The 72,089-nt window shown below is 36.8% G+C and overlaps 3 protein-coding genes across 4 annotated transcripts; all 3 read left to right on the plus strand.

Annotated features, from left to right (window-relative positions):
* The first annotated feature begins 8,946 nt into the window (after positions 1 to 8,946).
* On the plus strand, positions 8,947 to 9,516 carry IFNA6 (interferon alpha 6). The gene has a single exon (XM_054501603.1). The coding sequence runs from the start codon at positions 8,947 to 8,949 to the stop codon at positions 9,514 to 9,516; it is 570 nt and encodes a 189-aa protein (XP_054357578.1).
* A 15,132-nt stretch (positions 9,517 to 24,648) lies between these two features.
* KLHL9 (kelch like family member 9) lies at positions 24,649 to 35,934 on the plus strand. 2 transcript variants are annotated; one of them, XM_063650489.1, is made up of 3 exons: positions 24,649 to 27,163; positions 30,657 to 30,745; positions 35,665 to 35,934. In XM_063650489.1, the coding sequence occupies exon 1, from the start codon at positions 25,210 to 25,212 to the stop codon at positions 27,061 to 27,063; it is 1,854 nt and encodes a 617-aa protein (XP_063506559.1). In that variant the 5' UTR covers positions 24,649 to 25,209; the 3' UTR covers positions 27,064 to 27,163; positions 30,657 to 30,745; positions 35,665 to 35,934. The 2 variants fall into 2 exon arrangements, with proteins under 2 accessions (XP_063506559.1, XP_063506560.1); XM_063650490.1 differs by lacking the exon at positions 30,657 to 30,745.
* An 18,822-nt stretch (positions 35,935 to 54,756) lies between these two features.
* On the plus strand, positions 54,757 to 55,348 carry LOC129044045 (interferon alpha-5). The gene has a single exon (XM_054501571.2). It carries the CDS (start codon positions 54,757 to 54,759, stop codon positions 55,324 to 55,326), a length of 570 nt encoding a protein of 189 aa, XP_054357546.1. The 3' UTR covers positions 55,327 to 55,348.
* The last annotated feature ends 16,741 nt before the right edge of the window (positions 55,349 to 72,089 follow it).

Here is a 72,089-nt window from a genome sequence, read left to right on the forward strand (position 1 = left end):
TGTGAATTATATGAAAGAAAGTCAGGTAGCTGGTCTTGGAAAGCTGAATTCAGTCCATTGACCCAGGAATTGCTTTTCTTAGAACCTCCGGCAGATGCAGCCATTTTTCTGTCTTTGTGCACCTCAACATTGGCATTATGTTTTCACTCTGCCAGAGGCTCTAGTCCCCAATTTTTGCTGCATTGAATTTTGCTAACTTACACTTTGCAATTAGTCAGGGGAAAGTCACTTCCCTTCCTTCACTTTCATGACAGTCAGAATGGCTTCTGTTTTCTTTCTGCCTACAAACAACTGTCAAGTACTACTTTCTAGAAAAGTTGAAACAAGAGACAAGAAAACCACAAAATTTGGAAATTATAAAGAAAACCACTGCAGCTCTTTTGCCTTTCTTTTACTTCCCTTTGTTTGTGTGACTTCATAGTGAATTAGAATGTAATGTGGTTGCAGTAAGACAAACTTTGCCCAGTAAACCACTACGTTAAAAAGGCGTTCTAAAAATTCATTTGTTGGTGAGCTTTAAATTTAAAATGAAGAATCACAAATCAGTAAAGGAAAGATGGCTATGACTGTTTAACATGATAGCATGGGGGCTCACTGCCCTGCACGATCAAAGTTTCACGTAGACAGAGGAGCAAAGAACTTTAACAGATCACACTGAACTGGTGAACAACTGAGGGTCACCAGTTTCTGTAACATGAGCCTCTAAAGAGAAACATTACCTTTGAGTCTTTTGTGCCTAGCTCAGAAATTTCAAGCATAAAACTGTTCCATAGTTTAAAAGAGTTGAAGATAGCAAAACAATTGAAGAATAAAAGCTGTACTTGGCAACGTTTAAATTATTTAACTACTAAAGATAAAATAATCACAATAGGATAATTCCCTTACCTACTTAGACAAAACAAACCTTTGCAATTAGCCTTCTAGGGCTGTTGAGACTTTTGGTACCTAGGATCTGGGTCAGGAGACGAGGGGGTCACCACTGGGAGCAAATACTCCTTCACACGAAACTCTAGGGGCAAGAGCAAGGGTCAGGGGGATTTATTATTTTGGCAACAAAGAAGCAAGGCGCTCCTTGGGAAAAGAGTTCTAAAATCATCAGGATTTGATGAGCCTACACTTATGGAATGACTTGATGCGATAAATACCTTGTGAGTGATGTGATACTAAGGAAATAACATTATTTTGATATTAAAATTTCCACACCCACATGCACCTGAAAAAAAACAATGGAATTCCTCTTAGGGGTATTGGTAAAGCCTGAGAAGTGCTATATTTCTCCAGTAACAAAATAATGGACTGGATGGGGTGGCTCACACCTCTAATCCCAGCACTTTGGGAGGCCGAGGCGGGCGGATCACTTGAGCTCAAGAGTTCCAGACCAGTTTGGCCAACATGGTGAAACCCCATCTCTATCAAAACACAAACACACACACAAACACACACACACACACACACAAAAACAAAATTAGCCAGGTGTGGTGGGGCATGTCTGTAATCCCAGCACTTGGAAGGCTGAGGCATGAGAATAGCTTGAACCCCAGAGGTAGAGGTTACAGTGAGCCGAGATTGTGCCACTGCACTCCAGCCTGGGTGACAGAGCAAGACTCTGTCTCCAAAAATAAAATATTAATGAAAGAAAGGGCCTTGACCATATTAATCGAATCTTGAGTGCCCAGGGAAGCATAACCACATGAACCTGAATGAATATATCCTAGAAGAAGAAAAGCACTAGAGAAGCTCATTCACTAATAAACTAATTCCATTAGTCTATATGTCTGTTTTTATTCAAGTGCCATGCTGCCTTAATTATTGTAGCATCATAATATGTTTCAAAATTAGGAAATATGAGGCCTCTTGCTTTGTTTTTCTTTCTCAAGATTGTTTCGGCAACCGAGAGACCATGACGTTTAGGATATATTTTTTCTATGTCTGTTAAAAATGCCTCTGTGATTTTGATAGAGATTGCATTGAATCTGTATATCACTTTGGAGAGCATGAAGATTTTAACAATATTAAGTCTTCCAACCCATGATGGATACAAGTAAATGTCTTCCCATTTATTTTTGTCACCTTTAATTTTTTAAGTAGTATTTGGTAGTTTCCAGTGTACATGTCTTTCACATCCTGAGTTAAGTTTATTCCTAAATATTTTGCATTTTTTTCTTTTTTTTTTTTTTCTTTTTATTATTATTATTATTATTATACTTTAGGCTCTATGGTACATGTGCGCAACGTGCAGGTAAGTTACATATGTATACATGGGCCATGCTGGTGCGCTGCACCCACCAACTCGTCATCTAGCATTAGGTATATCTCCCAATGCTATCCCTCCCCCTCCCCCCATCCCACAACAGTCCCCGAAGTGTGATGTTCCCCTTCCTGTGACCATGTGTTCTCATTGTTCAATTCCCACCTATGAGTGAGAATATGCGGTGTTTGGTTTTTTGTTCTTGCGATAGTTTACTGAGAATGATGATTTCCAATTTCATCCATGTCCCTACAAAGGACATGAACTCATCATTTTTTATGGCTGCATAGTATTCCATGGTGTATATGTGCCACATTTTCTTAATCCAGTCTATCATTGTTGGACATTTGGGTTGGTTCCAAGTCTTTGCTATTGTGAATAATGCTGCAATAAACATACGTGTGCATGTGTCTTTATAGCAGCATGATTGATAGTCCTTTGGGTATATACCCAGTAATGGGATGGCTGGGTCAAATGGAATTTCTAGTTCTAGATCCCTGAGGAATCGCCACACTGACTTCCACAAGGGTTGAACTAGTTTACAGTCCCACCAACAGTGTATAAGTGTTCCTATTTCTCCACATCCTCTCCAGCACCTGTTGTTTCCTGACTTTTTAATGATTGCCATTCTAACTGGTGTGAGATGGTATCTCATTGTGGTTTTGATTTGCATTTCTCTGATGGCCAGTGATGGTGAGCATTTTTTCATGTGTTTTTTGGCTGCATAAATGTCTTCTTTTGAGAAGTGTCTGTTCATGTCCTTCGCCCACTTTTTGATGGGGTTGTTTGTTTTTTTCTTGTAAATTTGTTGGAGTTCATTGTAGATTCTGGATATTAGCCCTTTGTCAGATGAGTAGGTTGCGAAAATTTTCTCCCATTTTGTAGGTTGCCTGTTCACTCTGATGGTAGTTTCCTTTGCTGTGCAGAAGCTCTTTAGTTTAATTAGATCCCATTTGTCAATTTTGGCTTTTGTTGCCATTGCTTTTGGTGTTTTAGACATGAAGTCCTTGCCCATGCCTATGTCCTGAATGGTAATGCCTAGGTTTTCTTCTAGGGTTTTTATGGTTTTAGGTCTAACATTTAAGTCTTTAATCCATCTTGAATTGATTTTTGTATAAGGTGTAAGGAAGGGATCCCGTTTCAGCTTTCTACATATGGCTAGCCAGTTTTCCCAGCACCATTTATTGAATAGGGTATCCTTTCCCCATTTCTTGTTTTTGTCAGGTTTGTCAAAGATCAGATAGTTGTAGATATATGGCATTATTTCTGAGGGCTCTGTTCTGTTCCATTGATCTATATCTCTGTTTTGGTACCAGTACCATGCTGTTTTGGTTACTGTAGCCTTGTAGTATAGTTTGAAGTCAGGTAGTGTGATGCCTCCAGCTTTGTTCTTTCGGCTTAGGATTGACTTGGCGATGCGGGCTCTTTTTTGGTTCCATATAAACTTTAAAGTAGTTTTTTCCAATTCTGTGAAGAAAGTCATTGGTAACTTGATGCGGATGGCATTGAATCTGTAAACTACCTTGGGAAGGATGGCCATTTTCATTATTCCTAAATATTTTATGGTTTTTGATGCTATTGTAAATGAGAGCATTTTCTTAATTTCCTATTAAGATTATCCACTGTTAGTATATAGAAATGCCACTGATTTTTGTTTATTGATTTTGTATACTGCAACTTTGCTCAATTCATTTATAAGTTCTCTCTTTCTCTCTCTGTCTCTCTGTCTCTCTCTCTCTCTCTCTCTCTCTCTCTCTGTGTAATCTTTAGGTTTTTCTACATATAAGAATATGTCATCTGCCAACAGAGATCATTTCACTTTTTCCTTTACAATTTGGATGCTTGTTATTTCCTTTTGTTGCCTAAATACTCTGGCTAGGATTTGAAATACTAGTTGTAAGAGCGCATTCTTGCTTTTTTTCTGAACTTAGAAGAAAAACGTGTAGTTTTTCACAGCTAAGCATGATGTTTACTGTGGGATTTTCATATAATAGCCCTTATCATGTTGAGGTAATTTCCTTCTAGTCCTAGTTTGTTGAGTGTTTTTTGTCTTTTTTTTAATCATGAAAGGATATTGAATTTTATCAAATGGTTTTTCAGCATCAACTGAAGTGATCATGGTTTTTCCCCCTTCATTCTGTGGCTGGAGTTTACTACATTGATTTATTTCTATGTGTTGAACCATTCTTATATTCCAGGAATAAATCACATGTAGCCATGTTCTATAATCATTTTAATGTGCTGTTAAATTTGGTTTGCAAGTATTATGCTGAGGGTTTTTGCATCAATATTCATCAGAGATATTGGTTTGTAGTAGTCTTCATATCATGTCCTTCACTGAATTTTATGTCAGGTTAATGCAAGATTCATAAAATTAGTTTGGAAGTGTTCCCTCCTCTTCAATCTTATGGAATAGTTTGAGAAAGATCCTGTTAATTTTTTGAATTTTTGATAGAATTCTCTAGTGAAGCCATCTGGCCCAGGGCTTGTCTTTTTTCAGGGATTTTTAATTATTTATTTAATCTCCTTATAGGTCTATTGCAAATTTTTATTTCTTTATGATTCAGTCTTGGTAAGTTGTATGTTTCTAGGAATTCATCAATTTTTTCTAGGTTATACAATTTGCTGAAGTATAATTGTTCATAGTTTTATGATCTTTTATTTCTGTGGCATCAGCTGTAGTGTCTCCTCTTATATTCTTGATTTTGATATATGAGTATTCTCTTTTTTAAAAAATAATCTAGTAAGGGTTTGTTGATTTTGCTGAACTTTTCAGAAAACCAACCCTAGTTTTAGTGATTTTTTTTAATAATTGCTCTTCTATTATCTATTTTATTTATCTTTGCTCCAGCTTTATTATTTCCTTCCTTCTGCTAGATTAGGGGTTTATTTATTTGCACTTCTTTTTTTAGTTACTTAAGGTGTACAGTAAGGTTGTTGTATTAGTCTGTTTTCATGCTCCTGATAAAGACACACTTAAGACTGGGAAATTTACAAAAGAAAGAGGTTTACTGGACTTACAGTTCCACATGGCTGGGGAGGCCTCACAATCATGGTGGAAGGCAAGGAGGAGCAAGTCACAACTTACATGGATGGCAGCAAGCAAAGAGAGAGATTGTGCAGAGAAACTCCCATTTTTAAAACTGTCAGATCCTATGAGACCTGTTCACTATCAGATCACATCTTGTGAGACCCATTTAAAACTATCAGATCTTGTGAGACCCATTCATCTATCAGATCAGATCTTGTGAGACTCATTTAAAACTATCAGATTTAGGAGACCCATTCACTATCACAAGAACAGCATGGGAAAGACCTGCCCCCATAATTCGATTATCTCCCACCAGGTCCCTCCCACAACATGTGGGAACTATGGGAGCTACAAGATGAGATTTAGGTGGGGACACAGAACCAAACTATATTAGTTGTTGATTTGAACTCTCTTCTTCTTTATAAGCTTTTATGGCTGTAAATTTCTCACTTAGCACTGCTTTCACTTCATTGTATATGTTTTGGTATATTTGGTTTTTTAGTGTCATTTATTATTTTCTAATTTCTATTGTGTTCCTTCTTAAATTTTTCTCATTTAGACATACATATGTTTTATTTTTGTCTCTGTGCATTGGGATGTGAAATCAGACCACTTTTACTTTCTAGGAAAGTGAAATAAGAAAGAAAGACACCTGGTGTTGTGAGGACTATATAGAAACATTGTACATTTCAGTTGTTTTTGTCATATTTACATACTTTTATTGACATGAAATGAAGATGAAAATAAAACATGTCCAGGAGTAGCAAAACAAATTTGCATAGCAAAATATCACATGAAAAGGGAATATACATAAGTACCCAACACAATCCAGGTAAACAAACAAAAATGTTCCAGCAGGGCATGGTTGCTCAAGCCTGTAATCCCAGCACTTTGGGAGGCCGAGGCAGGCACATCACTTGAGTTAAGAAGTTCGAGACCAGCCTGGCCAACATGGCGAAACCCTGTCTCTACCAAAATTAGTCAGATGTGGTGGCATGCACCTGTATTACCTACTTGAGAGGCTGAGTCATAAGAATTGCTTGAATTCAGGAGGCAGACGCTGCTGTGAGCTGAGATCTTGCCACTGCACTCCAGCCTGAGAGACACAGCAAGAATCCATCTCAAAAAAAAAAAAAAAAGTTCCTTTTCCAGTGTTTAATAGACTAAGAATAATAGCTTAAGCAGGATTGTCCTGCGTTCAAAAGCTATGATGATTAGGTTAAACTCTAAAATCCAATAAAAGTGTATTGACTGGATTACCTTATAAAAGTTATTAATTTTTGCAAGATACATTTTCGGAAAGAAAGTTCATTTACTATGGAAATTCTTGTAGCCATTTCAGAACTCTGAGCATTTTAATGATATAAAGAGTTTAAGTTAATTAATGATATAAAGAGTTTAAGTAAATCACTAAAAATAATACATACTAAAATGCATTTAGTTTTTTTAAAAAACTGATCCTATATCATCTCTATCCTCATATAGACATGTTGATTTTATACTGTTGTCATCTAAATATCATCAAATGAGTTAAAGCCTAGATTTCTGTGTGATGGAAAAATGAAGTCCCAACAATTTATAGTTCACACACACATTCTGGGAAGTTGGCCTTATTTAACAAGGGCAGGAAAGGTGGAAGATTGATGACTTGGGGATCACAGGGGTACTACCCACAAAATGTAGTGTGATTTGTTGTCTGATTGCTGTAAGCTGTGTGAATCAGGGAGAGTTTGAGTTTGGACATTTGGCTCGATATTATGACACCAGGCTGGTTAATTTATATTATAAAATGTAGAGGGCAATTTAGACATGAGGTCATAATATAGTTTAATATAGTGCTATGCAAAGGCTGAAAATTATGTTGTGCTTGCATTTGAATTCCCAGTGCCGTATATACCTTAAAGGAATTAGATATCCAGTGGGTTTGGCAATACATTCTATAATCATTATTGACACTTAGTAAGAGTAGAGTGGAAATATTAGCCATTGTCTGTTATAATCCTAACAAATACGGCCATGATGGAAACAAAATAGCTTGGTCACCCATGAATGCCTTCTAGTATAAAGAGAAAGTATGATAAATTGCTTCAGCAAAAATTCTTTCTTGAATAAGTACACTAGGCCTGGTACTGAGGATAATACAGTCAATAGGACAGAGTCCAGTTACTAAAGAGATGATTTGCCAAAGATGATTCCATACTTACCATTTTAAGAGAGGGAATCTATAGGACTGAGGCAACTTAACTTGCTATGAAAAAAAAAAATCACAGCGCTCAGGATTGGAGTTGTAAGTTAATGCTTAACATGATAATATTTATCCAGTTGTGAATTTAGGACAAAGATGGTTTCTTTTTGTTTAATAGAATTGACTTGGTTTAGAAACTATAAATGTATGTTGAGGAATTTGAACTTTAATGCAAAAATACAAAAAAAATAAAATTGATGATATTTTCAAAGCTGTGTATTTCTATTGGAGATGGTATTGCCCCCAAGGTTGTAGAAATTAGTTCTTGGGGGTGTGAACAACTCTCAGATATTACAATAGTTTGTGGTCCTCCAAAGCTCAATTCTTACATAATCTTATTCTCTAGTGTTCACTTTCCTTATTGAATTTTCTTGTGTATCACACAAGACATACTGACATTGAATTCAGTTGAAACAGACAAAATACATGCACAATCAGTGTTATAAATCTATGGCGAATAGACGGCTTACTGGAGGACTTTCCTTCCATCATTTGCTGTGATTGCCTTTCTTCCAGATGTTGCTTATGTTTGAGCTTCAGGGATTCTGAGTATTAGGTAGACTTTGAGAATTAAATACAAATCATGTATATGTTATTATTTAATTCTACTAAATATTTTCAACACATCAACAGTTAACGTCAAATGCTGAAAAGAATAAAATGTTGACAATCTCTGGATGAATATGTAGCAGCTAGTGAAATTAAAAATTAGTTTATTTTTTAAAGCAAAATTAAAAGTTAAGTACACTTAAATTCAAACTTAAGAAAATAATTGATTTTTTACCTTTAAGAAACTTATGTATGTCATTATATTGGTATTATTATGTATATTACTAATACATTCTTAATTTGCAAATTTGTTTGAGATAATTTATATAAATAAATAGAGTGAATTAAAAGTTGCTGCTCAGAGTTAAGTTAAATGTCAAATTTTTAAAAATTTAACTTTTAGTTAAATTATTTTGCCATTCCTAACAGATCAAGAAATAATAAAAGTAAACTTTATGCTTTTTCTTTTAGTGTACAAAGTAGATATACCTACAGTACATAAGGAGATATACAATATATTTGTTATTAAAATTTAATAACATTTAAAATTTAATAAAATTTAATAAAAATTTAATTTCAATTAAGAAAAAAATTTCTTAAAAGACTCTGGAGGCAGGCAAGAGAAGGGAGTGTCAATAATGACCACATACACACACAAACACACACACAAAACTGGTAGAAAAACTACTCTATACCTATGTAGAGAGTACAAAAAGGAAAGCAAAATCAGAAGTAGAAAGTAAATTCTGAAAATGGAAACTAGTATGTTCCCTATTTAAGACCTACACATAAAGCAAGGTCTTCAGAGAACCTAGAGCTGAAGGTTCAGAGTCACCCATCTCAACAAGTCCAACAGCATCTGCAACATCTACAATGGCTTTGCCTTTTGCTTTACTGATGGCCCTGGTGGTGCTCAGCTGCAAGTCAAGCTGCTCTCTGGGCTGTGATCTGCCTCAGACCCACAGCCTGGGTCACAGGAGGACCATGATGCTCCTGGCACAAATGAGGAGAATCTCTCTTTTCTCCTGTCTGAAGGACAGAGATGACTTCAGATTTCCCCAGGAGGAGTTTGATGGCAACCAGTTCCAGAAGGCTGAAGCCATCTCTGTCCTCCATGAGGTGATCCAGCAGACCTTCAACCTCTTCAGCACAAAGGACTCATCTGCTGCTTGGGATGAGAGGCTTCTAGACAAACTCTACACTGAACTTTACCAGCAGCTGAATGACCTGGAAGCTTGTGTGATGCAGGAGGTGTTGGTGGGAGAGACTCCCCTGAAGAATGAGGACTTCATCCTGGCTGTGAGAAAATACTTCCAAAGAATCACTCTCTACCTGACAGAGAAGAAGTACAGCCCTTGTTCATGGGAGGTTGTCAGAACAGAAATCATGAGATCCTTCTCTTCATCAAGAAACTTGCAAGAAAGATTAAGGATGAAGGAATAAGACCTGATCCAAGACAGAAACGACTCCCATTGACGACTACACCAGCTCACACTTTCATGATCTGCCATTTTAAAGACTCTTGTTTCTGCTATAACCACGCCATGAGTTGAATCAAACGCGTCAAGTATTTTCAAGTGTGTTAAGCAACATCGTGTTCAGTTGCACAGGAACTAGTCCCTTACAGATGACTAAGCTGATGGATCTATTTATCTATTTATTAAATGTATATTTATTTGACTATTTATAATATTTAATTTTTTGCCCATATAAATGCATGAAATATATACCTTTATATTGTTGATAACATAACAAAATATATTTTCTATGTTTAGTCAATGTATTATTTTGTTTAGTTTATTAAATATTTACTATAGAAAACTTCTTGGATTTGTTTATTCTCTAAGGAGAAACACCAAGCCGATTCTCTAACATGATTTAAAAATGTATGGTTCAATTCACTGACACATTGTTATTATACTCAAGTTATAAGTACAGTACAAATTTATATTGTATAAGCCAGCTTGTATGTTGACTTCAGGTTATAGAGATGAAGATACAAATACACTTCATGCTGTCTTTTATCTTTCTTTGTGTAGGGAAAAAAACCTAAAAACAAGAATAATAATTAAATCTATTAATTAGATAAATGATATAAGAAGAAGACCAAAAAACAGTATTTTTTTTTCAGCAGAAGCTGGAGTAAGGCATATCAGGAAACAAAAACAAAAGCAGCAGATATCTTCTACAGTTGACTGGTAGACACATAAGTGCAAATGTGCACTGGCAATTTGATATTTCAGTCTGCAATTTTCAAGCAATGTCATGACCTGAAACTCCAGGAACAGCAGTGGTCATGTGAGAAGTGTTTACAGAATGACAAAATGACTGAATATTTCCTCCTGCAACTTTCAACTTTAAAGGGAGGAAAGAGCTACAATGGAAACAGATTTGGAATGGCCAAATATTAGAAGGAAAAGAGAGAATAGTGATAAGAATAAATTTAAAGGACTAAAACTGCTTAGAAGAATTGATGCATTCATGCAAAATGTAGAGTAGATTGAAACTGCCTGGTAATTTGGGCATTGGTGATCTTAGTGGAAGTTGATTGGTAGAATCAATCAGTTGACTGATAGAATTAATCAGTAGAAACCATACAGGAGTAGGTAGAAGGTAAATAAGAGAAGAGAAGGTAATGGCAATATATAGAGAAAACAATTTTGAGAAGTTTGCCTTCTTGCTGATGGCTGATGTGAGACCTAGATTCTTGTCTTCCTAGTTTTAAGAATTTAAACAAGAGACACATGGCAGTGGAGATGCAGCATGGAGTAATTTATTGCCAAAAAAAAAAGAAAACGAATATTTTGAAGGCTAGGTGCAGAACAGACAGTACACCCTGAGACAGAGAGGATTCAGGGCAGGCTGCTAGTAAGGATGAGAAAGTAAAGACTAGTAATAGGGAGACTCCCTTCATGGGAATCTTCCATGATTATCCATAAGGAGGCGGGAAGAGGCGTTACTAGTAAGCATGTTCTTGGTTGTCCTCTGGGTGCACATGTGCAGTAACTGTATATGCTTGTTGGAACACTGTATGTCTCATTAGCATCTTAAATCTTCCACCCACGGGTTTATTCTTTACTATTATAATGAGCAAAGGGTCATTCTGAGGACAAGTAAAATCAAAATGTGCATTCTCTCTACAGGGGAACTACAGCTTTGCTTGAATGAGTTCAATTACAATGTTAATGCTGAAGCTTATTGTGGTGATGGTATGGTCACCAAGGTTGTGACATCCTGATGACATCGTTCCTTCCCTGACTACCTATCCTGCCTCATCATGAAATGAAGGAGAGAAGTAAAGTAGGACCTGGAAAAGGATATGAATTAATTTTTATCTGCATAGCTTTCCATTTTTGGAAATATGTATGTCTATAGATAGATTTCATGGATTTGATGTATTGAAAAATCATATTAGTATATTTAATATTTATTTTAAATTATGACATCAAATTATTTATAATGATAACATCATTATTTTGGTTAATACTATCTTAACTGTCAGTAAACTGCTCTATGGGTTGAAATCATCTACTACAGTAGAAAAACAGATGGAATTGGTGACCTTAGTGAAGTTGACTTGGTAGAATTTACAAGCAGAAACTGTATTGGAGTAGGTGGAAAGGTTAAAAAAAAAAAAGAAAAATTCCTATTACCATTTTTTGGCCTGGGGAGTCACTTTCCTTCTTTCATGTTTATCATATTCAGATTTGCATTTGTTTTCCCTTCTCTTCATCATATCCAAATGCAATGACAATTTATAAAAACATTAATTTGGAGAAAGAATAAAAGGATGTATTGAAAATGATGGAAAATAATGATATGAGCTCTTTATGTTTCCATTTGTACTTCCCTATGTTGTTATTTACCTTAAGATAAAACAGAAAGTAATTCAGAAGCAGCCATACAGCACTTGACCAGAAAAATACTAAAATAAAAAAAAGAATATATGAATTATTTAGACGCTGAAACCAGTAAAAAAAAAAGCAGACTAATTTCATCTAGCAGCATTGCTGGACCTTACTGTCTTAAATTTTCACCTTGAGACAGATAATAACAAACCATGAAGTTCAGTAGAAATGCACTGACTAACTGATCTAGGGACATTTAGTAGTTACTACAATGTAATCTTATTTTTCTTTTCTATATTTAATTTTATTTTATTTTAGGTTCTGGGATACATGTGCAGAACATGCAGGTTTGTCACATAGGTAAACGTGTGCCATGGTGGTTTGCTGGACCTATCAACCCATCACCTAGGTATTAAGCATCACATGCATTAGCTATTTATCCTGATGCTCTCCCTCCCCATGCCTTCCAATGTTGTTTCCCTTCCTGTGTCCATGTGTTCTCATTTTTCAGCTCCCATATACGAGTGAGAAAATGTGATGTTTAATTTTCTGTTCCTGTTAGTTTGCTAAGGATAATGGCTTCCAGCTCCATCCATTGTCCCTGCAAAGGACATGATCTCATTCCTTTTCATGGCTACATAGCATTCCATAGGGTATATGTATCATGTTTCTTTACAATCTATAATTGATGGGCATTTGAGTTGATTCTATGTATTTGCTATTGTGAATAGTGCTGCAATAAACATACACATGCATGTATCTTTATAACAGAATAACTTATATTCCTTTCAGTATATATCTAGTAATCAGATTGCTGGGTCAAATGGTATTTCTGGTTCTAGATCCTTGAGGAATCACCACACTGTTTTCCACAATGATTGAACTAATTTACATTCCCACCAACAGTGTAAAAGCATTCCTATTTCTCCACAGCTTCGCCAGCATCTGTTATTTCTTGAGATTTTTAATAATCGCCATTCTGACTGGGGTGAGATGGTATCTCATTATGGTTTTAATTTGTATTTCTCTAATGATCAGTGGTGTTGAGCTTTTTTTTCATATGGTTCTTGGCCATATAAATGACTTCTTGGAGATGTGTCTGTTCATATCCTTTGCCCACTTTGTGACAGGGTTGTTTGGCTTTTTTTTTTTTCTTTTGAAATTGGTTTAAGCCCCTTGTGGATTCTGGATATTAGACCTTTGTCAGATTGATAGATTGCAAAAAATTTCTCCCATTACCTAGGTTGTCTGTTGACTCAGATGATAGTTTCTTTTGCTGTGCAAACGCTCTTTAGTTTAATCAGATTCCATTTGTCAATTTTTGCTTCGTGACAGGGTTGTTTGGCTTTTTTTTTTTTCTTTTGAAATTGGTTTAAGCCCCTTGTGGATTCTGGATATTAGACCTTTGTCAGATTGATAGATTGCAAAAAATTTCTCCCATTACCTAGGTTGTCTGTTGACTCAGATGATAGTTTCTTTTGCTGTGCAAACGCTCTTTAGTTTAATCAGATTCCATTTGTCAATTTTTGCTTCGGTTGCAACTGCTTTTGATGTTTTTGTCAGGAAATCTTTTCCCATACCTATGTACTGAATGGTATTGCCTAGATTTTCTTCTTTGGTCTTTTTTTTTTAATTATTTTACTTTAAGTTCTAGAATACATGTGCAGAACATGCAGGTTTGTTACATAGATATACATGTGCCATGGTGATTTCCTGCACCTATAAACCCATTATCTACAATAGGTATTTCTCCTAATGCTATCCCTCCTCTAACACCCCACCCCTTCGACAGGCCCCAGTGTGTGATGTTCCCCTCCCTGTGTCCATGTGTTCTCATTGTTCAACTCCCACTTATGAGTGAGAACATGCAGTGTTTGGTTTTCTGTTCCTGTGTTAGTTTGCTGAGAATGCTTTCCAGCTTTATCCATGTCCCTATAAAGGACATGAACTCATTCTTTTTTATGGATGTCTAGTATTCCATGGCGTGTATCTGCCACATTTTCTTTATGCAGTTTATCATTGATGGGCATTTGAGTTGGTCCCAAGTTTTCGCTATTGTAAATAGTGCTGCAATAAACATATGTGTGCATGTGTCTTTATAGTAGAATGATTAATAATCCTTTGGGTATATACCCAGTAATGTGATTGCTGGATCAAATGGTATTTTAGAACTTTGAGGAATCACTACACTGTCTTCCACAGTAGTTGAACTAATTTATACTCCCACCAACAGCGTAAAACCATTCCTATTTCTCCACATCCTCCCCAGCATCTAGGGTTTTTATAGTTTTGGGTGTTACATTTAAGTCTTTAATCCATCTTGAGTTAATTTTTGGATAATGTGTAAGGAAGGGGTCCAGTTTACAGTTTTCTCATATGGCTAGCCAGTTTTCTCATTTATTGGAGAGGAAATCCTTTCCCCATTGTTTGTTTTTGTAAGGTTTGTTGAAGATCAAATGGTTGTAGATGTCTGGCCTTATTTCTGAGATCTCTATTCTGTTTCATTGGTCTATGTGTCATTTTTGGTACAAGTGCCATGCTGTTTTGGTTACTGTAGCCTTGCAGTATAGTTTGAAGTCAGGTAGCATGATGCCTCTAGCTTTTTCCTTTTTGCATAGGATTGTCTTGGCTGCATGGGCTCTTTTTGGTTCCATATACATTTTAAAGTAGGTTTTTCTAATTCTGTGAAGAATGTCAATGGTAGTTCAGTGGGAACAGCATTGAATCTGTAAATTACTTCGAGTAGTATGGCCATTTTCATGATATCGATTCTTCCTACCATGAGCATGGAATGTTTTTCCATTTGTTTGTGTCCCCTCTTATTTCCTTGACCAGTGGTTTGTAGTTCTCCTTGAAGAAGTCCTCCACATCCTTTGTTAGCTGTATTCCTAGGTATTTTATTCTCTTTGTAGTAATTGTGAATGGGAGTTCATTCATGATTTGCTCTCTGCTTGTCTACTTTTCGTGTATATGAATGCTTGTAATTTTTGCACATCTATTTTTGTATCCTGAGACTTTGCTGAAGTTGCTTATCAGCTTAAGGAGCTTTTAGGCTGAGACAATATAGGATTATGTGGTCTGCAAACAGTCAATTTCACTTCCTCTCTTCCTGTTTGAATACCATTTATTTATCTTGCCTGCTTGCCCTGGCCAGAACTTTCAATACTATGCTGAATAGGAGTGATGAGAGAGGGCATCCTTGTCTTATGCTGGTTTTCAAAGGGAATGCTTCCAGCTTTTGCCCATTCAGTATGATATTAGCTTTGGGTTTGTCAGAAATGGCTCTTATTATTTTGAGATATGTTCCATCAATACATAGTTCATTGAGAGTTTTTAACATGAAGGGATGTTGAATTTTATAAAGGCCTTTCCTGCATCTATTGAGATAATCACGTGGTTTCTGTTGTCAGTTCTGTTTACATGATGGATTACATTTATTGATTTGCATATGTTGAACCAGCATTGCATCCCAAGGATGAAGCTGACTTGATCATGGTGGATAAGCCTTTTGATGTGCTGCTGGATTTGGTTTGCAGTATTTTATTGAGGATCTTCTCATCGATGTTCATCAGGGATACTGGTCTGAAGTTTTCTTTTTTTGTTGTGTCTCTGCCAGGTTTTGGTATCGAGATAATGCTGGCCTCATAAAATGGGTTAGGGAGCTGGTACCATTCCTTCTGAAACTATTCCAAAGTACCATTCCTTCTGAAACTATCCCAATTTTTTTTTGAATTTGGAGTGGTGAGAGATGGCATCCTTTTCTTATGCTGGTTTTCAAAGAGAATGCTTCCAGCTTTTGCCCACTCAGTATGATATTAGCTTTGGGTTTGTCAGAAATGGCTTTTATTATTTTGAGATATGTTCCATGAATACACAGTTTATTGAGAGTTTTTAACATGAAGGTCCAATTTTTTTGAAATAGTATCAGAAGGAATGGTACCAGCTCCTCTTTGTACCTCTGGTAGAATTTAGTTGTAAATCCATCTGGTAATAAGCTTTCTTTTTGGTTGATAGGCTATTTATTACTGCCTCCATTTCAGAACATGTTATTGGTCTATTCAGGGATTCGACTTCTTTCTGGTTTAGTCTTGGGAGGGTGTATGTATCCAGAAATTTATCCATTTCTTCCAGATTTTTTAGTTTATTTGCATAGAGGTGTTTATAGTATTCTCTGATGGTTGTTTGTATTTCTGTGGGGTCAGTGGTGATATGCCCTTTATCATTTTTTTATTGTGTCTATTTGATTCTCCTCCCTTTTCTTCTTTATTAGTCTAGCTAGCAGTCTATTTTATTATTTTTTTCAAAAAAACAGCTCCTAGATTCATTGATTTTTGAAGGTTTTGTTGTGTCTCTATATCCTTCAATTTCCTCTGATTTTAGTTATTCCTTGTCTTCTGCTAGCTTTTGGATTTGTTTGCTCTTGCTTTTCTATATCTTTTAGTTGTGATGTTAGAATGTCAATTTGAGATCTTTCCAGCTTTCTAATGTGGGCATTTAGTGCTATAAATTTCCCTCTAAACCCTGCTTTAGCTGAATTCCAGAGATTCTGATATGTTGTCTCTTTATTCTCATTGGTTTCAGAGACACATAACCATCAGATTCTCCAAGGTTGAAATGAAGGAAAAAATGTTAAAGGCAGCCACAGAGAAAGGCCAGGTGACCTACAAAGGGAAGCCCATAAGACTAACAGGGAACCTTTCAGCAGAAACCCTATAGGCCAGAAGAGAGGAGGGCCAATATTCAACATTCCTAAAGAAAAGAATTTCCAACCCAGAATTTCTTATCTGGCCAAACTAAGCTTCATAAGTGAAGAAGAAGTAAAATCTTTTTCAGACAAGCAAATGTTGAGGGAATTCATAACCACCAGGCCTGTCTTGCAAGAGCTCCTGAAGGAAATACTAAATATGGAAAGGAAAAAACGGTACCAGCCACTACATAAACACACTGAAGTACAAAGACCAAGGACACTATAAAGAAACTGCATCAACTAATCTGCATAATAACCAGTTAGCACCATGATGATAGGATCAAATTCACACATAAAAATGTTAAACTTAAATGTAAATGGGCTAGATGCCCCAATTAAAAGACACAGACTGGCAAATTGGATAGAGTCAAAACCTATCAGTGTGCTGTTCAAGAGACCCATCTCACCTGCAAAGACACACAGAGGCTCAAAATAAAGGGATGGAGGAAAATTTACCAAGAGAATGGAAAGCAGAAGAAAGCAGGGGTTGCAATCCTAGTTTCTGACAAAACAGACTTTAAACCAACAAAGATAAAAAAAAAAATAAGGCAACTAAGGGCATTACCTAATGGTAAAGGGATCAACTCAACAAGAAGAACTAAGAATTCTAAATATACATGCACCCAATACAGGAGCACCCACATTCATAAAACTAGTTTTTAGAGACCTACACGGAGACTTAGACTCCCACACAATAATAGTGGGAGACTTTAACAGCCCACTGTCAATATTAGACAGATCATCGAGATAATTAACAAAGATATTCAGGACTTGAACTCAGTTTGGATCAGGTGGGCCTGACAGATGTCTACATAACTCTCCACCCCAAATCAACAGAATATACATTCTTCTCAGTGCCACGTAGCACTGCCTCTAAAATTGATCGCATAATTGGAAGCAAAACATTCCTCAGCAAATGCAAAAAAAACTGAAATCGTAACAAACAGTTTCTCAGACCACACTGCAATCAAATTAGAACTCAAGATTAAGAAACTAACTCAAACCCACACAATTACATGGAAATTGAACAACCTGCTCCGGAAAGACTCCTGGGTAAATAAAGAAATTAAGGCAGAAATCAAGAAGTTCTTTGAAACCAATGAGAACAACGTAATCTGATGGAAGCAAAATCATCATAAAATCCCCTGTGGCCAGCTTAGAAACTTAAAGCATAAAAAGTATTCAGCAATTTAATGAATTGAATTCAATGTAGATATAATCCACATCTGGAAAAATAAAATTTCTCTTGCTATTGAACATAAAAATTTTGGAAACGATAATTTACCCAACCCCTGCCCACGCTCACACACTGAACATAAATTTTTGCTCCTATCATCTGGAGGCTATGAAAATATTGACGTTAGTACCAGATCAAAAAAAGAGGAGATCACTGCTGACAACCTAATTCAATCACAGCAACACTCTGTTGTCTTGGCCAATTGACTGTTTGAAGGACAAAAGCAATCACCTTCCAATAATGATGTGCCAAAATTTCTAAATTGTGATGAGCTGACTCCTGCCAGCACATTTAGAGGGAGTTAGGGAGGGTTAAATTGGAAGACAGGTGGCTGTGTGCACATTAAGCCAGAGGGTCAGATTAAAGATGTGGTCTCTAACTTGAGGGGTGAGGAGGTGCTGGGGAAAGAATAAAAATGTTGTGGTTTTGGGGATTAGGATTGATATACCCACATCTGACTTACTACCACTGTTCGTAGAAAGCAGAGACATCAATTAGGCAAGGTAAAGAAAAGGGCCTAAATATCACTTTCCATTATTCTGAATTAATTATTGGAACACAGATACATCAGGAATGAGAGTACTTGGAAAAGATGAGAACATCATTAGATTTAGAGAACAGGCAAGGCAGGTCAGGGGAGACAGCAGGGCCTAGGGCTTCTAACCAAAGGTCACAAATAATTTATCTGAGTGTGAGAGAGGTCTTCAGAGTAAAATCCCAAACATTGTGATTCAGGGTTATGAATGGGCTGATGAAGGGAGTTCAGCACACTTGAACAGGACAGCCTTTCAATACTTTTTCATCAGCCACTTCCCCATCCCATCTCAGGTGAACCTGGGGACAAGTTTCTGTCTTGTGTAGAGCCAACATTGAAAGCAATGGCGAGCCCCTGGAAAAACTTTGATCTGATATGTACACATAGACAGATATAGATAAATATAGATATAGATAGGTAAATACAGATTAGATATCAGGTTAATAATAGCTATTTAGATAGATGAAATATATATATGTATTGGCTTGGATCCCACTAGTCTTTGGAAGTCTTAAGATATTCCAGGAATTTTTTCTAGCAAATTGTTTTTTAAAAAGCAACTCATTTTTGAAAGTATAACACACAGAATGAAAGTATACATGTCTTACGCACACAGTGACATGGTTCCTCACACACTGAATATATTGTGAAAGTAGCAGCATGTCAGAAACAGTTTTCTCAGGACTTAGAAGCCTCTCTAGTGCTCTGTGCCAGTCAGTACCTAAGTAAGACCAACTCTTCTGCCTCTGCCCTGGGGATAGACACTCTCGCTTCTAACAGCAGTGATTATTTTTGCTAGGCACAGTTTCATCCATTTCGTATTTATTAATCTGATTGTTACAATATCCTATGAGATCAATACTATTATTCTTCCCATATTACAGATGAGGAAACTAGGGAGTATAATGTTCATGGTACTTGCCATGGTCATATTGCTATTAAATAGCAGAGCTGGAATCCAAACCAGGAACTCTGGCTCTAGAGTCATACCCTTTAGTCACTAAATTGTGCTGTCTAAAATAGCATGGCAAGCTCGATCAACAGTCTGAATCAATACAATTAGATGTGCTTAGAGAAATAACCACTAACCACCACATAGCACTTTGTAGATTGTTCTGCACATACCTTTTGACTTCCTCCTACTTACGGCTCAGACCCTGTGAGCAGGCATCAATCTCTGAGAGAAAAAGACTTGCCCAAAGGCCACAGCTAAAAAGGAGAAGATTTGAACTGAGAACAGTTTGGGGTCTATTATTTTCTTCACCATTTCACAAAGGACAGGAGAAGACAGACCAAGAGGATTTCATGAGTAATCCTTTTCTCCAGCGAGGCCAGCTAGGCACTCTGGACATGGTTGGTGCTAAACTTGTAAGAAGTCCTATTCAGGCCCTGTCTCTTGACTGAAGATTTATGTGTTACTCAACCCCTCAGAATCCTTGCGGTACCTGAGTTCTTCACTGCACTTATGCAGGTGACAGGAGGTCTATCTGTGACCCAGACAGATGCCATAGGCAGGTAAGACAATAATTGAGGAAATGAGTGAAGCACAGAGTGAGTAGGGCAGATGCTGTGAGTTTGGGTCTCCAACAGGGTAACTTGTGAAGAAGAGAAAGGAAGAAGAGAAAGAAAGAAGAACCTAACCTATCTTGATAGCCCACAACCTTGGGGAAACATGATATCCACTGAGTGCATGAAGTTTCCTATCAGCACACCTAGACTCAAATCCTAACTCTGCCAATCGCTTGTGCACTCTACGTGGATCACCTTTTCTCTCAGCATCCTGCTTTCTTCATTGATAAAGTAAGCTTGATAGTATTACTATTTACACTGTAACTGGTGGATTAAAACATGTAACATATTATTTATTTTATAGATGGCACATATGTATTTTATAGATGGCACATAATCAATAGATTTTTTCTTTCTTTCCCTGTTCTTTCTTAACACTGATGAAAGAAATGAAAAACAATGTTTTCTTTTAATGCCTTCTTAGTATTGAGTGCTCTCTTCAATTCTGCATTCGTGACAAACAACAGTCTAACTTAGATACATTAAACACAGAGAAAAGAACACTGTACATACAGGCAGAACCAGCTATGAATCCTATCTCTGCCCCTCACCATTCACTAAATGGATGTCTTAAAGACATCACTTATCAATACTGATCTGCAGATCACTCCTCATATCATCTCTGCTAAAGAGAGAAATTTATAAAATGCTACCAAAGTATGAGTGGGTTTTATGAATAGGCAGTAGAGAATAGGAAACCAGTGAATCAATAAACTCACAACGTGGTGGTTTGCAGACATTGTCTGCATGGCAGCTGAATATACTTCCCTAGAAGTATCCCCATCTGGTCAGAGATGGCCTTTACTGCAATGGCCATCCTTGTCCAGCCTTACTTAGGTTTCAGTATTTTTGCAGAATTAGCATCCCTGGTGTACGAAGAATGTGATAAATGAGCTCTCTGAGCAGTCATCTACGCTCTCTCTGAAGAGCATTTGGATTTTATTTATCCACATTAATAAAGAGAGCCCATTTGTTTGACAGAAAGAAGTAGGATTTCAAACTCATTTTCCTTAAGTTTTGCGTGGTCTCAATTGTCTGGCAATAGGAGAAATGTAAAGGAAAATAACAGTTATGTGTAAACAAAATCGACAAAGTTGTATCATAGGGAATATAGCTAACATCTACATAAAGGGTTTATATATACTTTTAAGAGGGGCGTATAAAAGCATAATTCATAAGAACAATAAAAACTACAATTAATGCCACAAAATGAAATCTAAATAGAATTAAGAACAGCAAGTGAAGCAAATGGAAAGACATTATAGCCCACTAGTACTCAAAAACTATTAAACAATTATTCCTGAAATTTTAGATTATTAAATAAGCAGTTAGACAATATAGCCTATGAAATAAAGTATTAATTTTATATGCTTTGTGCCATTATATCCATTCCCTGAAATCAATCCTAAATAAAAGTTTGTAGAAAGGTTACAAAATTATATCCGATAATACAAACACACATTTTCTTCCAGGTACTACCTTCTTGCTCTTCTTCCATTCACAGATAAACTTCTAAAAGAAGTTTCCATCCACTGTGTCTCCAACCTCTCCTGCTATTTACTCTAGTCAATATATTCCAATCTGGATTTTGCCAAATTAATTCTGGCAAACCAGCCCTTTCTTTTCCTAAATGTAAAACATCATATTTTAAACGCATTTCTTCCCTTAAACACCCTCTTATCACAATTTTCTCCTGGTTGTCCTCCTATTTTGCTCCTGGATGTCCTCCTATCATTTCATTCAAATGTTCTTTTCAGGCTCCTCACTCTGTTCACTACACTAAGATGTAAAGGTCCTCAAGATTCAGGTTTTGGTCTTCTGATTCACTACTCAATTTCTACCAGATCTCATCCATCCTTGGGCCTTCAGGAAAAAGGTATAGCCCAGCTCCCAAATGAATATCTCTAGCCATGCACTCTAAATTCCAGAACTGTGCATCCAATTTTCAAGGCTTAAAGTCTTCCAGTTTCTGATGACAAAAACCACTTTTCTTTTGCCTATGGTTTGAGTTTATGATAGAGTTGAAATTAATTAATTGGTTGATTAATAGTTTTATTTCTCCCTCAGCAAAAAGTTTCAAGAGGGCTGAAGCTGTATTTCCTTTATTCACTTTTCTATCCTGAAAACAGTCACATATCAAGTGTTTCATACAGTGTGAATGGAATGAATGAACTGAACTTCACTTGAGGTTGCAAAACCAAACTTGGCATTGATTTATTGAGTAAGGCCAGGTATGGTGGCTCATGCCAGTAATCCCAGCAGTGTGGGAGGCTGAGGTGGGAGGATTGCTTGAGGCTAGGAGTTTGAGGCTGTAGTGAGCTATGATCCTGCCACTGAACTCCAGCTTAGGTGACAGAGCAAGACCTTGTGTGTTTTTTTTTAAATAAACAAATGCAAAATGATCTGAAAGTAAAACTCGAAATAATAAAGAGAATAATTTTCAAAATATAAAGTGAGGGGCCAGGCGTGGTGGCTCACGTCTGTAATCCCAGCACTTTGGGAGGCTGAGACGGGCGGATCACGAGGTCAGGAGTTTGAGAGCAGACTGGCCAGCATGGTGAAACTGTATCTCTACTAAAAATACAAAAAATTAGCCGGGCATGGTGGTGCGCACCTGTAGTCCCAGCTACTCGGGACACTAAAGCAGGAGAATTGCTTGACCCCGGGAGGCAGAGGTTGCAGTGAGCCGAGATCGCACCACTGTACTCCAGCCTGGGTGACAGAGCGAGACTCCGTCAAAACAAAACAAAACAAACAAACAAAATATACATAAAGTGAACACTTTTCAATGTAATTAGCACAGTGTTAAAGGTGAACATTTCATACAAGCAAAAATACTGAATACAATAAATGTAGTAGAATAATTAAGTACATGGGTAAATTAATAATATCATCCATGGTGAGCTAATGCCCCTAAGAACTGGATGCTTTATCATATAGTTGCTTGACATTACCAACAAGTATTGTGACAAATTTGATTCGGTCATTTCATTATGCAGGCAGAAAAGATAGTCTTTTAAAATAACTAAACATATGGGAATATAATGAAAAGTGTCTATAGTAATCATTTCATTAAAACACAAGTCTGTTCCTAAGCTATTAATCTTACTTGCAAGTTTGATGAAAAAAAGAAGGATCTCATGATTTCTTGCTCCAACTTCCTAGGTACAGAGGCTCTATTCTTTCTTTTCCAGATAGAGACTGATTCCTTGGAAGTAGCTCTTCACAGCATTATGGAGTTGTCATGGCCCGAGGGAGCCCTTCCACCCCTAACTCATGCAACAAGCAGGGCTCCAGGACTTCCCAATGCTGATAAAAATTCAGTGAATAATTTCTCCAGGCCAGTTTCATTCCAACCAACCTCTTGTGTTGAATAGGGTGACAATCTGCTGGAGCACCTTGTGGAGGACAGTGGTAGTCTAAGCCTTCTGAATTTTGCTGCTATCCCTTGGAAACAATAGAAAACATTCAAAACAGCTGAACAGCCCATCAATAGGGCACTGGTTAAATAACTTATGATATAACAACTCAGAGGGCAACAACAGAATTGTTTAAAAATATAAATAAGCCCTCTATACTAATTCAGGAAGATCTTGAAGTGAAAAAAGAAAGATGCAGAACAGTGTACATGGTATGCTATCTTTTACATAAAAACGAGGAGCGTGTAAGAAAAACATGACTACATTCTTACTTTGCATATGCATAAAGAACTAGAAGGATTTAAAAGACATAAACTTCAAAATTTGGAAAATGGAAGAAATTGTGTCAAAGTATACATTTATTTGTATGTCAAAATTTAAATTTACCACTAATTAAAGAAATGCAAGTTAATAAAATACAAACGGAAAAGTCAGAAGAAGGGAAAGGCACAAACATTGTTGGTGATAATATTTCGGAAATATTGTCTTGGATCAGCATTTTACTAAATATTATCCGTAACAGGGCTAAAATTTTGCTACCAGATTCTATAAGTTTACTACTGAGTCTATAAAACAATGGAGGATAAGAAGGTACACATTCAGGAACAAACAATGGGCAAAGGAAACTATAGTATGTATAGTTATTGGAAAATTATGTAGCCATTTTTAAAATTGTGGAAAACAAAGGCATTTCAAGCCAAAAATTTAGAATGTATCATTTACATAATAAAGTAACAATCTAGTAAAGACAAATATTTTGCGTTTGAAATTGTAACGAATTTGAAAATATGAACCAAAATTGTAACTGAGGTGTCTATTACATAATGTGGGATAACAATTATTGTTTTGTAGAGGAAAAAAAATTTAAGCATCCAGGTTTCCTCTCAATTTATACAAATGCCGCACTTCACTGTTATTCAAAAAAACAGAAGCTAGGAAGCGTAAAGCTTTGAAAAATTATGCATTTGGGGAACGTAAGAGCTCAGATACGCGAAAAACTTATATCAAACGTGCAGCATAACATACGTGCACACATTCTGTCCTATTTGGTCCCACATACAAGGCAGTTCTAAGATGCCGGGCTGACGCCCACCCCACACAGCTCCGCTTCCCCAACCCTCGCCCTTCCCGCCTCCCGGGCACTTCCTCCCCCTTTCCCACCCCCACCCTCCCGCCCACTGACGAGGTCTGGAGGCCGCGCAGCCGCAGTAGCCGCTACGGCCGCTCCCACCCCGGGGTATCCTGGGACTAGGCTTTTCCGGAAGGAGCGGCTCGGCGTCGGGGCTAGGCCGGTATTCTAGGCCCAAGCCCAGGCCCAGGCCTGTGTTCCAGGTCCTTGCTCAAAGACAGGCCGGTAGCCCCTGCGACACTCTAGGTACAGCGGAGGGCGCAGCGGGCCGTTCGCTGAGGTGTCCGGACCCGCCGCCGAGCGGGCCGTGTAGCCACAGTACGTGGCGGCGCCTCTTCCTTGCCCGAAGCGGAACTGCTGAAGGAGCGGCAGCGCAGGCCGGACGAGGTGAACCAGGTCATTTAACCCCCTTCAGGTGATGAATCATCTGTCTAATAATCAGATTTGAGGTCCACAGCCCTTTGTGGTCCTGCTACAGGGCGATTTTCAGTGGATGACTGACTGGCGTGGCCTGAGGGGTGCCGCAGTGACTGCCTTCCCTTGATAAGGAAACGAGCTTTCTGTTCTTTGTGGACACCTCGTTGCCTGTAAAACATTCCGGTTATAACTTCTTTATCCGGCTTGTATCTCTGTGCAAGAGGAAAGCTTTCACATGAAAGTGTCCCTTGGTAACGGCGAAATGGGCGTCTCTGCCCATTTGCAGCCTTGTAAGGCAGGAACCACACGCTTTTTTACCAGCAATACTCACAGTTCGGTGGTACTGCAAGGCTTTGATCAGCTTAGAATAGAGGGATTGCTTTGTGATGTGACCCTGGTACCAGGTGATGGAGATGAAATCTTCCCTGTTCACAGAGCTATGATGGCGTCTGCTAGTGATTATTTCAAAGCCATGTTCACAGGTGGAATGAAAGAACAAGATTTGATGTGCATTAAGCTTCATGGGGTGAACAAGGTTGGTCTGAAGAAAATCATTGATTTTATTTATACTGCAAAACTTTCTCTTAATATGGACAATCTTCAGGACACACTTGAAGCTGCTAGCTTTTTACAAATATTACCCGTTTTGGATTTCTGTAAAGTATTCCTTATATCAGGAGTCTCTTTGGATAACTGTGTTGAGGTTGGACGAATTGCTAACACCTACAATCTTATAGAAGTGGATAAATATGTTAATAATTTCATCCTGAAGAACTTTCCTGCTTTATTGAGTACTGGGGAGTTTCTAAAACTCCCTTTTGAACGGCTTGCATTTGTGCTTTCCAGTAATAGTCTTAAGCACTGTACCGAACTTGAACTCTTTAAGGCAGCCTGTCGCTGGCTAAGGTTGGAAGACCCTCGGATGGATTATGCTGCAAAATTAATGAAGAATATTCGATTTCCACTGATGACACCACAGGATCTCATCAATTACGTGCAGACAGTAGATTTCATGAGAACAGACAATACCTGCGTGAATTTGCTTTTGGAAGCTAGCAATTACCAAATGATGCCATATATGCAGCCAGTGATGCAGTCAGATAGAACTGCCATTCGATCTGACTCCACTCACTTGGTTACCTTAGGAGGAGTTTTGAGGCAGCAGCTGGTTGTCAGTAAAGAGTTACGGATGTATGATGAAAGGGCACAAGAATGGAGATCTTTAGCCCCAATGGATGCTCCCCGTTACCAGCATGGTATTGCTGTCATTGGAAACTTTCTTTATGTAGTTGGTGGTCAGAGTAATTATGATACAAAAGGAAAAACTGCTGTTGATACAGTTTTCAGATTTGATCCTCGGTATAATAAATGGATGCAGGTTGCATCATTAAATGAGAAGCGCACATTCTTTCACTTGAGTGCCCTCAAAGGACATTTGTATGCAGTTGGTGGGCGCAGTGCAGCTGGTGAACTGGCCACAGTAGAATGTTACAACCCAAGAATGAATGAGTGGAGCTATGTTGCAAAAATGAGTGAACCCCACTATGGTCATGCTGGAACAGTTTATGGAGGCTTAATGTATATTTCAGGAGGAATTACCCATGACACTTTCCAAAATGAGCTCATGTGTTTTGACCCAGATACAGATAAATGGATGCAAAAGGCTCCAATGACTACAGTCAGAGGTCTGCATTGCATGTGTACAGTTGGAGATAAGCTCTATGTCATTGGTGGCAATCACTTCAGAGGAACAAGTGATTATGATGATGTTCTAAGCTGTGAATACTATTCACCAACCCTTGACCAGTGGACCCCAATTGCCGCAATGTTAAGAGGCCAAAGTGATGTTGGAGTTGCCGTCTTTGAAAATAAAATCTATGTTGTTGGTGGATATTCTTGGAATAATCGTTGTATGGTAGAAATTGTCCAGAAATATGACCCAGAAAAAGATGAGTGGCATAAAGTTTTTGATCTTCCAGAGTCACTTGGTGGCATTCGAGCCTGTACACTCACAGTTTTTCCACCTGAAGAAAACCCTGGGTCACCTTCTAGAGAATCACCTCTTTCAGCACCTTCAGATCATTCTTAGGTCTAAGGTGTAAAACCTTTGCAGTACATGATGGGTGATCTAATACTTCCCCTTCAGTTGTATCTTTTTACAGTGATTGGTACAGTTATTAGATATAAAGGTAACTGATGTTATTTGTCTTGTATGGCTTTTAGTATGTTTATCAAGTGGCTAACAAATGCCTTCTGAAAATGTATTTAACATAGCTGTTAACAAATGAAAAAGATGTAGAAAAATGTTTAGATGTCTTTTTGTGATGTTATATAAAATTGTAGATGACTGTGGTAAATGTGTAATTATGTCCATTATGCTTCAAAGTTGAGTTTTCATCTTTGACTCCAAAATGTCAGAGGGAGGCCGCTCTAACCTAAAAATAACGAAAGGTTGCCAAGTATTAATACTAGTTACCTCCCTCTTTTCATAGTTTTTGACATGTCTGTCAACTTACTCGATTGTGTGGTTGCATTCAGAATATTTGAAGTTTCTTACGTAGACAGAAATAATAAAAATATTAACTAGGAAAAAACAGTATAGCACCAAGCCAGTATTTGGTGTCTCTCTCTAGAGCAAGCAAGAGAGGGAGAAAGGAGGAAAAAATACACATAGTACAAACATACATGCATACACACATATGTACATATGTATACACACACATAATTTGAAAACTGGCACTTCAACGATGCTGAAATTGTTTTTAAATTTAAGTTTCTTTCTTCCACAAAGCAGCCGTTTCTATTCAAATGGGAATTCAGTACCAGAGAATAAATGTCTATATAGTCATACTGAATTTAGATAGATAAGGGCTACAGCATACTAAATCAACAACCAAATTTGTCATGTGACTAAACCGTTACTTCAGATGAAGCTTACATTACTGTTTTCTGCTTGTGTATTTTCTGTGGAGTACTTTTACGCAGATTGGTAAAGTTCAGGTTTCAGAGAACTGCTTTTCTGCAGAAGATTTAGGTTCTTTTTTCCACCTTTTTGGTCAGTAAAACTTAATGAAAAAAGCAAAGAAAAAAATATTCTGAACAAAGCTATAGGGTTTTAAGTTCAGCCTCCCAACTTAGTCATCCTAACATGATTATTTTTTGATTTGGGGTGCTTGCCCTGGTGCTGTTCCAGTCCATGTGCATCCTGAGCTGTGTGATCTGCCTCGAGGCTATGATCTGAGCAAGCAGGAGATACATTTTCTTCTGCATCAAGTGAGGAAAAATGTGCTTTTGGCCATGTCTCAAAGACAGGACCAACTTCAGATTCCCAAAGAAGCCAGCTACAGAGCCTCTGGAACACTATGGTCTTACAAGCAGTACTAAAATCAACCTTCAGCCTCTTCAATACCAAAGGTATCCCTACTGGTTGAGAACAACATGGTAATTTTTAATGGGACTTTTATCAGCAAATGGAGTTACAGGAATTCTCTGTAATGAGTGATTCTGAAGAGGTACTTTCCTGGAATAATTGTCTACCTGAAAAAAATTTTATATATACATTGTGTGTGTGTAACACACACACACACAACCCCCTATACCTGGAAGATTGTCAGCGTGTAAATCAGGAACAACTTTCTCTTTATTGACAATCCCATAATAAAACTCAGGAACCAAGGCAAAATGAATTGGCTTCTAGGGGTCTGAACCTTACTGCCCATACAAGTGTTGATTCATTTTAATGCTTTTTATTATTTCTGCATTGGCAGAAATTTTCATACTTTCTGGTTTTTTTTTAATTACTCAGTTTTTTATTAAAATAGCACATTTGAGTACATTTGAAAAGTAGAAAAATTAGAAATTATTAACTTTATTGAATAAGCAAGAAGTGCATCCTAATCCTTTGATTATTAATGAGGTTGAATATTTGTGTGTTATGGGTAGCTGTGTTTCTTTGATCAAATGTTCCTGTCCTTTTGCCCTTCTGTTATCTGTTGGAGTTGCTTTGTTTTTCGTATCAAGTTATAGGATCTCTTTATATAATAAATGTAATTTAACTTGCATTTGCTTGCATTTATGTCTTCCCTCAATCTATTGTAGTTTTACAAAGGCAACGCTGTTCAGTTAATTTTTGAGATCAAATTTGTCTTTTTTTTTTTTTTTTGAGACAGGGTCTCACTGTTGCACAGTCTGGAGTGCAATGGCACGATATGTGCTCACTGAAACCTCTGCCTCCCCTGTTCAGGCGATTCTCCCACCTCAGCCTCCCAATTAGCTGGGATTACAGGCATGTACCACCACGCCCGGCTAATTTTGTATTTTTAGTAGAGATGAGGTTAGGGGATAATTTTGATATGGTTTATTTTTTATATAGTATTTCAGTGCTTATTCTGACATATCAAAGTGGTACTGCCCTGCCTCTATTTTGTACAAGCTTTTCCTTTTATTGAAAAAAAGTACTTTTTATTACGTCTTATGTCTGACCCTGTTGCTTCCTATTGAAATAAGTATTGCTTTACCAGGTAAACTGCTCTATCTACATCCCCCACCTCCAGCTTCACACACCCTGCCTCTCATTTTTTTGCTTTCCGGTATTCTGCAGTTGACAGTTCTCTTGGTAATCATACAGGTAGGTGACTAATGCTATGCTAATACAGGTTGAGCAACCCTAATCCAAAAATCCAAATTGCTCCAAAATTTAAAACTTTTTGAAGGCCAGCAGGATGCCACAAGTAGAAAATTCCACACCAGACCTCATATGACAGGTTACACTCAAAACACAGTGAAGACTTGTTTCATCCACAACATTATTAAGACTATCATATATAATTACCTTCAGACTACGTGTCTAAAACGTGAAATATAACTGAAGTTTTAAGTAATATTGTTTAGACTTGGGTCCCTCCCCCAGGATACATCATGTACATGCAAATATTCCAAAATCCAGAACACTTCTGGTCCCAAGCATTTCAGATAAGGGATATTCAACCTGTACTGCTCATTAAACCTGGAGTTCCTTATAGAGAGAAATTTTAGGTGGTTGAAATGATTAAATGGAAAGAGATTTATTTTCATAAGCTGGCAATTTTTGAAAGAAAGTTCAGACTGGAAAAATATTTAGAGGATAAAAACTAAAAGCACATAAAGCATTTTGTTAACATTTCTTGTTTTAGTTTTTCTGATAAGTATTCAAAAATTAACATTTGTTAGCTTTTTTGGTATGTCTATTATAGAAAGTACAGGAAAATAAAAGCAAACAGTAATTTATCAGTGATTCCACATGCTGTGATAATTTCTATTAATACTCAGTATATTTTATATATATATATATATATATACGTACATATGTGCAGGTGTTTGTCAAATATTTTTCAAGTATGCCAGACCTTAGGCTAAAAGCTGGATAATGAAAATAAATCCACCTTCCAAAGACTCCTATTATCATGACTTTCTCTTATTTTTTAAAAAGCTGTATATATTAAAAAATCATAAGGTGTTTTTTTCCTAATTATCAAATGCACATGTATTTAGAAAAACAGATTCCGTTTTTACTCAGATAAATCCAGACTTAAATTTCTTTCCCACTTGCTTACGGTAATATTTATGTAGTTGGCCTGCAAAGCAAACACATTTCACTCATGTTCAGATTTTTGTAATCAAAATTATTTTGTTCTCACTATAAAGGCAGTAAGCTCCTACAGGACATTTTAAAACTACATAAATGTGCCATCCCCAGCTCAACAGATTACAAACAACTGCTGAAAGATTGTGGGGTAAGTTTAACTCTGTAAAACTTCAGCTTTGTCATACATCTATCAGGTTGGGTGTGATCATTAATAATTCTATTTATATCAGATTTGTAAGGAAATAATATAAAGTGATTAGCATAAAATATGCACAGAAGCAGTGAATGATAGTTGTCACTAACAAAGTTGGGATTTTATAATTTTTGACTTTTGCTTCAGCTTAATGATTTTCAGGCTATTCTTTGAAAGTGTTCAGTGTCTGTACAATATTTCATTCCATGAACATGCCAAATTATTCCATTTCCTTATGTGTAGATATTTAAATGTCTACCATAAATTTTCACCATAATAAAGCAAGATGTAATATTCTTACATAAAACTTTGCCCATATCTACTACCCTATGATAAATGCTAAGTAAAATCAGAATCATATAGTGTTAGCTTTTTTAGGGTCTTAAAAAATATTTCCAGGATTATACCATATGCATTTTTAGCAGAACTGTGTTCAGTAACTATTTCAAAGGAAATCTTTGCAGTTCTAGTTATTTCACTGTTTGGATTTACATATCTTTAATTACTAGTTACAATTTCTTGTTTATTGAGCATGTGTATTTTTCATACATAAATCATTTGCTCCTATCTTTTGCAATTGTCCTATTTGCTATAAATACTTTTTTATACTCTACTTTTTTATTCAATTTAATGTGATCAAGTGTGTTCATCTTTTTTGTATGTTGACCTTTCGGTAATATTTTTGTTTTTTTTAATTTGGGGGGTGTGTGTGTGTGGTGGTGGTGGTGGTTATATAGTACTGATGTGGTATTGCTTGTTCTTGATCCTATAGCTCTATAGCTTTGTGATTACTAGTTCTTGACATGTTAGGGTGGCATTTACTGCTTGTCTCCTGTTCAAGTAGCTTTTCTTTCTAGTTAAAATGAGAATGAGATTTTCCTTAAAATTAATAAAATTACCTTTTTATATTGAGATTAATCATTCATTTTTTTTTGAGATGGGGTCTCGCTATGTTGACCAGGCCGTTCTTGAACTCCTGGTCTCCAGTGATCCTCCTATTTCGGCCTCCCGAAGGGCTAGAATTACAGGTGTGAGCCACTGCAACCGGCTATATTAAGATTAATCTTTATTCTCTATTTACAGCAAGTATTTGCCCACTTGTTTTCTGTGAGCAAAAAAATCAGTGTTTTTCCTTTGTAAGGTAGCAGAATTAGTTTTTTTGTGATTTTTAATGCTTTCTTGAATAATTTTCAAATTATCCAATTTTTCCATAACCGCTTTTTGAATATCTTCATTTCCTTGCTGAATTTTTATGCTTTTAAAAAAAATCATAAAATCTTATAGGCAATCAATTTAGAGTATTTTTCTTCACTTCCAATGATCTTTTTTCAAGTTAAATTGTCTTTGATATATACGTATGTGTGTGTGTTTGTGTGTGTTTGTGTATTTCTGCTTTGAATGGGATTTCGTTATGTTATATTCTGAACTCTTGGTAGAAGTAGGAAATATGTGGTTTTAGCATAATGGTTTTCTGTCTACCGACTCTCATTGATTCTTCAGTTTTTTGGTCAATTCTCATATTTTCACCTTAACTAACCATTATCTGCATATTATAAAAGCCAATTTCATATTATTAGTTTAATATGAAACATTAAAGCATGGTTCATACTTCCAGCAAAATTATAGTAGTGACCGAGAAATTGTGTCTTATGCGTAATTTTAATAGGGGTAATTCTAGTTTTAGGATTCCTTTGTTACAGGGAAATATCCTTGATCTTGTTCACGAAGTTCCTCATTAATTAGGAGTCTTAAAAACTTAGGGTTGTATATCTTCATTACAAAATGATTTCTGTACCAGCTGATCCAAATTTTTCTTAGTACCATCCATGGGCTGAAAGAAAGGCTATTTCTTCGCTGTGTGAACAGTGTGTCATTAACTACCCATTTCTTCATTTATTTAGTAAAATTTATTGAGATGATAATTTAATTTTTCTCATGTCAAATACTGAAAAAGAGTCTGTTTTTTAATTGTTTTCAACTATTGGGTTAGAAAGGACTCTTACATATCGCTGAGTGCATCGTCAATTGGTTTACAGTTTAGAATGCAATTTGGCAAAGTAGTAAAATGATCTTTCAAGTTTCATACCTTTTGGACAGTAAGTATATTTCTAGAATTAATAAGTGACAGAAAATAGGCCAGAAATAGGCATCTCAGCATGATACTATTATTTGCTTCCTAATATGACCACATTAGACCTTCCATTAAAATACTTTTAAATGGATTTTTAAAGATTCTTCCCACCTTAATTTTGATAACTTTATCTGCATCCTCTAGTATTCAGTTGTTGAGCATATATTTGAATTGCTGGATGATGATTAGAATAAAAGACTTATATATTCATCAAGGATGACTGAACACATAACTGTTGAATTGTGTACGTGAGCCAAATGCACTAGTACACAGAATAGGTCGTTCCTCTGTAACAGTGTCAGAGCAACTGCTTTCCAGGCGCTAATGTTATTCTGCCATCTACTGGTTGAAATTAAAAGTCTTTGTTTAGCTAGATTACATAAAATATATCTCCTTTATCAAAACAACAGTAATAACAAAACCCAGAAATTTTTATAGCACATGTGAAAGTTCAAAGTTGGCAGCTTATATAAATTAAATAAGTGAATATTAAAAACCTTTGGTAATTTTGGGGGTATGGTAGATCAAAAAGAATTATTTTTTATATTACTTAAAAATACAGATTTAAATAGCTATGACCTTTATTTTATTTATAAATTCGTATACATTGAATTTTAAAATCTGCAACATTTCATCTGGATTCTAAGCATTCATACCCACTACTTGCTTTTTCCTTTGAGTGGATTCCCCATACCATTTTTATTTTTAGTTTTTAGCAGACAGCCTCATCACAAAGACATATATAGAGTAAATCTTTTCAACAGCAGAAAGGATGTAATATGCATTATATCCAGTTATAAGTAAATATGACAACCTCATAATATTTAAGAAATTTTTATATTGGTTTGCTTATTTGGGTATGAGGATCATATCATGACTGCTATAGCCACATAATTTTCACCCGGCCAGCCAGACACACATACACATAAGCATATACATGTGTTTGATGTAAAACAGCTTTTGGACCAGCTGATCCAAATTTTTCTTAGTGCCATCCATGGGCTCAAAGAAAGCCTATTTCTTGACTATGTGAACAGTAAGAATGGCATCAACTACCCATTTCCTCATTCTCCATGTTATTGTCTCAGAACAAAATATTCTCTTAAACCAAGCATTTTTTCCCTCAAGATGGATGTGTATAATAACAAGTGATCTCTTAATAGTGCCTCCTGAAGGATATCAAGAGTGCACATATCTTTTCTACATAGAACTGAAGGAGCAAGATTAGATTTTGTGCAATCTTAGAACAAGATGTGTATAAAGCTGTTGACAGCAACTAAGTAACCCAAACTTCAGATGTTTTGTTGTCTAGAGCCCCTTCTCCAATTTTAAGTCCAAAGAGTATGTCTAGCTCTTTACTGGTCCATCTTCCAAAAGGCTATTACAATACAGCCTTACAATCTCTTATAATGGAAGTTTATCATTTTTTGCCTCATTTCAACCAAGTGCCAGTCAACAGAGTACATGTTTGTATGTGGTGGGGATGGGAGGCAGGTCTAACTTCTACTGATTCAAACAGCTTTATCTTACTTAGGGAGTATACTTTACCACTTAGAAGTCAAAACATTCTTCCAGCCAGGAATGAGTGATCCATTAAAACTTATTTCTAATTCATGTTAAATCATGAACCAAAACATACTCAGTATAAAAACCTAATGTGAGTCAGTGTAATGTTTATTTCTTCATACTAAGCAGTGTTTACTTCAATTTTTTATTACTCTCTCCATCTTTCTCCAGATAAGAAAATCACAGATTTCACAAAACCTTTCATATATGTATATACACATACTTGAAGACATCAATTAACTCAAAGATTAAGGAAAAAGAGTTTTTGTTTTGCTTTTGTTGTTTTTTTGTTTTTGTTGTTGTTGTTTGTTTTTTGAGATAGAGTTTCACTCTTGTCACCCAGGCTGGAGTGTAGTGGTGTGATCTTGGCTCACTGCAATCTCCGCCTCCTGGGTTCAAGTGATTCTCCTGCTTCAGCCTCCGGAGTAGCTGGCATTACAGGCGCCTGCCACCACCCCTGGCTAATTTTTGTATTTTTAGTAGAGACGGAGTTTCACCATGTTAGCCAGGCTGGTCTCGAACTCCTGACCTCAGATGATCCGCCTGCCTGGGCCTCCCAAAGTGGTGGGATTACAGGCGTGAGCCACCGCCCCCAGCCAGAAAAACAGTTTTCTAATTTTCAAGGCTGGCTCTCCATTAATAATCTCTCCCATGCCCTGGACTAGCTATACTCTATCCTGCAAGGGGAATAAGTTATGGATTCCATTGGTATGTCTACTTTGTTCACTTCTTGGGCTGCAATATCTACACTTCCCATTCACCCTTACCACTTACCTAGTAGATAGTCTAGCCACTTCCAACAGGTTCATGGCTACCATTTGGGAATGCCTCTATGAGATCAAGGAGATCCATTGAAACTCAGCCCCCAAATCCAAAGTCACTTTCCTTTTATTATCTGTAGTTGCATCATCTATCATAACCATGCCTACTCATCATCTCTAAAACACCCTTTCTACATTAAGGGATACTCTCACATTATGAATTCTAGTTGTGGTTGTTTTAAAATATATTCACAAATTTTCTCATACGCTTTTCTTTCCTCCTTTTGACTATGTGTTGGATTTAGTGATTCCCATCTAATGAATACAATGAAACAATGGTGTTTAAATTATAGACTAGGTCATAAAAAAATTGTGCACTTCCTCCATGTTTATCTCTCTTCTGTCACTTCCTCTAGTACAAGCCAGCTGCCATGTTGTGAGCACATACCACATAGCTCCATGGAGAGGCCCATGTGACTGTGATGAAGAGCTGAGACTTCCTGTTAGTGGCCATGTGAGTGACCCATGTTAGAAAATCTGCCAGCCCAAATAGAACCTTCAGACAACTGCAGCCCCAGCTGGCATCTTGACTGCAACTCATGAGAGATTCTAAGCCCACCGAAGCTGCTCTTGAATTATTGATTCACAAAAACTGTTAGGTAATAAATGTGTGTTGTTTTAAACCACTGAGTTTTTGATTAATTATGCATCAATGGAAAACCAAATCACCAATACAGGAAACATAATGTAAATTTCAAGCCTCCCTTGTAGATAGGACATGGGAACAAAGAAAGACTTGCCAATCTGGAGCACCTGCATGAGCTTTTGATCCTAAAGTGGCCACAAGAAGATACAGGCTCTATGTGGTGTTTCTGTATTTGTTGGCTGAGTTGGTGGCTTTCTATAGTGGGAAGTTCAGGTTTTAGGAAAAGAAATGGCATCAGAGAATGGCAGTTCCTTCTAGTTCTTACTAGAGCAGCATCATCAACAGTGGGTTTTTATATCTGGACAGTTCTCTGGTTTAATTTTTGATATTTTTATCTGGAGGCTTAGTCCAGAGCTTGTTTCTATGGCATCCCAAAAATTCAGCAGGCACCACATCTTAACACCTCTGTTTAGTCATCAGTCTTACATTCAGCTTTACTCTTTACTACAACCTAATAAATACCTTCCAAACCTATTACCTATCTCGTTGGGTACAATAACTATGTGCTAATGGGTCCACTTCCCACCTTTCTAACCAGTATGTGCAAGCAAACCCCAACCTGGTTTTCAAAGGGCAGCTGTAAGAGTTTTTCTAATATGTATTTGGTGACATCAATTCACTGCTTAAAACATCTCAATATTTCTAATGATCATTTCTGTGAATCATAATCCCATAATTGCTTGCAAAGCCTTTTACAATACAACACCTGCTTCCTATTCTAACTTCTGCTTTCTCCCTCCCTCCCTTCTACCTCTACATATTTCTAAACCTTCTTCACTGTTTGCTCCTGCATGCGCCCTCTGGCTGCTACACATTCACATCTGCTGTTCCCTGTTTCTGACCCTTTGAGCATCACACATTTACTTGGTTAACTCCCACAGATCCTTGAGATGCCAGCTTAGCAGTTACTTCTCCTGGATGCTTTCCCTGACAGAAACAAGTCCTACATGCTTCCAGAATCTGGTACTTTCCCTGTCACAGTCATTAGCATTACTTTAATTAAATGCTCACTTGCCCACATCCCACCAGACTGGAAGCTCTGTCATTCCCTGAAAGCAGAGAATGTGTCTACTTTCTTTCATTGTAACTGGCACCATCCACAAAGCCAGCGAATAAAAGGTATTTGCTACCTATTTGAAGTTTCAAGGTGGATGATTCTATATTTCACTTTAGTTTCTAGTTCATGCAACTGCTGAAACTGAATCAACAGTCATCAGATATGATTTATCTAAGAAAACATAAGTAAAACTGAATTCACTTCAGCTGGTATAATCTATTATAATGAATTGTTCATCTCCTTCATGGCCCTAGGATTCCTACCTACCTACTTATTGTTTAGAGCTGTCTTCTCAGGAAGAGTGCTCCACTGAAGAAAATAAAGTCTTTATTTAACTTACCAATATTTTCACAATGACAAGTAAATTGCCTGGAGCAGAGATACTTAAAACGATTTATGAATAAATAGAATTAATGTTCCTTTTGGATTTGAAAGCAGATTAAAAGTTTAAGGGCACTTTGTATCTCTTTGAGGGTTTGAGTAAGACCTGACTTTTACTGTAAAGATTTAAGTACCCGCTCCATCCTCACCAAACAATAGAAACCAGAAGGCAAAGCTGACCATATTTATAAACAATAAATTTTGAAAATATAGCAATTATCGTTGGATAAATTTTAATTATTACAAGCTAAAAATGTAATTTCTCCCTATTCAAAAGTACAGTTTTGCCAGGTGCAGTGACTCATGCCGGCAACCCCAGCATTTGGGAAGCTAAGGTGAGTGGATAACTTGAGGTCAGGAGTTCCAGACCAGCCTGGCCAACATGGCAAAAACCCGTCTCTACTGAAAATACAAAAATTAGCTGGGCATGGTGGTGCATGCCTGTAATCCCAGCTACTTGGGAGACTGAGGCATGAGAATCACTTGAACCTGGGAGGCGGAGGTTGCAGTGAACCGAGATTCTGCCACTGCATTCCAGCCTGGGTGACAGAGTGAGACTGTCAAAAACAAACAAACAAAAAAGTACAATTTCTTCTTCTTATTGAAACACAGTCTTACAAAAATGACTCAATACATTGATAAATGAAGCAGAAAGGAAAGTCTTTGAATTGAATGAATATTTACAAGCTCGAAGCCACATAATTAGTAGATGAGACCCAATTGACTGATTCTGGGTCTAAATATAAGTTTCCTTTCCAACCTCCTGGGATTTCCGATGAGCCTGTTAACACAGAGAAGGCATTTATTGATTTTCCTTTCTTAATTTGCAGTCTGACAATGTCCCAGGCACAACAGATGTGTTCTTTCTTTCTCACGTAGAGACTGATTGCTTGTGAATACTCATTCACAGCCAGGCTGGAGTCCTCCTATTCAAGGTCTCTTTGATTTCCTATACCAAAACAGGTCTCCAGAAATTCTAGCTACTGATCAAGCCCAGTGAGGAATTTCAGTTCTTTGTGCTGAAAACGTTGGAGATCTCCTGGATCATCTCATGAAGAACATTGGTGGCCTGAGCCTTTTGGAATTTGGTGCCATGCGGCTGCTCTAGGGGAAACTTAAAAACATTCTTGTTCTTCAGACAGGAAGAAAAGAAAGATTCTCCCAATTTGGTGCAGAACTTTGAAGGTCACCTATTTATGGCAGCCCATGGCTCTGGGCTAGGCCACAGCTAAGGCTGCAGAGAGAACTGCAGAATGTCATCCTCAGTGTCACTAGGGAAGAGGTTGGCAGGGTCATTGGTGGGATGCAGCTGGCTAGGCCAGTCTTTACCAACCTGTCTCAGCACTTTCTTGTTGTGAGATTCTTACATAACCAGATTAGGGTTTTCAGTTTTTGTACTTTTCTCAACTTTATTTCCACTTTGTTCACCTTCTCTTCTATTTATGGGTCTCAGATAATGTCATGACCTCAACACTTCTTTTGTATTATGACAATGGAAATTAAACACACTCAGAAAATGGCAGAACTCTCAATCTAATAGGATATACCCATCCAAATGAGGCTCAGTGTTGAAATAACAACCTACCTGAGTCTCAATCTATGTCTCTTTTAAAATTCTAATAAATGTACTTAGAGGTTTGATCTTGGACATTTTTACTTCTTAAACTGCACTGAAATACGTGTTTCCTCACCTCTCTGCATTTCTCTTTTAAGTGGCTAATACACTAGGTTTGATTTCTTCCACCTTTCTTTACAAGAGCCACAGCTTATAATCTGTAGATAACAGTGGCATAAAACTCGAAAACCCAGGGTTAAGTCATCCAGTTGTCTTTATTCTGTCACTAAAAATGTCTTTACTGCATATATGTGACAGACAATAGGCTTGGCAATTTAGATTAAGAGATAAGTAAAACAGGATGATGACTACCCTCCATGGATTCAAAGAATGGCATTTAAGACATGATTGTGATTAATTAAACACTAGCATGCTCAGTGCAGCCAAGAGGAAGAACTGAAAGCTAATGAAGAGGGAAATTGGGAGGCAGTAGAAACTGCCACTTGGTGACAAAATCTGTGGCTCCTGGGAGCTTAAACAACACCAGGTTTTCCTTTCCTCTTCTGCAAAATTGAGACAATTTTAGTAGTTGTCACATAGGAAATTGCAAAGATGAAATAAAATAAAGTTTGCAAATTACTGGCTGAGAATCTGAACATGGTAAATGATAGTTACCTTTAATTTCAATGTAATAAATAACATAATCCTGTGTATAGTCCACATTTAACCAAATCCAGACAAGAGAAGCTTTGATTGCAGCTCCCCTGACGTTCCTGAGGTCTAACACGTTGATGTCCCTCAAATGGAAACTCTAGGAAAGGGGACTATCTGTAAAACTGTGAAGGAGCAGAGCCCAGGTTCCCATTGTCAGAGTAGTGCCTTGCACAGAGGAAAAATTGTACAGCCCCCATGAAGCTTGTTCCAGGGAACCAGTGTCTCAGCAAGGTGTGATAGAAAATAGCTGCTCTGTGAATAGTATAAATAAATAAAATAATCCCTTTACTCAGATTCGGTTAGTTTCAAATCACCATTGATGATTATTTTTAGGCCCAGGTAAAAAATATTTTGTAAACGATTTTCCTAGCCTTTACAACACTCTCACTCAACCTTAAAAAAAAAAAGGTGATTTGAAACTAACTGAATATAGTATTATATAAATATTTGCCTATAGATATATATAGAATATACACTTACATATTTATATATACATATTTAAATACATATAAATAAGTAAATATTGTAATGTATTTAATAACATACAATATATGTTATATGCTATATTGTATATGTGTATATATAACATATTGTATATATGTTATAATCTATATAAAGTATATATTGAAGTACATATATTAAAATATATAAATGTATACATATTTTTATACATTATATTTACATATGGATTTCTAAATATACAAAAACATATATAAGATATATAAATATATGTTCAGTTTTTTTTTGACAAAAGTCTCACTCTTTTCTTCAGGCTGGACTGCAGTGGTGCTGTCATACCTCACTACATCCTCGAACTCCTGGGCCCAAGTGATCCGCCCACCTTGCCCTCCCAAATAGCTGAGACTATAGGTGTGCACTACCACACCTCGCTAATTTTTTATTTTTTGGTAGAGATGGTGTCTCCTTCTGTTGACCAGGCTGGTAAATCCTGGCCTCAAGCAATCCTCCTGCCTTGGCCTTCTAAAGTGCTGACATTATAGACCTGAGCCACCATGCCAGGCCTATATATTCTTTATGTGTATTTAAATACATATGCTTAAATTATGTATACTTATATATTTAATAATATACAAATTTAATATATTTTTAATATGTTAAGTATAATTTAATAAGCATATATTAAATTATATGAGATTGTAAAAGTATATAATACTTAAAGCTGTATATACTTAAGTATACATAATTATATTTACACATATTAAATACAAAATACATAATCTAAAAATGTAATGTATATTTAATATAAGTATATAAACTTATTTTATGTTACATAAAATTTAAGTATATATAAGCATATATATACATATATATATTTCTGGAGGGAGGGGGATTGGAAATGGGACTATCTTGATTTTCAGCCATGGAAAAATCACAATACTTTGCTGATTCTGATGGCTGCCACACTCTTCCCTTCCCCCGTACTTACTGGAGGATCCCATTCTTTCATTTCTGTATGACATTAGTTTCCTCCCTCCCCAGCGTAGAAATCCCAGGGTGCTCTCCTCATTCACTCACCATTAACCTGCACTGCCATTCATACAGCTGCTTCCTGTTCCATTGTGATTTCTGGCTGTCAATTTTCCCATAAGAGTACAAAGCCATCAACTGAAAGCAAAAGTTGAGTGAGAGTTCTAGGTTTTTCAGAAACATCCAAATCACTGGCCTTTTTTTTTTTTTTTTTTTTTACTTCCCTCCTGGTGAATAGTTTTGGAAAAGAAGGAATATCCCCATTACAATAATGTAACCATCCCTGTGGAAAAAGGAAATAGAATGCAAGAACCATTTTACTCTGGAGGCCATTAAAATATTTACAAAGGATGAGAGCCACCTACTGGCAAAGACATACACCAAGTCTATGGAGGGCAGGCTTTTCTGTTCTGTAAAGAATATGTAACGAACCTGCACATTGTGCACATGTACCCTAAAACTTAAAGTATAATAATAAAGAAAAATAAATAAAAAATAAAAAAATAATTCTGTTCCCTTGAAGGAGATTTTCGTTCATTGGTAAAAGGCCATCTTCCTCGGAAAGAATTAACCCTAATATTGGAAGAAGCCCATTTTCTTAGCTTTTGTATCACAGAGAGAGAAAACACTCCCAGATTCAGGAAGCACATGTTCTTTGAACAATGGGCAGCTATGTGGAGAGAGAAAGGGTCAGAATGTGTCCCTTACCTCCAGCCTCTTGACTTGTCCCTCCATGTTTTGTGCTAGACTGGGAATCAGCACAACCTGCCAATGTAGGTGTAGAACTACAAGGGAAATCAAGAAAAAGCTCCTGGTTAAGGTACATTAGCTCTTTCTTAATAGTAAGTTGCTAATTTTACACATTCACTCCTTAGGTCATATCCCAACTTTATAATTAAAACATTTTCTGTTATTTTCAATGATGACTCGACTTGCATCCCTTGTGCTTTTACTCAGTAATAAAAGAGAGCAAAGACATTTGTAAAGGAATCAGAGGATACAATTATTGCCAAATGATATCAAGAGAAGGTATCTATTTGTGTAGAATTTGGGAAGTATTAAAGTGATCTGCAAATAGTATAATTGAAGAAGTTAATCAGGAGTGTGTGTGAGAATTACTTAGATAGTAGGAAGAGGCTTCAATTTAGGAGGAATTTCTTATTCTTTGCTCAGGTAACAGACCCAACCTTCAGATTGCACTTTTCAAATGGGAGAGGAGAGAAATTGGGAAATGGGAGAGGAGAGAAACTCGGAAATTCAGTTATATTTCACAATATGTCTCTTGTCTCTTTCTTTTACCACTGAATGTGGGGTACTCAGTTTAGGAGCAGGGGAAAATATTAAAAAGTTTAATATACCCGGTTCTCTCTCTTCCTCTCTGTTTGTATGATTGTTTAACGACTTTCAAATATTAAGTCCCCTTTAATTCTTGGTTATTTTCTATATTGCTTATTTCTTTAATGTGATTTTCCTTTTTGTTGCTTGTCGTTTCAGTGGGCAAAAATTGTATGCATATTATCATCCTACCCTGAAAAATCTCTGTGGCCGTATCCTGATCATATTCAGAAGTTAATTTTTTATATATTCTAAAGTATTGGAGAACTGAGATAAGGTAGTGGCTGAGCTGGCAGCAAGGGGCATTGTTATAACCTGCCTCACACAGGTCCCTTCCTATGCAGTGCCCCTAGAGAAGGACACATAGAACCTTGGTTTCTGCCCTGAATTCCTTGGAGGAGATACAGGAAGTCGTGGCACAGTGCCACCTGGAGACAGCTAGGTTTTGTGAGATCAAGGAGCCAAAGTGAATATGGTCATGCCTAGACTCTCCCTGCCTGGCAAGTTCAGTACTGCAAAGGTTAAGTACTTGAAGTTAAGTACTGCTAGGCACAAAAACAGTCAACAGAGAGAATCTTTCCCATGTGATTATAACCAACGTGTTGGTAAAGAATGCAGGAGCTCATCTGTGACCCTGTTTAGGTGCTTCTATGTTCTGATTCCTCTAGGAAGAGACTATACTAGGTTCAGGACTCTCATTTGTTGAAAGAAGCAGAGCCCACATTATGAAACATGAAGAAGAAAAGGCAAGCAGCAGCTTTAGAACTTGGAAGGAAGAGAGAGATGCTTAACACATTGACTGGAAGAGCAGCAGGTCCTCAGGAGATGGAGCAATACCAATGGGAGCACTGAATCAACTATTTAAGATTATTCTGATCAGAGAGAAGATTAAAGTGGATGCTGAAAGCACAGAGTTCCCATGGAGGCATGGCCAACGTCAGTGTCCCCACCATGGGTAACACTGATACCACAGCAGCCTGAGAGTATTGGAAGGGACAAGGGTTACTCCAGTGTCCGTTGCAAACTTCTGTTTCCTCCCTACGACCCAGCAAGTCATCAGAGTGCAGGGAAAGTTAGGCATAGGGCCAATGCAATCCGAGGCTTGTCATAATTCAGGTGATAATGCAGCCTGATTTAAAGATAAAACAAATGAAAGAACAATTAAACAAAAGGGATACAGCAGTTATTTGAGTAGAATTAATAGTAACTGGGTCAGAGACATCCCAGTAGTACTGATATAGGTAATGTTTGTATTGAAGAATCACAGTTTCTAATGACAGCGAAGATCTTTGCCAAAATGTACTAATTTATTTATTTAACTTAGTTATTTGGAAAGAGGACACTGATGGGTCAATTCTCCTTTTGTTTTTTTCCAGTGGGTGCGTTCTGCACTCAGTTGGCACAGTTAAAGTTAGAATTTGGACACTTTCTGAGGATTAGGGTCCAAAAAACAAGAAAAGTACATCCTTCATTTCTGATAAAATAATAATGCTTTTATCATTTTATAAATTAATGCTGATTTTAGTGATATATTTATTTCATTGCTACAGTTTTATTTTATGATTTTTAATTGTATGGGGTTAGAAATTAAGTAAAATCAACCATAGTAGGCAGCTGGGCTGAGTGTAGAGGTAAAGCCAAATTCTCCTTGGTAAGAAGCTCTTCAAAAGCTTTCACTTCTGTGCAGGAAGTGCATAATATTCTCTCATCTTGGTTATATAAAAGGTCTTTTCAGCGCTCAAAACTCAACTATTGGATGGAAAGACAGAGAAGAGATTCTTCTCTGGACTCTATCATTACACAAGATGAATTTTGGTCTGGGCTGGAGGTGAGAAACAGTGTTGTCATCATTTGGAATAAAAACAACAGGCTGGACTGAAGAAGGTCTCCTGTGGAATTAGTGAGGTCCTGAAGGAGATAAGACAGGCCTGATATGGTTGTACCACCAGTAGAATAAAAATTGTTGGGTGCTTTCTGTATATTCTTAAACTCACAAAAAAGCTCAAGAGTTAAAAATAAATAAGATTCCAATGGTCTACAACTGATATATTAATAGTTATTTTACCATATTTTACTGCAGAAATCATTCATTAAACTTTAGACTTTGTTTTTCAGTTGGGAAGAAAAATCCACTGCCTTTTAACTTTTTAAACAATGTTCTGTCTACTTAGAATTTAAAGTCAATACGTTCCATTGACTTGTAACACATACCTGTTGCCCTTGTTCATATCTATTCTTCACTTGTCTAACAGACCCTTTCACACAAGCCAATTATCTCAAGTCCCCATAAGGGTTTCACCTTGCATCATTGTCATGTTCAGAATAGTTCATCCCTCTGGATTGTTATTCTTCTCCAAAGTGTTATATAATGAGTGTAATACAAATAGGTTTGTTGAAAGAATCAAATTGACTTTTTAAAGTTTCAATTTTTTCATTTTTATATTTTTAATTGACAAATAATAATTGTATATATTCATGGACTATACAGTGATGCTTCAGTGCTGATAATATATAGTGATCAAATCAGAGTAATTAGCATATCCATCATTTCAAACATTTATCATTTCTTTGTGTTGGGAACAGTCACTGTCCTCCTTCTAGCTAATAATATATAATATATTATTGCTAACTATATCCTACAGTGGTATAAAATACTAGACCTTAGCCTCCTACATTGCTGTAATTTTGTATCCTTTAACAAATCTCCTCCTATCCATCCTATCCTCCTACCCCTCCCAGCCTACAGTATCCTCTGTTCTACTTTTTACTTCTATTTGATCAACGTTTCTTTAGCTTCCATATAAGAGTGAAAACATGCAGTATTTAATTTGCTGTCCCTGGCTCATTTCTCTAAACATAATGTCCTCCAGTTCCATCCATGTTGCCACAAATGACAGGATTTTATTCTTTTTTATAGCTAAATAGTATTCCATTGTGCAAATATACCACATTTTCTTTATCCATTTATTTGTTGTTGGGGAATAGATTCCATGTCTTGGCTATTGGAAATAATGTTGCAATAAACATGAGGGTGCAGATGCCTCTTAGATATAATGATTTTAGATAAAATGATTTCCTTTTCTTTGGATAAATGCCTAGTACCGGGATTGCTGCAACATACGGGTGTTCTATTTGTAGTTTTTTAAAGAACTTCCACACTGTTCTCCATAGTGGCTGTACTAGTTAACATCCCAACCAATATTGTGTAATAGTTTCATTTTCTCCACATCCATACCAGCATTTGTTATTTTTTGTTTGTTTTTTGTTTTGAAAACAGCCATTCTAACTGAGGTGGGATGATAATTCATTGTGATTTCAATTTGCATTTCCCTGATGATAGTGATGTTGATCAGTTTTTCACATATTTGTTGGCCATTTGTGTCTTCTTTTGAGAAATGTCTGTTCAGATCATTTTCCCATTGCATAATCAGATTATTATTATTTTGCTTTGAGATGTTTGAGTTCCTTGTATATTCTAGATATTAATCCCCTGTTTTATGACTGGTTTTGAAATATTTTCTCCATTCTGTAGGTTGTCACTCTATTGCTTCTTTTGTTCTTTGATATAATCTAATGTGTTTATTTTTGCTTTTGTTGCCTGTACTATTGTGGTCTGACTTATAAAATCTTTTCCTAGACTTCTCCTATGTTTTCTTCTAGTACTTTTAAAGTTTCAGGTATTAGATTTATGTCTCTATTCCATTTTGAGTTTTTTTTTTTTTTTTGTATAGTGTGAGAGGAGGGGGTCTAGTTTCATTCTTGTGCATATGGGTATTCAGTTTTCCCAGCACCGTTTATTGAAGATACTATGCTTTCCTTAGTGAGTATTCTTGGCACTTTAATTAAAAATCAGTTGTTATTGATATGTGGATTAATTTTCCTGTTCTCTATTCTGTTGCATTTGTCTATGTGTCTGTTTTTATGTCAGTACCATGGTGTGTTGGTTACTACAGCTTTGTAGTATATTTTGAGGTCCAGTAGTGTGATATTGCCAGTGTGGTTCTTTTTGCTGAGGATTGCTTTGGCTATTCAGGGTCTTTTATGGTTCCATACAAATGTTAGTATCTTTTTTTCTATGAAGATTATTATTGGTATTTTGATAGGGATTGCATTGAATCTTTAGATTGGTTGGGCAGTATGGACATTTTAACAATATTAATTATTTCAACCTATGAACATGGAATGTTTTTCTACTTGTTTGTATCTGCTTCAATTTCTTTTATTTGTGTTTTCTAGCTTTCCTTGTAGAGGTCTTTCACCTCCTTGGTTAAATTTATTCCTAGGCATTTTATTAATTTTTGTGTAGCTATTGAAAATCAGGTAACTTCTTGATTTATTTTTTAGCTAGTTTGTTTTTCGTGTGTAGAAACACTATTGATTTTGTATGTTAATTTTGTGTCTTGAAATGTTACTGAATTTGTTTATCAGTTCTAAGAGTTTTTTAGTAAGTTCTTTAGGTTTTTCTATATATAAGAAGATGTCATCTGCAAACAGAGACAATTTGACTCCCTCCTTTCTAACCTGGATGCCCTGCACACAGGTCCTGTGACTCAAAAACAACCCCTTGAGCTGCCTCTGTCAAACTCATCCTCAGGCTGGCTGAGCAGCTTTCTGCCTATGTTCTGGGCCTGAGTTACTATTTTTAAAGACCTTAGAGTAGTGGATAGTCCATAATAAGCATTCAATGAAACTCAATAATATATTTTTATATTATGATTATTATTACTACCCAGATTAAGAGCAGAATCTCTAGGGTCATCTAACACTCTCTTAAATTCTAGGTTTTCGGAAGCAATCTTTTCATTGCCTGAGTGGATTTATTAACTAGGTAGAGAACTCAGCCAAGGCTAATTAATATCCATTATCCTGCCAGAGAGGGTTGGTGTCATACCAGCTAGGGTCTGGTTGTCTGTCTCTTGAGAAGTGATTGGTGTCACTGTTCATTTTTCTCCTCAGAGCCGGTCACATGTGGACATACAGTTAGATTAAAGGAATAAGTTCTAATGTTTGATAGCAGTTGTTAAAGTTAACAACAATGTATTACATATTTCCAAATAGCTAGAAGAGAGGATCTGAAGTGTTCCCAACACAAAGAAATGATGAATGCTCAAGGCAATGGATTTCCTAAATATCCTGACTTGATCATTTATGACTTATGCATGTTTCAAAATAGCACATATATCCCATAAATATGTACAAATATTGTGTATCAATCAAAAATTAAAAATGTATACTATAATACTATGCAAAAAAATAACAATGTGGATTAACTCACAGAAAAGTCAGATGGCTGGTCTTGCAAAGCTGAGGGCAGTTCATAGATTCAGCAGTTGCTCTTCTCTGAGCCTCTGGCAGATGCAGGCATTTCCCTGCCTTTGTGTGCCTCAACATTGGCCTTCATTCATCCCCTCTGCCAGAGGCCCTAGCTCTCAATTTTGCTGCATTGTATGTGACTAACTTACACCTGGCAATGTGTCAGTAGAAAGGCACTTTTGTCCTTTCATTTTCATGACATTTGTACTTTTTTTTTAAACCACAAATGACAATCAAGTTTTGCTTTCTAGGAAAGTTGAAATGAGAAAAAAAAATCTGAAATTATCGGGGGAAATTCAGCCCCCAATATTTCACGTGGGTCCTTTTCTATTTTCCCTAAGTGTCAGCTGGTCTGAGAAATAAAGGGAAAGAGTCTAAAAGAGAGAAATTTTAAAGCTGGGTGTCCGGGGCAGACATCACATGTCGTCAGGTTCTGTGATGCCCCCCAAGCCGCAAAACCAGCAAGTTTTCATTAGTGATTTTCAAAAGGGGAGGGAGTGTATGAATAGGGTGTGGGTCACAGAGATCACGTGCTTCACAAGGTAATAAAATATCACAAGGCAAATGGAGGCAGGGTGAGATCACAGGACCGGGGCGAAATTAAAACTGCTAATGAAGTTTTGGGCATGCATTGTCATTGATAACATCTTATCAAGAGACAGGGTTTGAGAGCAGACAACCAGTCTGACCAAAATTTATTAGGTGGGAATTTCCTCATCCTAATAGGCCTGGGAGTGCTACGGGAGGCCGGGGCTTATTTCATCCCTTATCTACAACCGTAAAAGACAGACATTCCCAAAGCGGCCATTTCAGAGGCCGCCCCCTGGGAACGCATTCTCCTTCTCAGGGATGTTGCTTGCTGAGAAAAAGAATTCAGTGATGTTTCTCCTATTTGCTTTTGAAAGAAGAGAAATATGGCTCTGTTCTGCCTGGCCCACAGGCAGCCAGACTTTAAGGTTATCTCCCGTGTTCCCTGAACATTGCCCTTATCCTGTTCTTTTTTCAAGGTGCTCAGATTTCATATTGTTTAAACAATTTGTGCAGTTAATGCAGTCATCATGGGTTCCTGAGGCAACATTCATCCTCAGCTTACTAAGATGACGGGATTAAGAGATTAAAGACAGGCATAGGAAATCACAAGAGTATTGATTGGGGAAGTGATAAGCGTCCATGAAATCTTCACAATTTATGTTCAGAGATTGCAGTAAAGACAGGCATAAGAAATTATGAAAGTATTAATTTGGGGAACTAATAAATGTCCATGAAATCTTCACAATTTATGTTCTTCTGCCATAGCTTCAGCCAGTTCCTCCATTCATGACTTCCCATAACAGAAATCATGGGAATCATAGAAAAAAAAATGTGGCCCCTTTACCTGTCTTTTACTTCCCTTAATTTTTGTTACTTCATCATGAATTAGAATGTAACGCAGAAACAGCAAGAAAATCTTACCCAGAAATCACTAGCGCAAAAAAGTACAAAAAATTAAAATAAAAAATCACGTACAGGTAAAAGAAAGAAGGCTATTTCTTCTTGACAGAATAGCCTGGCCCTAACTGCCCTATACTGTTAGAGCAAGGCAGAGACCCAGGAACAAAGAACCCCAAAGAAACACTGACTGGATGAACAATTGAAAGTCACTAGTTTCTGTCATATTAGTTGCTAACAAGAGACAACATCAACCTTGACTGCCCTGTGACCAGCTCAGAAAGGTCAAACCTAACAAGTGTTCAACAGTTTTGAGTATTGAAAAATGAAAGTGGCCAGGCGTGGTGGCTCACACCTGTAATCCCAGCACTTTGGGAGGCAGAGGCGGGTGGATCACGAGGTCAGGAGATTGACACCATCCTGGCTAACATGGTGAAACCTCGTCCCTATTAAAAATACAAAAAATTAGCCAGGCGTGGTGCGGGCACCTGTAGTCCCAGCTACTCAGGAGGCTGAGGCAGGAGAATGACATGAACCTGGAGGGTGGAGCTTGCGGTGAGCCGAGATCGCGCCACTGCACTCCAGCCTAGGTGACAGAGCGAGACTCCATCTAAAAAAAAAAAAGAAAGAAAAATGAAAGTAAGAGTTGACTGATAAAAGCTATAATTGTCAAAATAAAAGTTATTTGCTTGCTAAAGTTAAAATTATGGCAATTGAATACTTCCTTTACCTATTTGTATAAAAAGAAAGTTGCTATCAACATCCGAGCACTGTGGACACATTTGATCCCTGAGGACACAGACCCTGGACAGGAGGAGATCACCACTGAGAACCCAAATCCTTCACACAAACACTCTAAGGGCAAGGGCAAAGATCTTGGAGCATTAATTATTTTGGCTCAAAGAAAAAGACCTTTCCCTAGTAAAGGAGTTCAAACTTTGTGCCTCAGAGAATGAATCTGGAAGAGTTTGGGTTGAGGATATTGTCACTCTAGAGGAAAGGGTGTTATGTTACTGACTGTGGTAACTGCCTTGTGAATGAGGTGGTGCTGGAGGGAAAGAAAATTAACAAACTAACTTAGGATTAGAATCTCGCAGCCCAAATGACCAGAGAAGAATCAGGATTCTTGATGGGGGTATTATTACAGCCTGAGGAGCACTATAGACATTGAGTAAGAAAATGATGGGAAGAAAGGGCTGTTTCTACATTAATCCTGACCTGTGGCTCCAGTAAGGCACAATCACATGGAATGGCATGAATGTATTTTTAAATAAATAGAAAAATCAGAGATGCTCACTAACTAATAATCATCAGCATCTGCTATGAATGAAACAATGGACAAAACCCAATTCTTTCTTCTAAAGGGTTTATTGTCAAAGCTGGTCTGATAAATTCTCAACTAAATACAGATACCCAGATGGTAGAGAGAGCCTATGTAACGCATGCAGGGTATAATGCAACCTAGGATCAGGGCTGAAAACTTTTCGCCTGACACAGAAAAGAAGAATATTTGTATGAAAAAAATGTATATAAGTATTTACATTCCTACATACACTTCAGCCTTTATGACAATGACTGTTCTCATTTAATTGATAAATATACATTTAGATTGGCACACCTGAAGCTTACTGTGCAAATTCTATTGCAAAAATTAAGGGTCTCAATTGATGTTGTGTTTTTAAGCCTAATATGCAATATGTAAATGAAAACAAAAAGTAGACATATAAATATAGAGAAATGTTCAGAAAATAAAAACTAGATGTTCCCTATTGAAAGCCATGCATAGAAATAATGTCTTCAGAGAACCTAGGTTCCAAAGTTCAAACAGACCCCAGCTCACCCAGGCCTGCAGCACCCTCATTTCCCAATGGCCCTCCCAATGGCCATATTTCTTAGTGATTTTCCATCCACAGATCCTGTCATTCTGCTTGTTGGCTGCAAATCCCAGGCTGTCTGTGTCATACTCAGAGTTGAGCCCAGATTGACCAATCTCCCCTATTGTGATAGTTTTGACATCTGTCGCAATGGTCCTAAATAAAGTCTTTGTTACTGTAATACCAAGTGTTAGCATAATTTTTTCTCTACCAGTTTCTCAAAGTAAGTCAGCACAATCAACACAGTAGCAAACTCTGCTGACCTACAACATAAAAGGCATCAGCCAGCTAGAAAGTCAGGTAACTCAGAAAGTTTTGTCATCGCAGTCCTCCTCCTCTAATGCCCTGGACTCTCTATATTTCTCCAGAAGTGCTTCCCATTTTCACACCCCCAATCCTTTTAGGCAGCCCTTCCAGAAGGTTTTTTCCTGATCTCTGAGCCTTAGCTTATTGGGTTATTTCTGATTTAGATCATATCTATATCCCGATCATGGCTTAGTCTTACTTAGGCTTGCACTAAACTGGTAGAAATCTGAAGTATTATGGCTATTTGAATAAATGAGTAGATATACGTAGGGTTTCAAAGAGCTGCTTATGACGAAGCAAGTATTTTACAAATACATCCAAGCTTATGGAAATACATTCTCAAGAAGAAAAAACTAGAATATAATGTGTAAGTAAAATGAGGTCTAATTTAATTGTAATGTAACATGTTGGCAAAAGCAAATGGGACGTTTCAGTAAAGAAGAAGAACAGCTGAAGAGAAAGACCCTGTCATTACTTAGGCAGGACTTTCCTGGGAAAACACTGACCAATCCAGAAATCAGTTCTTATGACCAGAAATATTCCCAGAGACCATGTAAGAGCTGAGGATTTAGAGTCCAATTTTGGGGTTTAAATAGTGGCCTCAAATTCAATACCTCACTGTTCTTCTGTTTTTTCTTTTGTAAATGGGAATAATAGTAGAACCTATCAGTCTTCTTTGGTCACTGATATCTCCAGTGAATAAATGGGGGCTAGGTATATGGTAGGTGTTCAGTTAACACAAAAAGAGGATATTAATTATTGGTAAAATGAGCATCAATTTTGTAAGTTCTAAGAACAATATCTGACTGAAAATAAACACCTTCAACAATTTACCTGCTTCCTTCCTTTTTTAAACATTATCTTCATTATTGAACTTTATTAAGTTGGGGGAAGTATCCTTTAATATTGTTAACTCCCTTGATTCTTGTAAAAAACATAATAAGGGAAATACTGATCTCTTGAATGTATTTATACACTAAGGGAGAACTTGAGAATTAGCACTTACTCATTATGCAGAGAGTACAGGGTACTCTTTTAAAAATTGCCCTTTTTTTATGTACAAATTCTTGCGATTGGTGTGACTCTGTGAAGGCTGGATTCAGCAAAGCTGAAAACACTCCGTGGACCAGGAATGATTACTCTTTTTTCCAGCTCATACCCACTTGTTCCCTTTGATCTACATCTCTTCTACCATTTTGCTTCTCCTCTTCCCAATTCTTTAATCTCCTTCTTTACTGGGATGAATGTAGGTAAGTTGCATTTTGTCATCGTTTTTTTCCCAGTGAGATATTGTCTCTCTAGAGGATATTGTCACGCTAGAGAAAAGAGTGTTACTGACTGTTATAACTGCCTTGTGAGTGAGATGGTGCGGGGAGAAATAAAACAAATTAACTTAGGATTAGAATCTCCCAGCCCAAGTGACCAGAAAAGAATCAGGATTCTTTTATCACATTTAGATACACATTTGTTTTCTTTGTATCTCCATTCTGTAGGATTTTTTAAATCACATTTAGATATACATTTGTTTTCTCTTTGTCTCCATTCTTTAGGATTCAAAAAGAGACAACCTTTACTTTCAATGAAAATGAAAATGAGAAAGATCTCTGGTATCCTGCATGCTATGTAAACAATTGTACAACCCATTTATGCTATCACATTTACATTATGTTATGGACATTTAGGACAAAAATGGTTTTCTTTAGTTTGAAGAGAATCAACTAGAATTAGAACCTCTGTGGGTTCTTTGGAAATCTGAACTTTCATGACAAATAATATTTTTAAAATCAAATTGGTGACATTTTCTCCATTGCATATACTCATTAAGTATATAATATTGCTTCCAAAAATGTAAAAGTTATTTCCTGGGGTCCTCTAAAGTTCAACTCTATCTGACAAAACCTTATTCCTTAGTATTTTTTTAATTGAGTTTTTTTTGTTGTTGTTGTTTGTTTGTTTGTTTGCTTATTTTTTTGAGGCGGAGTCTCGCTCTGTTGCCAGGCTGGAGTGCAGTGGCGTGATCTCGGCTCACTGCAACTCCGACTCCCTGGTTCAAGCAATTCTCCTGCCTCAGCCTCCCGAGTAGCTGGGATTACAGACACGTGCCACCACGCCCAGCTAATTTTTGTATTTTTAGTAGAGACGGGGTTTCACCATGTTGTCCAGGATGGTCTTGATCTCCTGATCTCGTGATCTGTCCACCTCAGCCTCCCAAAGTGCTGGGATTACAGATGTGCGCCACCATGCCCAGCCTAATTGGGTTTTCTTGTAACATCAGAAGCATTGATCTTGAGTTCATGGAAGATACACAAAAGGTATACAAGATCAGTGCTACAAGCATATGGCAAACGGGTGGCTGTTATTGGAAGACTTTCCAAAATTTATTAGATGTCAAAGACATATCATGTGAGGTGGCCTCTGCATACATATGAGCTGTCATTTGCTGTCTTGTAGATGTTGCTTATGTTTGATCCTGAGCATTTATGACTGTGCTGTGAGTTCTGAGGTTTCAATAAAAATACTTTATCTTTTACTATTTAATTCTACTAAAGTTGTTCAACACATCAATAATTATGTCAAGCACTGAAGAGAAAAATTTTTTGACAATATCTAGATCAATATCTAGAAGCTAGTGAATTTTTAAAATTTCCCTATGAAGCAAAATTGAAAATACACTAAAAATAAATGTTAAAAATTATTTCAACTTTAATAGTCTTTAGCTATTTTGAATTTTTAAGTATTTCATTATACTAAGCAATATTACATATTTTCATAATTTGTTAACTTATTTAATCTGACACACTACAATTTATATAAGTAAATAAATCACATTGTTACTTAAACAAATTGAGCTATGAAGTTAAAAATCCATAAATCGTAAATTTAATTATTAACTTTTAACTTAAAATTTTCATTTGTTCATTCTTAATCCTGGATTGAATAAATTCTATTTTACATTCTATTACACTGCTTTTAAAGCACTGAAGAAGTACAGTATTCTCTCTTGATAATGGGTACTGTAATGTAGATACATCAGCCAATACATAGTATATCTGTGCTATTAAAATTTAATGGGACTTTGAGTTAGGAAAAAAAATTTCTAAAAAGCATATGTGGCAGAGGAAGACGAGGTAATAATAAAAAAAGTAAACTGAGAAACACTGCTGTACATCCATGTAGAAAGAGCATAAAAGAAAGCAAAAAGAGAAGTAGAAAGTAACACAAGGCATTCAGAAAATGGAAACTAGTATGTGACCTTTTTAAGATCTGTGCACAAAGCAAGGTCTTCAGAGAAGAGCCCAAGGTTCAGGGCCACTCAATCTCAACAGCCCAGAAGCATCTGCAACCTCCCCAATGGCCTTGCCCTTTGCTTTACTGATGGCCCTGATGGTGCTCAACTGCAAGTCAATCTGTTCTCTCGGCTGTGATCTGCCTCAGACTCACAGCCTGAGTAACAGGAGGACTTTGATGATCATGGCACAAATGGGAAGAATCTCTCCTTTCTCCTGCCTGAAGGACAGACATGACTTTGGATTTCCCCAGGAGGAGTTTGATGGCAACCAGTTCCAGAAGGCTCAAGCCATCTCTGTCCTTCTTGAGATGATCCAGCAGACCTTCAATCTCTTCAGCACAAAGGACTCATCTGGTACTTGGGATGAGACACTTCTAGACAAATTCTACACTGAACTTTACCAGCAGCTGAATGACCTGGAAGCCTGTATGATGCAGGAGGTTGGAGCGGAAGACACTCCTCTGATGAATGTGGACTCTCTCTTGGCTGTGAGAAAATACTTTCAAAGAATCACTCTCTATCTGGCAGAGAAGAAATACAGCCCTTGTGCATGGGAGGTTGTTAGAGCAGAAATCATGAGATCCTTCTCTTTATCAACAAACTTGCAAGAAAGATTAAGGAGGAAGGAATGAAAACTGTTCAACATGGAAATGATTCTCATTGACTAATACACCATCTCACACTTCATGAGTTCTGCTGTTTCAAAGATTAATTTCTGCTATATCCATGACTTGAGTTGAATCAAAATTTTCAAATGTTTCAGAAGTGTTGAGCAACACTTCTTTAGCTCCACGGGGACAAAATCTTTACAGATGATCATGCCAATCTATCTATTCTATCTATCTATCTATCTTCTATCTATCTATCTATCTATCCATCTATCTATCTATCTATCTACCTTCCTATCTATCTTCTATCTAATCTATTTAAATATTTACTTATTTGTAAGATTTAAATTATTTTAAATTATGTTTGTTCAGGTAATATCACATCCACCTTTACTTTGTGGCTAATATAATACGTTCTTTATGTTTTGTCAGCTGATTATTTTGCTTTGTTCATTAAATTTTTACTATAAATAACTTGTTTGTTTATTCTTTAAAATGAAACTCCAAGCCTGATTGTAGAACTTAATTAAAAACAGATGGTACAGTTAAGTTACCTATCATTATTTTATTCAAATTTTAAGTAAAAGAAGATTTTTCTACACCAGGTTTTATGTTGCCTTCAGGATATACTAAAAAAGTGAACATAATAAATACAATTCCTGTTCTCTTGTATCTTTGATTTTTGCCAAAAAAGAAATTTAACAACAATAATTATGATTAATATGAATTATGTTAAATGCTATAATGTGAGCTAGGAAAAAAAAAAAAACAGTGAATTCCTCTCAGCAGAATGTAGATAGAGGCATGTCCAGAAAAAAAAATAAAAGCAGAGCTATCCTCTCTAAATTGACTTTTAAACATGTACTTGCAAATGTGCATTGCTAGTCAGATACATGAGTTTGCAATATCCAAGGAATACAAGTCTGGAGGATCATAACTGGCAACCAAATGCCTAAAAATGGAGGCTGTCATGTGAGGAACCAATGTAGAGTGGAAAATAAGACTTAAACTAGATTCTGAGGACCTTCCACCATTAAAGAGAGGAAAGAGGAGAGACACAAAGAAAACAGAGGTGGAATACCTTAAACATTAGAAGGACAAGAGGGAATGATGACAAAAATGTATTAAGAAAATAAATATACTTAGAAGAAGAATCAATAGACTTATGGGAAATGTCTATTAAAACTGCCCACAACATCAGAAAAATAGATGGCAGTGGAGATCTTGGTGAGAGCTGGATTGGCAGAATTAATCAGTACAAACCATACTGGAGTAGGTGGAAGAGTGAATCAGAGAAGAGAAATCAGTGATAACCATATGTAGGAAATAATTGTGAGATGTTTGCCATGGAAATGGAGGGGGTAAATAAGGTTGGACTTGAAAAAGAATGTGGATTATTTTTTATCTACATAGTTTTTCTTTTTTGAAAATAGAGTTCGTGGATTCAATCTATTGAAAAGTCATGTTAATATGTTTAATATTTTAGTATTTAAATCATAACATAATTATTTGCATAATAATTTATCATTATTTTGATTAATACTATGTTACATGTCAGGAAAAAATGACAAACTTAATGCTAAATGGCGAGTTAATGGGTGCAGCACACCAGCATGGCACATGTATACATATGTAACTAACCTGCACATTGTGCACATGTACCCTAAAACTTAAAGTATAATAATAACAAAAAAGTAAAAAAATAAAAAAAAATAAAATGGGAAACTGGATGAATCTCTTTATACTTTTGGCCAAAACCAGCTGAAAATACTACGTGAACCAAAGAGAAATTCAGAGTGCAGCAAAGAGTTGCATATAACTCAGTAGTAAAAGGAGATTTAATAATTATTACAGAAATCATGAATACAAAGCTTACACTTCAGGTGTAAATAACAATAAAGATTTTACATTGAAATTACATTCTGCTTACATGTAAGCATGATGTTCAGAAAACAACTTAATCTCTCTGAGCCTCAGTTTTCTTTTGAAAATATACTTTCTACATTAAAAAAGCAATACATACCACTGTTATTTTCTTTTAAACTTTAATTTTAGGTTCAGGGGTACATGTGTAGTTTTGCTATATAGATAAATTACATGTCACAGACATTTGGTATATGAATTATTTCATCATCTAGGTTATAAGCATAGTACACAATAGATAGTTTATCAGTTCTCACTCTCATCCCACCCTCCATCTTCAAGCATGCCCCGGTGTCTGTTGTTCCCTTTTTTGTGTCCATATATACTTAATATTTAGCTTCCACTTATAAGTGAGAATGTGTGGTATTTGATTTTCTGTTTCTGCATTAGTTTGCTTAGGATAATGGCCTCCAGCTCCATACAACTTCCTGTAGAAGACAAGATCTTGTTCTTTTTTGGCTGCATAGTATTCCATGGTATATATGTACTGCATTTAGGATTTGGCTCTCAGCTTGACTGTTGTTGGTGTATGGGAATGCTAGTAATTTTTGTACATTGATTTTGTATCCTGAAACTTTGCTGAAGTTGTGTATCAGCTCAAGGAGCTTTTGGGCAGAGACTATGGGGTTTTCTATGTAGAGAATTATACCGTCTATGAACAAGGATAGTTTGACTTCTCTTCCTATTTAGATGTCCTTTATTTCTTTCTCTTGCCTGATTACTCTGGCCAGGACTTCCAGTACTATGTTGAATAGTACTGGTGAGAGAGGACGTTCTTATCTTGTACCAGTTTTCAAGGGGAAAGCTTCCAGGTTTGCCCATTCAATATGATGTTGATTGTGGGTTTGTCATAGATGGCTCTTATTACATTGAGGTATATTCTTTCAATACTTAGTTTATTGAGAATTTTTAATGTGAAGGTGTTGAATTTTATCAAAAGCCTTTTCTGCATCTATTGAGATAATCATCTGTTTTTCTCTTTAGTTCTGTTTATTTGATGAATCACATTTATTGATTTGTGTATTTTGAACCAACCTTGCATCCCAGAGATAAAGCCTATTTGATTGTGGTGGGTTAGCTTTTTGCTGTGCTGTATTTCATTTGCTAGTATTTTTTTTAAGGATTTTTACGTTGGTGTTCATCAAGAATATTGACCTGAAGTTTTCCTTTTTCTGTTGTATCTCTGGCCAGTTTTTGTGTCAGGATGATGCTGGCCACACAGAATAAGTTAGGAAGGAGTACTTCCTCCTCAATTTGTTGGAATCATTTCAGTAGAAATATTACCAGGTCTTTTTTTTTTACATCTGGTAGAATGTATCTGTGAATTCATCTGGTCTTGCCTTTTTCTAATTTGTAGAATTTTTATTACCACTTCAACTTTAGAACTCATTTTTGATCTCTTCAGAGATTCAGTCTCTTCCTGGTTCAGTCTTGGGAGGGTTTATGTTTCCAGAAATTTATCCATTTCTTTTAGGTTTTCTAGTTTGTGTGCACGGAAGTGTTTGTAATAGTCTCTGAGGGTTTGGTATATATATTTAAGATAATTAGGTCTTCTTGTTGAATTGAGCCCTTTATCATTATGTAATGCCTTTCCTTGTCTTTTTTGATCTTTGTTAATTTTAAGTGTGTTTTCTCTGAAGTTAGAATAGCAACACCTGCATTTTTCTATTTTCCATTTGCTTCGCTGATTTTTTTTCCAGTCCCTTTACTTTGAGCCTGTGAGTGTCATTGCATGTAAGATGGGTCTTTTGAAGATAGCATAGTGTTGGGTTTTGGTTCTTTATCTAACTTGACACTCTCTGCCTTTTAATTAGGGCATTTAGCTTGTTTGCATTCAAGGTTAGTATTGATATGTGTGGATTTGATCCTGTCATAATGTTGTTATATAGTTATTTTTCAGACTTGTTCATGTGATTGCTTTATAGTGTCATTAGTCTGTGTACTTCCTTTCCATATTTAGCACTCCCTTGAGAAACTCTTGTAAGTCAGATTTAGTGGTAAATTCCCTTAGCATTTGCCTGTCTGTAAAGGATCTTATTTCTCCTTTGCTTATAAAGTGCAGTTTGGCCAGATATAAAATTCTTGGTTAAAAATTGTTTTCTTTAAGACAACTGAATATAGTTCCTAATCTCTTCTGGCTTATAGAGTTTCTGCTGACAGGTCTGCTGTTAGCCTGATGCAGTTCCCTTTGTAGGTGACCTGCCCCTCCTCTCTAGATGCCTTTAGCATTTTTTCTTTCATTTAGACCTTGGAGAATCTGATGACTATGTGTGCTAGGGAAGGTCTTTTTCTGTAGCATTTTGCAGGGATTCTCTACATTTCCTGAATTTGAATCTTGGCCTCATTAGTGAGGTTGGGAAAATTTTCATGGACAATATTTTGAAATATGTTCTCCAAGTTGCTTGGTTTCTCTCTCTGTCTCTCAGGCATGCCAATAAGTCATAGATTGGGTCTCTTTACATAATCTTATATTTCTTGGAAGTTTTGTTTATTCTTCTTTATTGTTTTTTCTTTATTTTTCTCTGACAGAGTTATTTTGAAAAGCCAGTTTTCAAGCTCTGAGATTCTTTCCTCAGCTTGGTCAATTCTGCTGTTAATACTTGCAATTGTATTATGAAATTCCTGTACAGTATTTTTCAGCTCTATCAATCAGTTTGATTCTTTCTTATAGTGACCATTTCATCTATTAGCTCCTGTATTGTTTTATTGTAATCCTTAGACTCCTTGGATTGGATTGGGTTTCAACTTTCTCCTATATGTCAATGATCTTGATTCCTATCCATATTCTGAATTCTATTTCTGTCAATTCAGCCATCTTAGCCTGGTTAGGAACCATTGCTGTAGAACTAGTGGGGATGTTTGTAGGTAAGAAGTCACTCTGGTTTTCTGAGTTGCCAGAGTTCTTGAACTGGTTCTTTCTCATCTTTGTGGGCTGATGGTCCTTCAATCTTTTAAGTTGCTAACCTTTGGATTGCTTTTTTTTTCTTTTATCCTATTTAACATTCTTTGGGGTTTAGTTTTGCCATAATGTGGGTTCAGTCAATTGGCTTCATCTATGGGGATTTTAGTGGGCCAAGATTCAGCTCAGGAGTCCTGAACTGCATGATCCTACTCTGGGTGCCTACTATCAGGCCCGCAGCTTCATTCTGGGGCCCCTGGAGATTAGCAACCTGCCATGCTGAAGGGGCCTAATTTGTTCCTGAACCACTGGTCAGAACACTGTGATGGGTGGTGCCAGCCACAGTGCTTCATAGAGTGGTGGCAGTGGGATCCTTTCTCATTTGCATGTGTCAGCAGCTGCAGCAGCTTGGGAAGGCAAATGCTCATTGACTGCAGTGGGGCACTGGTGAGTGCAGGGGTGTTGGACTCCATGTAGGCATTCACAGTGGCAGTGGTGGCAGCACAGTGCAGAGGCTGCAGGAGCTCAGTTTTTTATAAATATAATGGGTTCAAATATTTATATAGTTGTTATTCCTAAATGAACACATATAGTTTAAAGCACTGTGTGTGGTATCCTTCACAGAGTAAGGATTTAAAATACGGCAGGTATTTTCCTATTTTCCTTCATCCAGCTAGACAAGAGAATATTATTTGTCTTTCCATAACATTCTTAGGAACTGCGTCCTCCCTTTCAGAAACTGATCTCCAAAGGAGGCAAACTAAAAACCTAGAATTCGGTCAAAAAATCTGGAGGGGCTGAAAAATTGTCCCTCCTTATTTCAAAGAAGTTTGCTATTTGTATTCAGTCAGGAAATGGTGGCTTGTATACACACCTGAGAGAGAAGAAGCACCATCTAGATTGAAGTTCAGAAGATATATGATGTTTATTAGCTGATTCTGGCACCTGGCACATTCCCTTTCTGGCTCTCAGAATTCCAGAATATACTTCCATATAAAGTTAGTCTCCTAAACTGAAGTGAAATATACATAGCAACCTTTGCTGGTTCTGAGACCTGGCACACTTCCCCCTTTCCTCCCTGTTTTTCTGGATCCCATTTTTAACTCCCATACCACAATAATTTCCTTCCTCTTCTTCTAGAAATCTGCACTGTGCTCTTCTCTTCACTCTTCATTAACCTGCATTGCCTCTTCATACAGCTGTTCTCAGTTCTCTTGTGGGTTTTGTCCATCAATTTCCCCTTAAGAGTACAAAGCCACAAATTAAAGCAGACATTGAATGAAAGTTCTAGGTTTTTCAGAAACTCTTATATGAAAGGCTGTTTTTCTTTTCTTATAAATATTTCTGGATAAGAGGGAATGTCCCTGTTATAATGATGTAACATTAGCTTAGCAAAAAGAAAATAAATGGCAGTTCCATTTTACTCTGAGGCTATTAAAACATTTTTAGGGGAAGAGAGCCACTGATGACGAAAATGCACCAAGACCGCAACCAAGTCTGTGGAGACCAGGCTTTTCTGTTTATGCAGAAGTCTGTCTCCGGGCAGGAGATTTATCTTCAGATCAATGCGCATTGCAAGATCACAATTCCTAATACAGCAAAGACTTTTACAAAGTTTATTAATTTAACTTAGTTAATTCAGAAGAAGAAGAGAATGGCAGTTTAGTTCTGTTTCTTTTCTTTCCGGTTGATGCACTCTGCACTGAGTAGGCTTATTTAGAATTTGAACCCTTCTTGAGGATTAGGATCCATGAAACAAGAACATGAAACCTAGATAAATAACAAATTTGAATCATTAGTCATTAATGTGAGTATCTAAAGGTCTGTCATATAACAGCTTGTCACAGTTAATCATGAAGCTGGTGATTATGAAATCTTTAAAGATCAAAGGCACATTCAGATAAAACCTCATATAAATGGAAATTCCAGCTAAGCCTGTTCAAAGGGTATAATGAGCTCCAATTACTGTGATTCCATGTGAAGCAAGCCACATGTCACACTGATGATGCTAGGACACCACACCAACTTTTTAGATAGCCACCAAGACACCTGGACAGGGAGTCCTGCCAGAGCATTAGGGTGCTTTCACACACTGACTCAATGTGCAGTCTGGGACCTGTGGAAAAGGCTCCATGTGACTCTGTGTCTGTGTGAGTCACACATATTTGTGCACATAGGCAGGCAGGCCAACATCTTGGCAATGACATTGTATTCTTCCCTTAAATCTATAACTTCAATCTAGTCACGAGAAAATACCATACAAATTCAAATCAGTGGACATTCTACAAAATAATTGACCAATTTAAATTAAAAGTCTCAAGATCATGAAAGACTAGGAAAGACTGGTCACGTGTTACAGATTAAAGGAGACTAAAGAGATAAGACAACTAAGTGCAATGTGGGATCCTGGATTGATTCTTGAAACAGAAAAATAATATTAATAACAGATTGTTGAAATCTAAAACTTAGTTAGTAATATTGTAGCAGTGTAAATTTCTCAGTTTTGATAACTGTGCCACAATTATGTATGTTGTGTATATTACGGGGATGAACAAAATATTTTTCACATGCATTCAGCTCTATGAAGTAAATACTTAGGAAAACAAAAAGTAGGATATAACAAGTGTAAGTAAAATAGGACCCAATTTATTCATGATGTAACATGACTGGCATAAGCAAATGAGACTTTACAGTGAAGAAGAAGAATAAAGGCTGAAGAGAAAGAGCCTGTCATTACTTAGGCAAGACTCTACTGGAAAAGCACTGATCAGTCTAGAAATCACATCTGGTTCTTATGGCCAAAATATTCCCAGGGAGCATGTAAGACCTGATGATTCAGTCAGATTTTCTGGATTCAGACAGTGGCTCCAGAATTCAGTAGCTCCCTGCACTTCTGCCTTTTTTTTCTATAAATGGATATAATAATAGAAACTTCACTGTCTGCTTTGGTCACTGTATTACTCAGGTGTTTTCCACTACTCAGGTGTTTTCCAGTGATACAGAATCAGTGGAATTACATTATATCATTTATTGTGATCCCTCAAATCTTTTTAAGTTAAAAAGCTTTTCAGACTTTGTAACTGCATGAGCTAATCCTTCAAATATATCATTAGAGGGATTAGCTCATGCAGTTATGAAGTCTGAAAAGCTCCTCCCATGCCACATGCCATCTGTAAGCTGGAGACCCTGGGATGCTGGTAGTGTGGCTCACTCGAAGTCTGAAGCTCCCCTCAGAACCAGAGAAGCTGATAATGTAACTCTCAGTCCCAGACCAAAGTCCTGAGAACCTGGTGGCTTCTGGTTTAAGCCCTAGAGTACATAGGTAGGGGAGCTTGGAGTTGTTGTCCAAGGACAGGGGAGAAAGAGTTCATCCCAGTTCCAGGAGATAGACCCACAGATAGAGTTTTTGTTTTCTTTGGACTGTAGAGCAGATTGCATGGTGCCTGCCTACATTGAGGGTGGATCTTCCCCACCTAGAGCACTGATGATCTCCCCTGGAAACACCTTGGGATACACCCCAAAATAATGCTTGATCAGGTTGCTAGGTATTCCTAATGCAGTCATGCTTGACACCTAAAATTAACCATCAGACACAATGATATCTACAGTGACTAAATGGAACTGAGCACTGGTAAGTTTTCAATAAATATGAAAAATGTGGATGTTTCAAATGGGGTAAAATGAGGACTGATTTGTAAGTGTTACAACAATGTATGGCTTACAATAAACACCTTCTAGAATTTAGCTATTTTATTCTTCTTATTGACACTCTCCTCATTATTTAACTACTAAGTTGAGGGAAGCATCCTTTGAAATTATTCATTTCCTTGCTTCTTGTGACAGTGATGACAAGAAAATGATTACTGTTCTGTTTATTAATCCACTAAGAAAGAACTTAGTGCGATTAACACCCATTATCCAGAGAGAATACTGTACTCTCAAAAATTTACCATTTGTGTGTAAACTCTGTTGACTTGGTTGATATGTCCTCAACTATGTGAAGGCTGGATTCCTCAAATCTGAAAGCCAGCCCCTAGACCAGGAATGATGACTTTTCCTTGAGCATATGCCCATCTACTGCTTTTGACCTACATCCTTGTCCAATTTTAATTCCTCTCTACCTCGTCTCGTAATCACCTGTTGGTTAGGCAGAATTTAGCCAAGTTATATTTGTCATTTTTTCCCAGTGGAATAATGTTGCCTTGCTACATATTTTTAAAATTAAAATAAAATAAAGTTAACATAATATTTACCATATTAACCATTTTTAGGTATACAGTTCAATAGTGTTAAATGTATTCCCACCATTGTGGAACTAATCTCCATACTTTTCCAACTTGCAAAACTGAAATTCTATGCTCTTTTAACAACATCGCCACATTCCTTCTGGCTCCCTCCACACCTCAGCCCCTGGTAACCACTATTCTACTGTTTCTATTAATTTGATTTCTCTAGATACCTCATACAAGTGGAATAATATAATATTTGTTATTTTGTGACTGGTTTATTCACTTAGCGTAATGTCCTCAAAGTTCATTCATGTTGTAGTATGTGTCAGAATACGGCTGAATAATATTTTATTATACGTATATATCATATTTTGCTGAATAATATAATGCAGAATAATATTGCATTGTATAAGGTTGAATAATATTTTGTACTATGTTTAATAGAATGCATATAAGGCTGAATAATATTCCATCATATGTGTATACCATGTATACCACATTTTATTTATCTATTCGTACATCCATTGATGAGCACTTGGGTTTCTTCCGCCTTTGGCTATACTGATGAAAGCTTTTATAAACATTATGTACAAATAAATCTTCAAACACTTATTTAAAAAATTCTTAGGACATATACTCAGAAGTGGAATTGCTGGATTATACGGTAATTCTATTTTAAATTTTTTGAGGAACATCGTGCTGTTTCTCATTGCAACTAGGCTGCACCATTTCACATTCCCATCAACAGGGCACAAGGGTTTCAGTTTCTTCATATCATTGCCAACTCTTGTAATTTATTTCTATCTATACCTATACAATATCAACATCTATATCATCTATTTATATAGTAACCACCCTGATGGATGTGAAGTGCTATCTCATTGTGATTTTGATTTGTATTCCCTAACAGTTAGTGAGGTTGAGCATCTTTCCATATGTACCTTAGTCTGTTAGAGCTGCTATAACAAGTACCATCAACTTGATAATTTACAAATAAGAGAAATTTATTTCTCACAGTTCTGGAAGCTGGAAAGTCCAACAGCCAGGCCCCTGCAGATTCTGAGTCCACTGAGGGCCCATTTCTTGACTCAAATGATGATGTCTTCTTGTGGTATCCTCAAATGCTGGAAGGAAAGTTGGCTCTCTGGGGTCCCTTTTATAAGGGCGCTGATCCCATTAATGAGGGATCTGCCCTCATGGTTTAATCTGCTGCCAAAATGCCCACCTTCTAATACCATCACCTCAGTGTTAGGATTTCAGCATCAGAATTTAGGAGGAACATTCAGACCATAGAAATATACTAGTTGAACATTTGTATGTCTTCTTTAAATAAATGTCTATTCAAATCTTTTCCCTTTTAAAATTAAGTTAAATGCTTTTTTTAAATTATACTTTAAGTTTTAGGGTACATGTGCACAATGTGCAGCTTAGTTACATATGTATACATGTGCCATGTTGGTGTGCTGCACCCGTTAACTCGTCATGTTGTTGATTGTAGAAGTTCCTTATAGATTCTGGTCATTACCCCTTATTGGATACATTATTTGCAAATACTTTCTTCCGTTTTTAAGATTGCCCTTTTAACTCTTTTGATTGTATCTTTGAGACACAGAAGATTTTAATTTTGATGTAGTTTCATTTATCTATTTTTACATTAGTTGCCTGTGCTTTTGGTACCATATCCAATAATTAATTGTTAAATCCATTGTTATAAAGCTGTTCTTGTAGGTTTTTTCTAGGAGTTTTATGTTTTCAGGTATTATCTTTAGACATTTAATTCAATTTTAATTATTTTTTGTATATAATGTAAAGTAGGAGTTCAACTTTATTCCTTTGTCTGTCCACATCCAGTTTTTCCAACACCATTTGTTAAAAAGACTATTTTTTCCCATGGTGTATCTGTCTTAGTGTGTTTTCTGTATGGGGTAGGAGAGAAGGGCAAAGGTGAGAGGTTTGTTAATGGACGCCTTTTATTTCTTTCTTTTGAATCATCCAAAAAATTGATAATAAAATTTATTTTTTTATTAAAAACTGATTCTTTCTGATATGTACCCTTATATACTCATGCTGGTTCTATACCAGTGTCACCTAAATATCATCAAATGATTGAAGCTTAGGTTTCTGAGTTGTAGAAAAATGATGTCACAACTCCTTACATTTCACACACACATTCTGTGAATTTGGTCTCTACTTGACAAGGCAAAAAAAATGAAGCATTAATGATATGGGGGACAAATGGCTACTAACCTCAAAAAGGTAGCATGGTATGTTTTCTGATTGCTGTGAGCTGTGTGAACCAGGGAAATGCTTATCTCCTTCATCTAGTGAATCAACCACAGTAGGAAAGCTGGGCTGAGTCTGGGATTAAAGCCAGACTTTCCTTGATAAGCAGCTCTTTAAAACCCTTCACTTCTGTGCAAGAACTGCATAATATTCTTCCATTTTGGTCATAAAAGGTCTTTCCGCACTCAAAACTCGACTATTGGATGGAAAGATACAGAAGAGAATTCTTTACTGGACTCTATCAGTACACACGATGAATTCCACTCTGAGCTGGAGGTGAGAAACAGTGCTGTCATCTTTGGGAATGAGAACAGCATGCTGGCCTGAAGAAGGTCTCCTGATAAATTAGTGAAGTCCTGAAGGAGATAAGTCAGACCTTACGTGGTGGTACTAGCAGTAGACCAAAAATTGTTAGGTGCTTTTTGTTTATTCTTAAACTCAAAAAATAGCTCAAGGGTTAAAAATAAATAGGCTTCCAAGGGTCTATAAGTGATAGATTAATATTTATTTTAACATATTTCTTTGCAGAAAAATATTTATTTTAACATATTTCTTTGCATTAAACCTTAGACTTTGTTTTTCCATTGGGAGGACAAATCTATTCCCTTATAATTTTTTTTTAAAAAATTGTCTACTTAGAATTTAAAGTCAGTCAGTTAAATTTACTTGTAACAACTTTGTTGCCCTTGTTCGTATCTATTCCTCGGTTGTTTAACAGGCCCTTTTACACAAGCCAGTAGTCTCAACCCTCTATAAGGTTTTCACCTTGGATTGTTGGCATGTTTAGAATAGTTCATCCTTCCAGATTTTACTCAATGAGTGTAATACAAATAAAGGTTTGTTGGAAATGATTGAATTAATTTTTTTAAATTTCTATTTTTCTTTTTAATAATTGACAAATAATTGTGTCTGTTATTGCAGAACATAGTGATGTTTCAATGCTCGTACAGTGATCAGATCAGGGTAATTAGCATATCCATCATCTCAAACATTTATCATTTCTTTGTGTTGGGAACAGTCCTCCAAGTGTCCTCCCTCTAGCTATTTACAACTATATAATATATTATTGTAAACTATATCCTACAGTGGTATAAAATAGTGGTCTCCAAACCTTTTTGGCACCAGGGTCTGGGTTTGCAGAAGGCAATTTTCCCACTTCCACAAACTGGGAGGCGGTGGTTTTGGAAAAAAACTGTTCCACCTCAGACCATCAGGCATTACTTAGATTCTCATAAGGAACACACAACTAGATTCCTGGCATGTGCTGTTCACAATAAGGTTTGATCTATGAGAATATGATGCCATGGCTGATCTGACAGAAGACAGAGCTTAGGCAGTAATGCTTGCTTGCTCATGGTTCATCTCCTGCTGTGCTGCAGTGTGGCCCAGTTCCTAACAGGCCATGGACCGGTACCAGTCTATGGCCTGGGGGTTGGGGACTCCTGGTATAAAAAACTAGACCTGAACCTCCTATCTAGCTGTAATTTTGTCCTTTATCACATTTACCATTTGCCCCAAGAAACGAGTGCTGGTCATAAGCTGCACTTCTTTTTTCTAAATGGGAAATTGGTTAACAAATTTCTCACTATCACTTCCTTGCTTCTGGTAGCCTCTGTTCTACTTTTTACTTCTATGAAATCAACTTTTTTTTGAGCTTCCAGATATGCGTGAAAACATGCAGTATTTAATGTTCTGCTCCTGCCTCATTTCTCTAAACATAATGTCCTCAGTTCCACTCATGTTGCCACAAATGACAGCAATTCATTCTTTTTATGGCTGAATAGTATTTCGTTCTTTATATGTACCACATTTTGTTTATCCATTCATCTGTTGTTGGCCAACTAGGTTAATTTCATATCTTGGCTATCAGGAAGAATGCTTCAATAAACATGGGGATGCAGATGTCTCATATAAAATGATTTTCTTTCCTTTGGATAAATGTCCATTCATGTTACTGCAAATGACTGAATCTCACTCTCTTTTATGGCTGAATAGTACTGTCCTTTTCCTCAGGATTCTTTGTCTATTAGTGGTCTTTTGTGGTTCCATAAAATTTTTAGAATTTGTTCATTTCTATAGAAAATGTCATCGGTATTTTGTTAGGGATTGCATTGAATCTGTAGTTTGCTTTTGGTGGTAGTCTCATTTTAACAATATTAATTCTTCCAAGCCATGAGCACAAGATCTCTTTCTACTTGTTTATATCCTCTTAAATTTCTTTCATTAGTGTTTGGTAGTTTAGCTTCTGGAGGTCTTTAATTTCCTGGTTTAGACATATTACTGGGCGTTTTATTACTTTTTTATGGCTACTAAAATCAGGAAGCCTTCTTGATTTTTTTTCCAGCTAGTTTTTCATGTGCAGAGACACTACTGACTTTTGTATGTTAATTTTGTATCTTGAAAAGTTACTGAATTCATCTATCAGTTCTAAGAGTTATTTTGGTAGCATCCTTAGGTTTTTCTAGATATAAGATTACGTCACGTGCAAACAGAGACAATTTGACTTCTCCTTTCCAACCTGGATGCCCTGCACCCAAATTTTTAGGTTTTTGTATAAGTAAAATTATGTCATCTGCAAACAGAGACAATCTGACTTCCTCCTTTCCAACTTGGATGCCCTGCACCCAGGTCTTGGGTCTGCAAAACAGCCCCTTGGGCTACCTATATCAGATTCACCAGCAGGCTGGCTGAGCAGCGCCATGCCTAGTGCTGGGACCTTAGTGTCCCAGACTTTAGAACACTGGATGGTCCATATTAAGCATGCAGTAAAACTCAATGTTACATTAAGAGCAGCTCTTTTTTGGCTTACCTAATCCCCTGTCTTTTAATTCTAGGTGTCTAAAAGCAATCATTTCATTGCCTGAGTGGATTTGTTAACTAGGTAGAATATTCAGGCAAGGCTAATATCCCTTATTCTGCCAAAGAGCATCCTGAGCACCCTAAAGATGGAGCCATTTTCCTGCCTTTGTGTGTCTCAACATTGGCCTTCATTCGTCCCCTCTGCCAGAGTCCCTAGTTCCCAATTTTGCTGCATTATATTTTGTGAACTTACACTTGGTGATTATGTCGGTGGAAAATCACTTCTCTTCTTTCACTTTAATGACAAAAAAACTCAATATCACTGATCATTAGATAAATTCAAATTAAAACACAATGAGATACTATCTCACACCAATCAGAATGGCTATTATTAAAATGTCAAAAAATAAATGCTGGTGAGGTTGCAGAGAAAAGGGAACAATTATTCACTGTTGGTGGGAATGTAAATTAGTTCAACCATTGTGGAAAGCAGTGTGGCGATCCCTCAAAGAGCTAAAGGCAGAACTACCATTTAACTGAGAAATCCTATTACTGAGTATATGCCCAGAGGAATATAAATCATTCTACCATAGAGACACATGCATGCAAATGCTCACTGCAGCATTATTCACGATAGCAAAGACATGGAATCAACCTAAATGTCCATCAATGACAGACTGGATAAAGAAAATGTGGTACATATGCACCACGGAATACTATGCAGCCATAAAAAAGAACAAGATTATGTCTTTTGTGAGAACATGGATGGAGCTGGCGGCTATTATCCTTAGCCAACTAATTCAGGAACAGAAAAACAAATACTGCATGTTCTCACTTATAAGTGGGAGCTAAATGACAAGAACTTATGAACACAAAGAAGAAAACAATAGACACTTGGGTCTACTTGAGGGTCGGGAGTGGGAGGAAGGAGATGAGCAGAAAAGATAACTATTGGGTGCTAGGCTTAATACCTGAGTGATGAAATGATATATACAACAAACCCCTGTGACACATGTTTACCTATGTAGACATGTGTTCACATGTATACCCAAACCTAAAATAAAAGTTAAAAATGAAATTAAAAAAAGAAATACTGAAAAAAGAACTAAAGGGCAATGATGTGTATATATAACAAAAATTTTAGCTATGAATCATGTTGAAAAAAAAATAGTAGACATCCTTTCTAAGGTGACTGGAAAACAATGTAAGTGTAGAAATCTCATTGACAATTGAGTATATGGGTCTAGAGTTAATGATAAATGCACATGGGTGGAGGTATAAATCGTGATTTGTATTGCGTATCTGGTAATGAGAGCATGGGAATGCAGAAAATATTTGTTTGATGGAGTCATCTGTAGTCTGTCAAACTATCTGATACCAGTATCAGGAGGATATAAGGTTACATCTCACTACTTTCTCAGTTATATTCACACTTAGTAAACTGAGGTAGTGCTTAGGTAATAGTAAGAAAGCTAGGGGAATATTTTGAGGACACTTGAAACCACCTAATACAGGAATATCTTACTGACAGAAGTAACCTATGCCCTGCCAAAGGGGGTTGAGTCGGGAAGAGTTGGAGGTCAGGACGCATGGCTGTGTGCATATTGATCAAGCTAGACTTTGTCACTTCAGAACATAGGGTGTCATTAGAGACATGACAATTACTTTTGAGGTGAGATGGTACCATGAAAAGATGAAAATAATGCTGGTTTTGGAATTTAAATTCCCTCACCCATTATACCTGAAAATAACTAGGATTTGCACAATGAATATTGGCACCAACTGAAAGAGTCATTATGCCTAGTAAGAAAAGAGTGGAAGAGAGAGCCACCTCTGCTACAATCCTGGAAACTTGTCCCAGGTGCAGGCCTTCCAGAAGTGAAAACTATTGTGTTCCTGATTTAAAAGGGAAACATGGTGAAAGATCTTCAGAGAGCTTGAGGACCAAGATTCACACACTACACACATAGCCAGGCCAGTAGCATCTACAAGATTTTCAGTGGCCTCCTCCATCTTTATAACAATGGTGCTAGCAATGTTCTTAGGCCTCCCTGCAGCATTCACGGCTGTGAACCACCAAAGAGCCAAGGTTTGATCAGCAGGGGAATATTTATGCTTCAGAGACAATGAGGAGACTTTCTTTCCTCCTGTCTAATGAACAGATATGACTTTGTACTTCCTGGGGGCAGTACAAAGGAACTGGATGGAGCCAGTTACAGAAGGCTGAGGCCACTGCTTTACTCCTTGAGGTGCTGTAGCAAATCTTTAATCTCTTCAGTGCAGAGGATGCCGTTGCTGCTTTGAATGAGACACTTGGTGGAAATTCCTCCCTGCATATCAGCAGCAGCAGAAAGACCTGAAGACCTATTGAAGTCAGGAGAAAAAAGTAGAAGAAATCTCTGAGCTAAGTGAATATTTCCTGCTGGCTGTGAAGAGGTACTTCAAGGAACCAGTCTCTATCTAAAAGAAAAGGAATACAATGAGACTGGGCATGGTGGCTTACCCCTGTAATCCCAGAACTTTGGGAGGCCAAGGTGGGCAGATCATTTGAGGTCAGGAGTTTGAGACCACCCTGATCAACATAGTGAAATCCTGTCTCCACTAAAACTAGAAAAATAAATAAATAAATAATAAAATAGCCGGGTATGGGGATG

Source organism: Pongo pygmaeus, chromosome 13, assembly GCF_028885625.2.
Source record: "Pongo pygmaeus isolate AG05252 chromosome 13, NHGRI_mPonPyg2-v2.0_pri, whole genome shotgun sequence".
Lineage (NCBI taxonomy): Eukaryota > Metazoa > Chordata > Mammalia > Primates > Hominidae > Pongo > Pongo pygmaeus.

Coding starts and splice junctions, on each gene's coding strand:
- IFNA6 (XM_054501603.1), top strand. CDS start 8,947: ATGGCTTTGCCTTTTGCTTTACTGATGGCCCTGGTGGTGCTCAGCTGC.
- KLHL9 (XM_063650489.1), top strand. CDS start 25,210: ATGAAAGTGTCCCTTGGTAACGGCGAAATGGGCGTCTCTGCCCATTTG.
- LOC129044045 (XM_054501571.2), top strand. CDS start 54,757: ATGGCCTTGCCCTTTGCTTTACTGATGGCCCTGATGGTGCTCAACTGC.